Source organism: Triticum urartu, chromosome 7A, assembly GCF_056163025.1.
Source record: "Triticum urartu cultivar PI428250 chromosome 7A, HENAU_Tu73, whole genome shotgun sequence".
NCBI classification, from domain to species: Eukaryota; Viridiplantae; Streptophyta; class Magnoliopsida; order Poales; family Poaceae; genus Triticum; species Triticum urartu.
This window is the reverse complement of record NC_141879.1, coordinates 715,671,044-715,742,619: the sequence shown is the minus strand read 5'-3', so window position 1 is coordinate 715,742,619 and position 71,576 is coordinate 715,671,044. Positions and strand designations below refer to the sequence as shown.

Genomic DNA, 71,576 nt, shown 5'->3' with positions numbered 1-71,576 from the left:
GAGGAGGCAGAGAGAATCCACGGTCGATATGGGTGGCGAGGAGGACGCACTCACCATCAAGAGGCTGGGGTTCGACTTCTTTCCCCGGGAGACGCGCAGATTCGTGGGGAATGAGTCCCCCCTCGACCAGATCATCGAGATCATCCTGCCGAATCACCGACGGCATCCAGTCGCCCTGGATCCAATCCTTGGGCAGAGCAGTCCTCGAGGAAGATCCGCCCCGAGCGGACTTCTTCCCCTTCCCCTGCACCGCCGCCTTCTTCGCGCGCTCTAGAGCCGACGTCTTCTCCTTCACCATCGTCGCCGGCGAAGCTCGAACAGACCTACGGCACCAAGGTGAGAGTGGAGGTGGCGGAGGATCTTGTGAAGGAAGGGGGAAAAGTGAAGGCACACTGTTCGGGTGTCCCGAGCCGGCAGCTTATAAGAGGTCGCTTCCGAGTGGCTGACTAGTAGGCCCAGGTAATCCCGTCAAATCCCGCAACAGGCGTGCGCGTGGTACGTGGCGAAAAAGGTGGCGCGGGGATCGAGGAGCTTCCGTCCTATCCCATCCGATTACTGCGGCCGCCCCCGTCCTGCGCGCTTCCCGAAATTCAAATCCCGCAAGATCCGCGGGCCGCAGAACAACTCGTCAAACAGAAGATCCCTTTCACACCATCACTCGGAACTTCACAAGTAAAGAAATTCACTCGACAAGAGGCCAAGAATGGATCAAGGCGACTGAAAGAAGTTGACGACGTCATCCGTGACAATTGATCCAAAATGAGACGTTCATATAACATGAAGAACCAGTCGGAAAGATCCCCAACTCCTTCCCCACTCGAACCTCGATCCATTCGGGGGCTAATGATGAAGCTATGTACCTAGGGTAGGGGCATGGACCTGTCCTAAGTACCCTACCCAAGGACATCCCTAGAAGAAGTCACCTTTCAATCGACTTGGAGGTATCCCACTCGACGGATTCAAGACACTCGACCACGAAGCAATCACTCGACCAAGATCCAACCACTCGATTGCCAGGAGATCTAAAGTCACCCCGAACGCAAACGGTCGGTCATTAAGTAGCTTTTATGGTCATCATAGCACTTTATTAGGGCGTTACCAGTAACCCCCAGTCTTAATGTACTTTAAAACCCTACATTACTGAGGGCTGGAGAGGGCTGGCGAACTCTATATAAGCCACCCCTCCTTAGTATCAAGGGTTCGCACCCCTGTTATTCATACACACATAATTCAGTCGACCGCCTCCGGGCACCGAGACGTAGGGCTGTTACTTCCTCCGAGAAGGGCCTGAACTCGTAATCCTTGTGTGTTCTTACAACTCCTCCGTAGCTGAGATCTAGCCTCTCCATACATACCCCCCTACATCACTGTCAGAGTTAGAACCACGACAGCCGCCACCATCGCCCCCTCCCTGCCTAGCTCCCTCCTACATCCCCTCCCTCCTCCATCCCGCCGCCGTCACCCCCTCCCTCCCTAGCTCCCTCCTCCATCCCGCCGTTGTTGCCCCCTACCTTCACCGCCACCGAGGTAGCTCCTCCTACTTCCCTCCCCCTCCTTCCCGCCTCCTCCCTCCTTCCTACCCCTCCTCCCTCCCTCCCTTCTCTCTGTTCTTGTAGAATGTAGGTAACTTAAATGTAGATTTTAGAATGTAGACATTATAGAATGTAGGTTTTGCAATAGAATAATTTTTAGACTATTTTAGGTGTTTTGAATAGAATAGGAAATTTTAGGTCTTTTGATTAGAAATTTTAGTAATGGAAATTTTCAGTTGGTAGAATTTGAAAAAATATCCTGTACTTGTTATATTCTGAACTTAGGGCATATTTTTAGGATTTAGTAAAAAATAGTAATAGTGGATGATGATGTAGATGTTTTAGGTATAGAACATTTTGAATAGATGATGATGTAGACGTTTTGATATATTTCATAGATAGACAAATGGATGGATAGATGGATGGATGATTATATTGATGGATATATAGATAGATGGATGGATGGATAGATGTTAGGGCTAGAACTATAGTGACAAATTTGTAGGGTCAGAACTAGGTTTTACAATTTTTTAGTAAATGTAGGTGTTTTGAATCAACATAATAAGGTTTAGTTGATAGCTTATAGGGTTTCACTAAGTCCTAAGATGAAGATAATAATGTTTTTTTTATATTTTGTTTTTGCAGAAATCAAGGAGCCCCTGCATCATCCCCGCTGTCGTCCCCATCACCGACCCCCTCTGACCTCGAGGTGAGACCAGCCAAATCTCCATGTCGATGATGATGTATATGTTTTAATAGAACTAGTTTATTTAGTAAGTGGTTAATAGAACTAGCTTATTTAGTAAGTGTTTAATAGAACTATTTTAGAGAGGGAGACCTATATTGGCAAATTTAGCTATGTCAGAATTATATATAAGATATTTTGAAATGTTTTTGTTTATATTTTCAACCATTGAAATGCAGTGACCATCAAGTTTGAATGCTCATATGATGTAGATATAAGCATGTATATCTAGTGTTGCTCAAATAGGATATGTGCTTGCCAAGTGGCCATGTTTGCAGGGAACACCTCCGAGTGGACTATGTTTTGCCATAGTGTTGATTAATTTCCGTTCCGAAAAATTTCAGGCGCTCGATATATCATTTTTTAGCAAAGGTCATGCCAGATTTTTCTGTGAATTTTGGCATGGATTGTGCTATAATATAGGAAATATCGAGTGCGTTGGAAATGCCAGAAAGAGCATTTAACGCCATTTTGGGTTTTGCCATCGAGTTATAATCTTTGAATTTTAAACACATGAGATGTCTAATGACGATGGGATCCCAGAGTGCGGGTACTGCTATGATGACCAGAGTTTGTGCGACAGGTTTCCTCACCTGCAAAATGATAGGTTTTTCATCGTGAAGCTGGAAGAGACCTTTGATGTTTGTACGGTACGCAACGACAAGCATTTCATCGTAATTAATATCATCACTTGTGCTTCTTTTGTTCAACGTGTAATTTCTGGATTTTTTTTCATTTCGGTTAGTACATCCCGTGCCATGCTAGACCATATGTATTGGAGAATCTTGGTTTTGCTCACTTATGAACTAAACATGGTTATGAGTTTCTGGTTAAGCTGTACAATGCGGTCAATCAATCCATTTCGGTTTCTCTAATTCGGAAGCTCTCTGCAAGGCATATAGATTTGAGGAGGGAATGCAAATAGATTTGATATTCGTCCCAAAGATAATGATGATGATGATAATATCGACATCCGGGTGGATGTGGATATGCCTCCAGTTTTGCCTAGATGTGAGTTTGTCAAACTAATTTGTTAAGTTCATTAATTTATATTGTTAATATAAATTAGTTGGTGTTTGTCGGTACTAAACTTATTTATTTATAATTGTCAACTTATTTCTTATCTTCAAGAAATACTCGGAAGGTTGTAAACAACACATACTACAACTATGACTCCGAGCTTAATTGTGAGGAGAAAGGTTATCGTGTCTCATTCATAGAAGATGTTGAGGCATTTAAAACCAATCACTCTATCAACCCAAATTATACTAGATATGTGCCACTAGTCCATAAATTGCTTGATGGTAACTTCATTGCCAAAAAATTGGTAAAATTTTGTTAATGATGGTAACTTCATTGCATACATTATTCTTAAGTAAACTACATTGCTAACTATATATGTTACTATTATGTTTTTCAACAGAGGCTCCCGAAGGAGGTTGTGCCTGACTTGATGTTTATCAAAGGTGATATGCATATGGTTAGCTTACGACCAACTCCTTCGAAGGCTTACCACAGTGCATACTCAATTTCTTCAAACGATGGAAGGCTCAAAATCAAAGAATGGAGCAAAGTGATGAATGCGCACACGCAACTAATTGGAGACAAAATGAATGTGCGCAAGCCACAAGTTGGAGATAGGTTTATCTCCATTCTCCATTATGGAGATGGACCGGTTTATCTATTTTATGGTATTTTACCTAGGAGAGAGGAGTAGGTCCTAGGTATTAAGAACAATTAGTTAGTGTTGATTATATATGACTATGATGATGATGAGAAATTTTTATTATGTGCTACAATGTGTTAGAGTTGATGATGATGATGATGAGGAGGAGTAGTGATAATGAGTACTATGATGATGATGAGGAGGAGTTGTTATTATAAATATTGACGAAGTTGTTATATGATGTCTCATGGACGAAAATGATGATGATGATGATGAGTTGTTATATGATAGTGATGTATTATGATGATAAGTTGTTAATGCTATTATGATGATGATGATGATGATGAGTTATTATGTCATTAGGTGAAAGAACCGCGAATTAGTTTCAAGTGGATGGATCCAAAGTGACCATTGGTCACTTTGGATCCATGCACTTGAAACTAATCCACAGTTCTTTCACCCAATGATGTAATAACTCATTATGATGTAAAAACAATCTATAAATTGCTACTGTATGAAAACTTGTATAATGGTGTATGAGTACGACATAAAAAAATAGAATACGTAATAATAGTAATAGCGCAGGTAGAGAGGCGCGCTGCTAGTAACTACCAGTAGCGCTTTCTACCAAAAGCGCTACTGCTAAGTAGGTATAGCAGTAGTGCGGGAAAACCCACGCTACTACTACACTTTAGCTGTAGTGCTGTAGCAGTAGCGCCGAGCCCCGCGCTGCTGCTATACCTAAAACCGGCGCTACTGCTAGGCTTTTACCTAGTAGTGATGGGCATGCCACAAATTGTTTCAGCCCTGGAGGGTATATGCTTCAATGCAAAGGACAACTCGCCTCCCCACCGCTCATCAGAGTGGAACCACCGGCTAATGCTTCAGACAGAGGGAAAGGATGCCCTACGCTACATGGATCAAAGTTGGTTTTTCGGTAGGGGCCGGGACAATGGTGGCCTACCAGAAGGGAAGACACCGGCTGTGTATGCCAGCATCACCTCGGGGGTGGCCTTCATGGGACCCAAGCGACGACAAACTCCCGTGTTCTACTTCTCGATGATGGCGGTGGGCACGGACGTGCTGGGTGCCGCCTTGTTGATGTCCATGTAACCGGCTCGCCTCCGGTCTTGTGGGCCCCCTGGCAGGCCCCCGACGCCCATCTTCTGCTATATGGTGTGTTTTGACCTGGAAAAATTCAGAAGAAAGCTTTCAGGACGAAGCGCCGCAGTCTCGAGGCGGAACCTGGGCAGAACAAATCTAGGGCTCCGGCGGAGCTGTTCTGCCGGGGAAACTTCCCTCCGGGAGGGGGAAATCGAAGCCACCGTCATCACCACCGATCCTCTCATCAAGAGGGGGTCATTCTCCATCAACATCTTCACCAGCACCATCTCCTCTCAAACCCTAGTTCATCTCTTGTATCCGATCTTTGTCTCAAAACCTTAGATTGGTACCTGTGGGTTGCTAGTAGTGTTGATTACTCCTTGTAGTTGATGCTAGTTGGTTTATTCGGTGAAAGATCATATGTTCAGATCCTTAAAGATTATTAATACTCCTCTGATTATGAACATGAATATGCTTTGTGAGTAGTTACGTTTGTTCCTGAGGACATGGGAGAAGTCTTGTTATAAGTAATCATGTGAATTTGGTATTCGTTCGATATTTTGATGAGATGTATGTTGTCTCTCCTCTAGTGGTGTTATGTGAACGTCGACTACATGGCACTTCAGCATGATTTGAGCCTAGGGGAAGGCATTGGGAAGTAATAAGTAGATGATGGGTTTCTAGAGTGACAGAAGCTTAAACCCTAGTTTATGCGTTGCTTCGTAAGGGGCTGATTTGGATCCATATGTTTCATGCTATGGTTAGATTTATCATAATTCTTCTTTCGTAGTTGCTGATGCTTGCGAGAGGGGTTAATCATAAGTGGGAGGCTTGTCCAAGGAAGGGAAGCACCCAAGCACTGGTCCACCCACATATCAAATTATCAAAGTAACAAACACGAATCATATGAGCATGATGAAAACTAACTTGACAACAACTCCCATGTGTCCTCGGGAGCGCTTTGCTTTATATAAGAGTTTGTCTAGGCTTGTCCTTTGCTACAAAAATGATTGGGCCACCTTGCTGCATCTTGTTTACTTTTGTGACTTGTTACCCGTTACAAATTATCTTATGACACAACTATCTGTTACCGATAATTTCAGTGCTTGCAGAGAATACCTTGCTGAAAACCGATTGTCATTTCCTTCTACTCCTCGTTTGGTTCGACACTCTTACTTATCGAAAGGAATACGATAGATCCCCTATACTTGTGGGTCATCAAGACTCTTTTCTGGTGCCGTTGCTGGGGAGTGAAGCGCCTTTGGTAAGGAAACATTTATATAGTGTGCTGAAATTTACTGTCACTTGTTACTATGGAAAATAATCCTTTGAGGGGCTTGTTCGGGGTATCTTCACCTCGACCGGAAGAGTGAAGAGTTGCTCCTCAACCTAATGCACCTACTGAAAATATTTATTATGAAATTCCTTCGGGTATGATAGAGAAACTGCTAGCTAATCCTTATGCAGGAGATGGAACATTACATCCCGATATGCATCTATGTGGATGAAGTTTGTGGATTATTTAAGCTTGCAGGTATGCCCGAGGATGTAGTCAAGAAGAAGGTCTTCCCTTTATGTTTGAAGGGAAAGACATTGACATGGTATAGGCTATGTGATGATATTGGATCATGGAACTACAACCGATTGAAATTGGAATTTCATCAAAAGTTTTATCCTATGCATCTAGTTCATCGTGATCGGAATTACATATATAATTTTTTGCCTCGTGAAGGAGAAAGTATTGCTCAAGCTTGGGGAGGCTTAAGTCAATGTTATATTCATGCTCCAATCATGAGATCTCAAGAGAAATTATTATTCAAAATATTTATGCTCGGCTTTCTCATAATGATCGATCCATGCTCGATACTTCCTGTACGGTTCTTTCATGAAGAAGGATATTGAATTCAAATGGGATTTTTTTTGGAAAGTATTAAACGCAACTCTGAAGATTGGGAACTCGACGAAGGTAAGGAGTCAGTTATAAACCTTAAGTTTGATTGTGTTAAATCTTTTAAGGATACCGACGCTTTTCATGATTTTAGCACTAAATATGGACTTGACTCTGAGATAGTAGCTTCTTTCTGTGAATATTTTGCTACTCATGTTGATCTCCCTAAATAGAAGTGGTTTAAATATCATCCTCCGATTGAAGTTAAAGTAGTAGAACCTATTAAAGTTGAAGAAGAAACTATTACTTACAATGTTAATCCTACTGTTCCTACTGCTTATATTGAGAAACCACCTTTTCCTGTTAGAATAAAGGATCATGCTAAAGCTTCAACTGTGGTTCATAAGAGTTATACTAGAACACCTACACCCCCTGAACAAATTAAAGTTGAACCTAGTATTGCTATGGTTAAAGATCTCTTGGTCGATAATATTGATGGGCATGTTATTTATTTATGTGATGAAGCTGCTAGAATTGCTCAACCCGATACTAAAGATAAACATAGACCTGTTGTTGGCATGCCTGTTCTTTCTATGAAAATTGGAGATCATTGTTATCATGGCTTATGTGATGTGGGTGCTAGTGTGAGTGCAATTCCTTATACCTTGTACCACGAAATTATGAATGATATTGCACCTGCTGAGATAGAAGATATTGATGCTACTATTAAGCTTGCCAATAGAGATACTATTTCACCAATTGGGATGGTTAGAGATGTTGAAGTCTTGTGTGGTCAAATAAAATACCCTACTGATTTTCTTGTTCTTGGTTCCGCACAATATGATTTTTGTCCCATTATATTTGGTAGCCTTTCTTGAATACTATTAATGCTAAGATAGGCTGCGAGAAAGATATTGTTATTGTTGGTTTAGGGGATATGTCTCATGATTTTAATTTCTCGAAATTTTGTAGACAACTCCATGATAAAGAATTGCCTAGTAAGGATGAAATTATTGGTCTTGCTTCTATTGTGGTGCCTACTACTGATCCTTTAGAACAATTTTTTCTAGACCATGAAAATGATATGTTTATGAATGAAAGAAGGGAAATAGATGAAATATTCTTTAATAAAGGGCATGTTTTGGAACACAATTTGCCTGTACAAATCCTTGGGGATCCTCCTCCATCCAAGGGTGATCCCGTGTTTGAGCTTAAACAATTACCTTATACTTTCAAATATGCTTATCTCGATGAAAAGAAGATATATCATGTTACTATTAGTGCTAACCTTTCAGAGCATCAAGAACAAAAGCTATTGAAAACTCTGAAGAAGCACCGTGCCACTCTTGGATATACTCTTGATGATCTTAAGGGCATTAGTCCCACTCTATGTCAGCACAAAATTAATTTGGAGCCTGATGCCAAACCAGTTGTTGATCACCAACGATGGTTAAATCCTGAGATGAAAGAAGTGGTAAGAAATGAAATACTAAAGCTTCTGGAGGCAGGTATAATTTATCCTATTGCTGATAGTAGATGGGTAAGTCATGTTCACTCTGTCCCTATGAAGGCAGGTATTACTGTTGTTCCTAATGATAAGAATGAATTGATTCCACAAAGAATTGTTACAGGTTATAGAATGGTAATTGATTTTCGCAAATTAAACAAATTTACTAGAAAATATCATTACCCTCTACCTTTTATTGATCAAATGCTAGAAAGACTATCCAAACATACACTTTTTTTGCTTTCTAGATGGTTATTCTGATTTGTCTCAAATACCTGTGTCAAAAGATGATCAGGAAAGACCACTTTTAATTGCCGTTTTGGTACTTTCGCTTATAGACATATGCCTTTTGGTTTATGCAATGCACCTGCTACCTTTCAAAGATGTATGACTGCTAAATTCTCTGACTTTTGTGAAAAGATTGTTGAGGTTTTCATGGATGAGTTCTCCGTTTACGGAACTTCTTTTGATGATTACTTAAGCAACCTTGATCGAGTCTTGCAGAGATGTGAAGAAACTAATCTTGTCTTGAATGGGGAAAAGTGCCACTTTATGGTCAATGAAGGTATTGTCTTGGGGCATAAAATTTCTGAAAGAGGTATTGAAGTTGACAAAGCTAAAGTAGATGCTATTGAAAAGATGTCGTGTCCTAAAGATATCAAAGGTGTAAGAAGTTTCCTTGGTCATGCTGGTTTCTATAGGAGGTTTATTAATGACTTCTCTAAAATTTCTAGGCCTCTCACTAATCTCTTGAAAAAAGATGTTCCTTTTGTTTTTGATGATGACTGTGTAGAAGCATTTGAAATACTTAAGAAAGCCATGATTTCTGCACCTATTGTTCAACCACCTGATTGGAATTTACCCTTTGAAATTATGTGTGATTCTAGTGATTATGCTGTTGGTGCTATTCTAGGACAAAGAGTTGATAAGAAATTGAATGTTATTCATTATGTTAGGAAAACTCTAGACAGTGCCCAGCAAAATTATGCTACTAGTGAAAAGGAATTTTTAGCAATTGCTTTCGCTTGTGATAAGTTCAGATCTTATATTGTTGATTCCAAAGTAAATGTTCACACTGGTCATGCTGCTATTAAATATCTTATGGAAAAGAAAGATGCTAAACCTAGACTTATTAGATGGGTTCTCTTGCTGCAAGAATTTGATTTGCATATTATTGATAGAAAGGGAGCTGAGAACCCCGTTGTAGACAACTTGTCTAGGTTAGAAAATGTTCTTGATGACCCACTACCTATTGATGATAGCTTTCCAGATGAGCAATTAGTTGTCATAAATGCTTCTCATAATACTCCATGGTATGTTGATTATGCTAATTATATCGTTGCTAAATTTATACCACCTAGTTTCACATACCAGAAAAAGAAAAAGTTTTTCTATGATTTGAAACATTACTTTTGGGATGACCCACACCTTTATAAAGAAGGAGTAGATGGTGTTATTAGACATTGTGTACCTGAGCATGAACAGGAACAAATCCTACGTAAGTGCCATTCCGAGGCTTACGGGGGACACCACGCTGGAGATAGAACTGCACATAAGGTATTGCAATCTGGTTTTTATTACCCCACTCTCCTCAAGGATACTCGTAAGTTTCTCTTGTGTTGTGATGAATGCCAAAGAATTGGTAATATTAGTAGACGTCATGAAATGCCTATGAATTATTCTCTTGTTATTGAACCATTTGATGTTTGGGGCTTTCATTACATGGGACATTTTCCTTCCTCCAATGGGTATACACATATTTTAGTTGCTGATGATTACGTTACTAAGTGGGTAGAAGCTATTCCAACTAGTAGTGCTGGTCATAACACTTCTATTAAGATGCTTAAAGAAGTCATTTTTCCAAGGTTTGGAGTCCCTAGATATTTAATGACTGATGGTGGTTCACATTTTATTCATGGTGCTTTCTGTAAATTGCTTGCTAAATATGATGTTAACCTTAGAATTGCATCTCCATATCATCCTCGGTCTAGTGGTCAAGTAGAATTGAGCAATAGAGAGATTAAATTGATTTTGCAAAAGACTGTTAATAGATCTAGAAAGAATTGGTCTGAGAAACTTGATGATGCATTATGGGCTTATAGAACTGCTTATAAAATCCTATGGGTATGTCTGCGTATAAAATGGTTTATGGAAAGGATTGTCACTTACCTCTTGAACTAGAACACAAAGCTTATTGGGAAATCAAAGATCTCAATTATGATTTCAAACTTGCCAGCGAGAAGAGGTTATTTGACATTAGCTCACTTGATGAATGGAGAACCCAAGCCTATGAGAATGTCAAGTTGTTTAAAGAAAAGGTTAAGAGATGGCATGACAAGAGGATACAAAAGCGTGAGTTTAATGTAGGTGATCATGTTTTGCTATACAACTCACGTTTAAGATTTTTTGTAGGAAAGCTTCTCTCTAAATGGGAAGGTCCTTACATTATCGAGGGGGTCTATCATTCCGGTGCCATCAAAATCAACAACGCCGAAGGCACAATTCCGAATGTGGTAAACAGTCAAAGAATCAAACATTATATCTCAGGTACTCCCATAAATGTTGGGACCAACATAATTAATACCATAACACCGGAGGAGCATAAGGGATACTTTCCAGAACCTTTCAGACTCCGAAAAGGAATAGGTATGTGGTACGGTAAGTAAACCGACTCCAAAACATTTCCAATGGCAATTTTTGTCCGTTTTGGAATATTTAAAAAATTAGGAAAATTAAAAGTAGTCCGAAAGATGCACGAGGAGACCACAAGGGTGGAGGGCGCGCCCTACCCCCTGGGCGCGCCCCCTGCCTTGTGGCCACCTCGTGTGCCCCCGGACTCTGTTTTCTTGCACAATACTTCTTTTGGTCGGTAAAAATTCATTATATAATCTCCCGAAGGTTTTGACCACCGTACCATGACAAAATCCCCTCTTTTCCTTTTGAGTTGTTTTCTGCCAGAGTTTTCAAGACCAGGCATCATGTCGTCCCCTTCCTCCAACAACGCGGGCGATGATGCTTGGCTGATGAAGATAGAGATGAAGAGAGAAGAACTTGGGGAAACTAAAGAGGATGATAAGATCAAGAAGGTCACAGGAGATCAAGCCCTGGCAGCAGAAGAAGAAGACATCCTTCAACCTTACTACAATCATCTTACCCCTACTGAAATTGAATCTTTCAAGATCATTGAAATAGTTTGTGTGCAAAATAAATATCTCACTCATGAAAATATTTTGTTGTAAGATCATATCACCGCACTCTAGGGCATTACTCGTAAATTGGAGCATCTCCTACGCTCGATGTGTGGCACTACTTCATCAACAACTCAATCATCACCACCTCCGAAGAAAGAGACATAAATACATGGGTATGGGCACTCCCCTTGGCAACTTCCAAGCTTGGGGAAGGTTCCCCGGTATCGTATCACCATCACATCTTTATCTTTATTGTTTTTCTTAGTTCGATCCTTTTGGTTATATCTTGATCTAGTAGTATAAAGTTTTAGTATGATCTAGCTTTGAGTTTTGTTTTGATTTCTATCTATGTAATTGAGTCCGTGAGTTATATATAATAAAGAGTAGTTTTGAGTTGAGGGCTTTGCTATCTTGCTATGATCTTGAGGGAATAAAATAAGAGAAAGGATAAAAAGAATTAAAGATCATATATTGATCTTATGGAGAGTAATGACTTCACATACAAAGAGTATGATGAATAAAATTTGTTGAGAGTTGCCAAACATTGTTTTGGTCATTGTTGCAATTAATTGGAAGTAATAAAGAAAGAGAGGCTTCACATATAAATATACTATCTTGGACATTTTTTTGTAATTGTGAGCACTCATTAAAATATGACATGCTAAAAAGTTGATGTTGGACAAGGAAGAAAACATAATGGGTTATGTTTTCTTATATCTGAATAGAAGTTATACTGTCATGGATCATCCAACATGTTGAGCTTGCCTTTTCCTCTCATGCTAGCCAATTTTTTTGCACCAAGTAGAGATACTACTTGTGCTTCCAAACATCCCTAAACCCAGTTTTGCCATGAGAGTCCACCTATGGATTGAGTAAGATCCTTCATAATAAGTTGTCATCGGTGCAAGCAATAAAAATTGCTCGCTAAATATGGATTGAGTATGATCTATAAGAAGTTATTTTTTGCAATTGCTTCAATGACCTGCCTATGGATTGAGTAAGATCCTTCAAGTAAGTTGTCATCGGTGCAAGCAATAAAAATTGCTCTCTAAATATGTATGATCTATTAGTGTGAAGAAAATAAGCTTTATGTGAACTTGTGATATGGCAGAAATAAAAGCGACGGACTGCATAATAAAGTTCTTTATCACAAGCGGCAATATAAAGTGACATTCTTTTGCATTAAGATTTTACGCATCCAACCATAAAAGCGCATGACAAACCTCTGCTTCCCTCTGCGAAGGGCCTATCTTTTATTTTTACCTTCTACCCTTATACAAGAGTCATGGTGATCTTCACCTTTTCTTTTTGCACTTTTTCCTTTGGCAAACGCTATGTGTCGGAGAGATCCGGATATATATATCCACTTGGATGTAGGTTTACATAAAGTATTCTTGTTGACATTACCCATGAGGTAAAAGGTTGGGAGGCGAAACTATAAGCCCCTATCTTTCTCTGTGTCCGATTGAAACTTTGTACCCATAAGTATCGCGTGACTGTTAGCAATTGTGAAAGACTAAATGATAGTTGAGTATGTGGACTTACTGAATAGCTCTTATATTGACTCTTTCCGATGTTACGATAAATTGCAATTTCTTCAATGACTGAGATCATAGTTTATTAGTTTTCAAAATGAAGTTTCTGATTCATACTTTACCTTGTGAATGAATTGTTACTTTAGCGTAAGAAATTATATGCAATATATGTTGCTGTTCTAAAGATGATCATGATGCCCTCATGTCCGTATTTTATTTTATCAACGCCTCTATCTCTAAACATGTGGACATATTTTGCGATATCGGCTTTCTCTTGAGGACAAGCAAGGTCTAAGCTTGGGGGAGTTGATACATCCATTTTGCATCATGCTTTTATATTGATATTTATTGCATTATGGGCTGTTATTACACATTATATCACAATACTTATGCCTATTCTCTCTTATTTTATAAGGTTTACATGAAGAGGGAGAATGCCGGTAGATGGAATTCTGGACTCGAGGAGGAGCACATATTAGAGACCTATTCTGCACAACTCCAGAAGTCCTGAAACTTCACGGAGAATATTTTTGGAATATATACCCCTAGGCGCGCCCTTCGGTCTTGTGGGCCCCCTGGAGGGCCCCCGACGCCCATCTTCTACTATATGGTGTGTTTTGACTTGGGAAAAATAAGAAGGAAGCTTTTGGGATGAAGCGCCGCCATCTCGAGGCGGAACCTAGGCAGAACCAATCTAGGGCTCCGGCGGAGCTGTTCTGCAGGGGAAACTTCCCTCCGGGAGAAGGAAATCAAAGCCATCGTCATCACCACTGATCCTCTCATCGAGAGGGGGTCAATCTCCATCAACATCTTCACCAGCACCATCTCCTCTCAAACCCTAGTTCATCTCTTGTAGCCGATCTTTGTCTCAAAACCTCAGATTGGTACCTGTGGGTTGCTAGTAGTGTTGATTACTCCTTGTAGTTGATGCTAGTTAGTTTATTCGGTGAAAGGTCATATGTTCAGATCCTTAATGATAATTAATACTCCTCTAATTATGAACATGAATATGCTTTGTGAGTAGTTACGTTTGTTCCTGAGGACATGGGAGAAGTCTTGTTATAAGTAATAATGTGAATTTGGTATTCGTTCGATATTTTGATGAGATGTATGTTGTCTCTCATCTAGTGGTGTTATGTGAACGTCGACTACATGACACTTCACCATGGGCCTAGGGGAAGGCATTAGGATGTAATAAGTAAATGATGGGTTGCTAGAGTGACAGAAGCTTAAACCCTAGTTTATACGTTGCTTCGTAAGGGGCTTATTTGGATCCATATGTTTCATGCTATGGTTAGATTCATCTTAATTCTTCTTTCGTAGTTGCGGATGATTGCGAGAGGGGATAATCATAAGTGGGAGGCTTGTCCAAGGAAGGGCAGCACCCAAGCACCGGTCCACCCACATATCAAATTATCAAAGTAACGAACGCGAATCATATGAGCATGATGAAAACTAACTTGACAACAATTCCCATGTGTCCTCAGGAACACTTTGCTTTATATATGAATTTGTCCAGGCTTGCCCTTTGCTACAAAAAGGATTGGGCCACCTTGCTGCACCTTGTTATTTTTGTCACTTGTTACCCGTTACGAATTATCTAATCACACAACTATCTGTTACCGATAATTTTAGTGCTTGCATAGAATACCTTGCTGAAAACCTCTTGTCATTTCCTTCTGCTCCTCGTTGGGTTCGACACTCTTACTTATCGAAAGGACTACCATAGATCCCCTATATTTGTGGGTCATCATGGTCACAGGCACGGGAGGCACCGTACGACACGGTATCGTCCACGGCAGTAGGCCACGATGCCCGTGCCGTCGTGATCCCCCCTTCCCGGCCAGCCTGGAGCAACTCACCACTCCTTGGGAAGCTGAACCATGCGCGGGCTTGGTGATTCAGCCTCTGCAGCAGCCTGGAGTGTTGATGGAGGTGGGAACAGACAGTTGCCTGGCTCGTGACCAACGGGCACAACGGGCCACCCAAGCGACTTTTATGCCGGAGAACTCTTCTTCCTGCTCGCTGTATGCCACGGAGAAAACTGTTCAAGGAGGAAATGGGGAGCGGAGGTGTGGTGGGGTTTTTGCTTGGTGTTTGGCATCGTTTACATAGCGGACAGACGCGAGGAGCCAACCGGCATTGTGTTTAATGTTGGCCGGCTCGCGAACGGACGTGTGGCTGGAGTAGGTATCTCGATACATGCGTGGGTTTAATGGAGGAAAATGAGCAGTCTGCAACCATTTGAATGCGACGAGGAGGCGTGTTCAACCGGGCGTCCAACGGGTATCGCCCTCGGCCGACGCGCCACTTCAATGGCGGAGGCAGTGAGAGATTGCGTCCGCTTTGAGCCGGCTTAAACGTGGAGTGGCCGCTCCACATTGGCATGAATGCAGGCAGACGCGAGCGAGGAGGGGGTTCCGGTGGGTCAGGGTGGTCAGAAGCGAGCATGTGTGCTATCAGGACGCTCGCAAAAGCCCCCCTCCCCCCCACGTTTGTCTCCAGTTTGCGGGAGAAAGTGCGTCCAGACCATCATGCGAACCGATACATGCATTGCGTTGGATGGCACAACACGTCCAAAGAGCGCGGTTCGGATGTATGCAGGTGGTTTGAGGGTTGGAGCTGGAGATGCCCATAGCAACGTTTGACTCAGGAAAAATCAGAGCTACAGAGGCCCGTGGGTCGACAAGCTAGGTTATAACCTGGTCTCAGGGCCTAGCCGGCCTAGGAGTTTCCAAGGGCCTCTGGCTGCACAAGAAACCTTCCTCCAAAAGAATCCTTCCTTGGCGTACACGCCTGGGGCTCTTTGTCGGTTTAGGGATCTAAGTTACTTAGGAAATATGTAACCCTAGGCCTTGTCGCCTTTTTTGCGAGAAAACTTTCAATCTATTCATCTTCAATCATGACAGTACAATGAACGTCAGAAGTAAAAAATTTACATGCAGATCCGTAGACCACGTAGCGACGACTACAAGCGCTGAAGCAAGCCGAAGGCGCGCCGCCGTCATCGCCCCTCCCTCGCTGGAGCCAGGCAAAACTTTTGTAGTGGAAAGTCGGGAAGTCATCGTGCTAAGGCCCCACAGGACCAGCGCAGCAGAATAGCAACCACCGCCGATGAAGAGTAGTGTAGATCGGAAGGATACAACCTAAAGACACACGAACTTAGACGAACTACGACCAAACCCGAGAAAATCCACCAAGGACAGATCTATCGGAGACACACCTCCACACACCCATCGACAATGCTAGACACACCATCGGGCAGGGAACAGGCAAGGAGAACCTTATTCCATCTTCAGGGAGCCGTCACCGTCTCGTCTTCCTAAGCAGAACACAAACCTTAACAAAACTTGATGAAACATTTAAAAGTAGAGCCCTCCCGTTGGCAAGGTACGAGATCCACCGCACTGCCATGGCCCTCAGGCCAACTCCACCGCACGACCCCAAACGGACGCCCGTTTTGTCCGGATTCTCTCCGTTTGGGGTGGCAATGGGTGGCAAAACAGACATGCATGTTCAGGATAAGTTGGAGGCGCCAATGCGCCGACCGACCCCAAAATGTCCGCCTCGTCCTCACGCCTCAACTGCCCGCGAGCTCATGCTCTCGCTCCGTCGGTGCAGTCGCCGCTGCCGAGCTCGCCCGCTCCGCTCCGCCCCACACCTGCCCATGCCCCCGCCGCGGCTTGCCAACCACCGTGCGTGATACGTCTCCAACGTATCTATAATTTATGAAGTATTTATGCTTTTATTTTATCATTCTTGGATATTTTATAATCATTTTATAGCAACTTTATATCATTTTTGGGACTAATCTATTGACCCAGTGCCCAGTGCCAGTTGCTGTTTTTTGCTCGTTTTTTACATCGCAAAAAATCAATACCAAACGGAGTCCAAACACAATGAAACTCCACGGAGATTTTTTATGGACCTGAAGGAACCCATTGGGCCAGAGCAGCACCTCGGGGGTCCCCCGAGGGGGGCACAACCCACCAGGGCACGCCAGGCCCACTTGGCGCGCCCAGGTGGGTTGTGCCCACCTCGCTGGCCTCCCGCACCCCTTCTTTGCACTATAAATTCCCAAATATTCCAATACCCATTGGGGTTACCCTAGATCAGAAGTTCCGCCGCCGCAAGGCTCTATAGCCACTGAAAACCAATCTAGACCCTTTCCGGCACCCTGCCGGAGGGGGGAATTATCTCCGGTGGCCTTCTTCATCATCTTGGCGGCCACCACGATGAGGAGGGAGTAGTCCACCCTCGAGGCTGAGGTTTTGTACCAGTAGCTATGTGTTTAATCTCTCTCTCTCTCTCATGATCTATATCATGGGCTTTGTTAATATAGTCGGATCATATGATGTTTCTACCCTCTATACTCTTGTTATGATGAATTGAATCTTTAGCCTTTGAAGTTTTGTCTTGTCGGATTGAATATTCAGAGATGAGAACACATGATATATATCTTGCAATATGAATACTTGAGGTGACAATTGGGGTATCTTATTGATTCACTTGATATATGTTATGACATCCAACTCGCGGATTCCCGTGGTGATATTGGTGTAATCTATGCATAGGGGTTGATGCACGTTTTTCTCCGACGGAAACTTCGGGGTCTCTTTATAGTTCCTTGTGTGGATTGAGTATTATGAATATGAATTTGCTTTGGTGTTATCTTAGTACGAACTCTTGATTAGATTGATCGGAAAGAATAGCTTGCGTTATTCTAGTACGAACTCTAGGATAGATCGAACGGAAAGAATAGCTTTGAGATGGTTTCGTACCCTACAAACAATTCCTATCTTTTGTTCTCCGTTAATAGGAACTCAGAAGTGATTCTTCAATACACTTTGAGGGATAATCATATGATCCAACTATGTTAGAACTGTTGGGAGATTGCACTAGCGAAAGTACGGACCCTAGGCCTCATTTTCAAGCATTGCAATACCTTTTTGTGCCCGTTTACTATTTGCTACCTTGCTGTTTTATTTATTCAGATTATAAAAATATATTTCTACCATCAATATTACACTTTTATCACCATCTCTTCGCCGAACTAGTGCACATATACAATTTGCCATTGTATTGGGTGTGTTGGGGACACAAGAGATTTTTTGTATTTGGTTGCATTGTCGTTTGAGGGAGACCATCATCGTCCTACGCCTCTCACGAATTGATAAACCTTAGGTCATCCACTTGAGGGAAAATTGCTACTGTCCTACAAAACTCTACGCTTGGAGGCCTAACACGTGTCTACAAGAATAAAGTTGCGTAGTAGACATCAGCGCTCCGCGCCCGCTCGCGGCCGCCCGCACCCGCTGCTCCGCGCCCCGCCCCGCACATGCCTGTGCCCTCGCCGCGGCCTGCAAGCCGGCGCGCGCCGCGCCACGCGCCACGCCCGCGCCGCACCGCGCTGCTCCGCGCCTGCCTGCGCCCCGTGTCGCGGCCGCGGGCGGCAGGACCACCTCGGGGGAGAGCCGATGCAACCCGGCCTGCCCCGCTGCGCCTCGGCCTCGGCGTCGCTGGAGCCTAGGATAGCGTAGGCCGCCTGCCAGTCGCGGCTGCCGGGGTCGCGCGGCGGCGCGGTGGGGAAGAGGAAAGGAGGAGAGAGAGGGGGATGGGTGGGTGGGTGGGCCCCTTCGTTTCAATGACTAGCGGGCCAAGCCTCACATGCAAAGGGACAGGGGCGGACGAGGACCACGCAAAAAACGTCCGGGCGTGTCCGTTTCAGACGCAAAACTAGACCAAGTTTGCGCCTAGGATGGGGCGAGCCGGACCAGAAACGGATTTTTTTTGCGGATGGGGTAGCGCGTTGGAACATCTCGTATGTCCGTTTAACCCTAAACGGACAGCCCCGGACGATTTGGGGTCGTGCGGTGGAGTTGGCCTAAGGCCACCGGAGACGAGGCGGTGATGGCGACACCAATGGGAGGCAGAGGAACCCTAGAGTTTTCTTAGAGAATAAGATGGTTGGCCTTGTCGCCCTTTATATGGGAAGTCTAGAGTTTCGTTCAAGATCATCTGATATGTGTCATTGTGTCGGTAGCAACAACCCACTCCTACTTAAACACTCTCACAAGGCGTTTTCCCACAATCAATCAAAACAAAGCCAAGCATAGAGTATTACCTCGACCATGATGGCCCAAACCTAGGTAAATTCTCCGTGTGCAATTCCATCTGGAACATCCGGTCGCACTCTCCACCTTATCGAGCCTATAGATGATTTTCAAATTCATGGACAATTTTTGGATTTCGAAACATTTTTTGAAATCATGTAATCTTTGTGAACTTTTTTTCAAATTTGCAAATATTGGTTGGCCCATGATCATTATTTCTGTGGTGTGAATATATTATGAATTCATGAACATTTTCTAAATCCGTGATCGATTTTTGAAATTCACGAAAACTTTTGACTTCATGCAAATATTTTAAAATTCACGGATATTTTTTTGAATGGGGTGTAGTATTTTCCATCTTGGAAAAGAGCACGCCATTTTGGAATATATCCTCCGTATGTAGGAAACGTGCTTTGCTTGTGCCTCGCCGTCGGACAAAGAAAAGGGCCGAAAAAGCGATGCAAATCAGCGCATCCGTTGAACGGACTTTTAACCTCGAGCGCAGGTGTACGAGGCCGGGCGGATCCCAAGAGTTCACGGCGGCTTGCGTGCGCTGCACCTGGACTTCCACGTCGTGCTCATCGCCTTGGCTCTGACCGCCGGGCCAAGATAATTCAACCCGCCACCCAGGTCTCATCTTAGTCTTCTTTTTGGAGCTGCCCATATACAGAGACTGAGCGAGAGAGACGGGTTCATTCATCGCAATCTCACGGCATGGACACTCTCGGCTCGCCACCATGGAGCTTACTCTGCGCTCTCGGGGCCCTGCTGGCCGCGCTGTGGTTCGCGGGGCGGGCGCTGGCCGGCGCCTGGCTCGGCCCAAGGAGGGTGGCCCGGGCCCTGCGGTCCCAGGGCGTCCGCGGCACGTCTTACCGCTTCCCCTCCGGCGACATGAAGGAGTACGTGCGGCTCCTCGCGGCGGCGTGCTCCCAGCCCATGCCGCTGTCCTCGCACGCCGTCGCCGCCCGCGCGGTGCCGTTCGACCATGCCATCATCAAGCAACACGGTAATTCAATTAATTAACCGCCGTCCCCTCTCAGTTAGGCGGCCGTACGTCGTACGGTGTTGGTGATTGATCTCCGTAATTTTGGCAAAGTACTCCTACATGAGAAATCATCGGGATTGTTTCAGGCAAAGTTGCTCTGACATGGTTCGGTTCGGAGCCGAGGGTGGTGGTGGCCGACCCTCAACTGTTCCGGGAGATCCTGTCGAGCAAGCAGGGCCAGTTCGGCAAGCAGAGGTCCATCCTCGGGATCGAGCGGCTCTTGGCCAACGGCCTCACGACCCACCAGGGCGACAAGTGGGTCGCCCACCGTAGGATCATCAACCACGCCTTCCATCTCGAGAAGCTCAAGGTGTCCGTCATGTCACTCCTCACCTGACTGAACTCATTGACCCACACGCACATCGTACTAACTTCCAGGCTAATCGGGATTGGCTTTTGCAGAGGATGTTGCCTGCTTTTGCAGACTGTTCTAGTGAACTTGTGCGAAGATGGGGAAGCTTCATGGGGGGGCCCGGTGATGCGCAGGAGATAGATGTGTGGCCAGAGTTTCAGAATCTGACGGGCGACGTGATATCCCGAGTGGCGTTCGGGAGCAGCTTTAGTGAAGGAAGAACAATCTTCCGGTTGCAATCGGAACAAGCACATAATGCTGTCAAGATGGCAAACGTGATGTACATTCCAGGTTACAGGTCAGCTCATACTTGCATTTCGTGTATTGCCTGAGTACACGTAGTAGTCTGCAATTTGCTAACTGGATTGCTAAATTTCAGTCGACAAGTCTCGGTCGATTCTATATTCGTGAGATCATACGCGGAGATTAATGCAAAGAAAAATTAAAATATATTCTTTATTCTTTTTTATATGTTCTGTCACATGACCGAGACTTGGTTAAGTCCCAGTCAACTGAGATCTAGTCACACCCGTTGTTAATATTCTTATTATGCAGATTCCTGCCAACAAAACTCAATCGAAGAATGAAGGCAAATGCCCGTGAGGTCGAAGTACTCCTGAAAGGCATAATTATGAAGAGGGAGAGGGCGATGAAGGATGGCTATGCTGACAACAACGATCTACTAGGCGTGATGATGGAGTCCAACATAAAAGAAAGCCAAGAAGCCGGAAGCTCCAAGCCGATGATGACCATCGACGACATAGTAGGTGAGCTGAAGCTCTTCTATTTCGCGGGCATGGAGACAGCCGCGGTGCTGCTCACATGGACAATGGTCGTGCTAAGCATGCATCCCGAGTGGCAGGACCGCGCTAGGGAGGAGGTTCTTCGTGTCTTTGGGAATAACCAGCCAGATTTTGAGGGCATAAACAGGCTGAAAGTCGTGAGTACATTACAAGAGAGAAGGTTATGCAATTTCTCATTGAGTTGCCACTCTGAATTTGTCTATCTTCTTTGTGGGTGCAGGTGACAATGATATTGCATGAGGTTCTTAGGCTATACCCACCGATTCTTCTTCTTGGTCGGGAGGCGTATAGAGAGACAGAGCTGGGAGGCGTCACATATCCAGCCGGCGTAACGTTTGCGCTGCCAATTGTGTGCATTCACCATGATCCAGATGTGTGGGGAGAAGATGTCGATGAATTTAAGCCGGAGAGGTTTGCGGAGGGCATTGCCGGCGCATCCAAGAACTCGCCGGCGTTCTTTCCATTTGGCTGGGGACCGCGGATATGCGTTGGGCAAAACTTTGCATTGCTAGAGGCCAAGATGGGATTGAGTGTGATCCTGCAACACTTCTTGTTTGAGCTCTCACCATCTTACACGCATTCGCCTTGCCCGGTCTCCACTCTACAACCCCAGCACGGTTCACAGATTATGCTCACGAAACTCTAAGAATTAGCAGCTATTACTAATTAGCATCCGGACTCTGGACAACCATGGACATTGAGAATAGTCAGGGATTAGGGTGGTGATCCTGGGAGAGATGTATGTAGTATAATGGTCCTGATGTTTACATCGAAGGCGACATGCACACATCTCATAAATATATATTTTCAATAAAGTGTAATATGTCAATGTCAAACACATCACTGGTGGAGCAACATCAGCACCGGGGCTGGAGCAAAAATGAAAACTACTAGAGTATATGTTGCAAGAGCAAGATCACATGAACCATCCCAAATTAATCATATAAAAATAGCTAAATAAAGCGCCAATATATGTGCCGATGCTACTACTCCAACCTTTTTCTTTTTAGAGGAAAGTAGCTGTTACTCGTTTTTATCTGCTGCTACTATAATAATGCTAACATTGCTGGCTTGCACGCAGCGAACTGTGACTCAAAGTCAGTTACTTGCTGTTGCACGTAGCTTAATTATTTGTTGGTTGTATTTGCTACTATTTGCCAACCTGCTGGAAAATTGCAATACCGTTGATTGGTGAACGACTTACAATTCCCTCATCAACTTTCAAAAGAAATCATGGTTTGATCAAGTTCGGGTCGGGAAAAACCAGGTGGGCGGCCATGCGGCTGTCGTCTACCAACGGCAACGGGGCCACCTTCCCGTCCTTCATGCTGTACACGCCGGAGTGGAGCTCCTCGCTAGAGTGGCAACATCTTCTATCCCGTTTGGATTCGGTTAACTTGACACAAGGGAGGGATGTGTTTCGTTGGAATCTCACTATATCTGAATCCTACATAGTTTACTTTATGTATCGTGCACTCTCGCACTCAGAGGTTTCATTGGATAACGATAAACTAATATGGAAATCAAAGATGTCACTAAAAAATAAGATTTTCATGTGGTATCTTCGGAAAGGAGTTGTGCTAAGAAAAGACAACCTCGCTCGACGCTAAGAAGTGTAGATTTTGTACTCATGACGAGACAATTAAACACCTTTTGTTTCAGAGTAAGTTCGCGCGTTCTATATGGCCAGTCATCCAAATAGCGTCCAATTTGAATCCACCAACAAGTGTTGCCAGTATATATGGTCACTGGCTTGATGGAATACCAAATACTTTTAGTACGCTAATACGGATGGGAGCGTCTGCCTTATTATGGTTGCTTTGGCTATATAGAAACGATTGTGTTTTTAATGGCAAAACCTCTTCTTCTATGCAGGTTATTTACCGTTGTACGCACTGGCTTTGTATGTGGTCTACGCTACAGCGAACGGAGTAGCAATCGATGTTTAATGCGGTGTGTATGCGGTTGGAGCAGGTGGCCAGGGAGGTTTTTACCCAACATGGGTGGCAACATATTCTCCGGATCGGTCCACCTCCTCCGTCGACATTGGCATAGTTTTGGACTCATATGGCTTCATTGTTCCCAACTTGTCGTTTATATATATATATATATATATATATATATATATGTATATATATATATGTATATATATATATGTATATATATATATATTTATATATATATATATATGTATGCTAGACTCTTCGTTAAGGCTGTGTGCATCTTAGCTATGCAGAGGCCGGGTGTCGCTCATTATGCTTTGTATCCATTGACGGTGTCCTGGACTAGGGGGTACTCATCACATCGTCTCCCGATCAGTTGGATTGGGCCGAGGACCCCATGGCCGTTTACTCATGGGCCAGTTCGGACAGCCGAAGACATATACGAGGAAGATTCCACATGACTTGGTGATCAAGACAAGGACTTCTCTCCACCGACATATTTGACTAGGACTCTTGTTATCCTAGGCCTCTGCTATGTTATATAAGCCGAGGCCAGGCTAGTCAATGGATGATTATGATATTATTCATCATGCCCTTAGGTTTTAGACCACAACATATGATCTTGAGGTAGATCAACTCTGTACTTGATATTCCATCAATATAAACAAGAGCAGGACGTAGGGTTTTACCTCAATCAAGAGGGCCCGAACCTGGGTAAACATCGTGTCCCCTGTCTCCTGTTACCCATCGATCCACGATACACAACTTGTGACCCCATACCCGAGATCTGCCGGTTTTCACACCGACAATGATGCTTTCATTTAGAGTTTCGCTGTGTGATCGGCAAAGGATCAATGGCTCGCCCGCAGATTAACTGTGACGCCGACATCTTCGTCGCCGGCTCGACTGGTCACCTTGGCTCGACCGAGGACCGCGTTCCATATCCAATCATCATGTTCGGACGGGGGCCTTCATCAACATCAACTCCGATCTCTATCATGATCGTAGAGTAATCATCCATGGAGCCCGGGGGCTCAACGTCAACATTGCCCTCGGGCGGCCGTGCTGTTTTTCCGGACATCAAACTTGTATCCGGTGCCACCACCTCCTTGAGCATCGCTTTGACGATTCGTTCGGTGGAATTGTGCGCAATTAAGTCTACAACAGCCATGCAAAATTTCGACGAGTTCCGATGGAGGAATCTCCGGCAATCTACAATATACCGGAATCCGGACGAGTTTAGGGCGTGGTCTCCAAAGCCTAGCTCGGAGGTCCTTTGGAAGATCCAACCGTTCATCTGCTGCGGAATTCACATATCTGCCGCCCCTCCAAATTTCAGCTCTATCCGACGGTTCAAACTCCAGGAACCTTCCGATGAGTGGACCACCTTTTCAGATCTGTTTTCTGCGCGAGAACGAATCCGACCCGAGTTCATCTTTTTTATGAACGCGATTTCGGACATCCTTTTTGAAGGAGGTTTTGTATGGGGTATTGTGTTTTGTTCTCAAACACATCCCACTAATTTTAAGGTCTTTTCCAATATGATCTTCACCATCGCGCCGGTGTCAAACCAGCCCGTCAACATTGCTCCACGGCTGCCGACCTACGCTGGATACGTCGTCGCATTGTTGAGCCGATCTCAACTTCTTCGGATCATCATCTGGGCAAGCCGAATAAGAGTTCGGCATCGCGAAGGATAAATCATCACCAACGTCGCCGCCCCATGGATTACACGAAGCGGGCACACCGGCATCGCCGCACGGTCACTTCATCAAGCCGGCATTGACCGCGTCACAAGTTACGACCTGCGCCGGCATGGCCGCTCTGTTGCTTTTTCAAGCCAATGTCCATCACGCCGAACTACTTCAACACCTCGGCTGACATGGCAGCTGTAACGTCTCCTTACTGACCTGCTCCGTCACCTCGGCTAGACCGGGGGCTTCGCCATCCCTTCTTCAACCTACTCTGGAGACTTCGGCGTCACCAGGTGACCAGCTTCGTCACGTTAGCTGGACCGGGGGCTTTGCCTCGGTGAGCCCACCTTTGCCAGCATCGCCATGCCGTCGCTTTATCGCCCATCAGGCAATGGGTGTGCGGACCGAGTCCCAATTTTGGGAGTAACCTTTCTTCAGATTGCTACAACAGATAAACCAGGTGCTATTAATCCTAGTATTTTTTCTTGCTTGGGGTTATTTTCCCCAAGGAATTATTACTCTGGTATGTTTCATCATCTGTACACAGGTCTATCAAATGGTGGCCTCATTAACAACGGTCGCGTGGTGGTTCGGTCAGTTTCCGTATACAGTTCGGCGAATGCCGCATCGGGAACTCAGACCGGCCTGCGAATTCAGGCTTGGCCACACCTTCACTGCGTCACGCCGACGCCCTGCATCGACATGATTTCGGCGCCAGGTCACATCTCTTTTAATAAATTATTTTTGCGAAAAGCAATTATCCTTTTTGGACCGCACTATTTTATGTGTGTAGGTGATCGACTTCGACTGCGTCACGCGGTCACTTTGGCAAGCCGACGTCGTTGTCCCAATCGGCTCGCGTGATCACCTTGTTGGTCGAATCACCATACCGACATGTTCGATTGCCTCGGGGATTTCGGCATCACTGAGAGAGCTCTACCTCATCGAGTGTTCGGCACACGGGCCATATTTCTTTTATTACTCACTTTGCGTATTATGCAACAATTTTATTTATTCCTATTATCTCCCGCTTGCACTATTTTCTATGCACAGGTAAAGGATCTGGGTCGGGCAGCGCTGTCACCTCGGCATACCGATGTACCATGTCACCTCGGCTGGACCGAGGGCTTCGTCATTACTTCATTAATCCATGCCGAGGACTTCGGCGTCACACTGCCGGCCTCCATTGGCCGTGCAATGTCGTCACTTCGGAGTGCCGAGCCCTTCGCTCCGCCACCTCGGGACCGGCTTCGGGGCTGGGACCTTGTCCCGCCGTAAGCTCGGGCCGTGCATCGACACCGAGCACATTAACCAGCTAAGTCGCTTCCATGCTTAAAAACTTTATTTTTAAATTTCGTTCGGTTCGACCAAGCATTATGCTTTTTTGACAAAAAGTCATTTGCGAAAAACTTTCTTTGTCAAAACCTTATTTGTTGCAAGCAAATTCAAATACCCCGTTTACTTGGGGGCTTCCTTTGTGAAGCCTTTCCTCTTGCATATGATTATACTTGTATGGCTTCGTTTCTTGTTCGTGTATTACGCCACAATATGCACCATGTTGACTTAAGTGTTTCGCAAACTGGGTTGCCTGGCTCCTGTGCTTACCCCTACATTCCCGATTGTTCGGTTAGGCGGTAAAGGGAGCACCTCTGCGATTGTTACTACCGGGTCATCCGAGTTAGTACCTCAGACTGGGTGAAGCCGAAAACTAGCGCTCTTATTGTTTTCAATAATGGTCGGCACACAACGGAACTCATGAGTACAAAAAATCTATTGCACAAGTCTCATAGTAACAATGAGCAACCGAAGAAATGTATTGGTGGAGATACTATTTTCTTCGAAAATGCTTCTTACACTTCGTCAGTAATATAGAATAAGTTCTCTGAGCACATTTTGTCTGTTACATCCTTATGGCCTGATTGCCTGGTTATCGGATACACCGTCGATACTTTCGACAGGTGGAGTACATGACACTTTTCGGTCCTTGACCGAAGAGGGAGAAGCCGACGGTCGGTTAAGACGCGTTTAAAGTTCGGGTGAACACAGATATGATATGAGTATATCGGTACATACAATCATTATACATAAATTTTTTTACCCAAGTCACTTGGGGGCTCTTAAAATTTATATGAGCTGTTTTATAGTAAATGTGTTTTCTTCTTGGTCGTTGCAGAGTCTTTTTCTACCGCTCCTTTTTCGACTCGAGTGTATGGTCAATAGCTGGATAGCCCGTCTTCTCTCTAAAAAGCCGCTCGAGTTTAGTTCGCTAAACTGGCCTCAAAGAAGTACTCCGCCTTTGGGATAAGGAGCTCGAAGCCGTAGGCTGGCCCGCTTGAAGTGTTGAGATCGGGTGTGTCATGTTAAAGCACGCCAGAAGCATAATTTTTTTCTTTTTTCCAATTTTCGGATTGACACCGAACACTTGATCTTGTTCGGATGTCAAGTTTTTACTGAAGTTTTTTGGTTTTCCAAGCTTATGGCACTTTTAAACTATTTGTGTGTTTTCAGCACAAGTCTCGCAGTGCAACGCCGGACACCTTTAGAGATTCGGCAAAAACATTCTCGGATATTGCTAAATATGCATCGGTTTCGAATTGTGTCTTCGGTCAATAGTTGGGTTGCCCAGCTCCTGCGATTGCCTCCTACGTTCCGCTTTGTTCGGCTAGGTGTGCAAAGGGAGAACCACTGCGATTGTGCTTCCAACTCACATGGTTAAGCACCTGAGTGGAGAAAGCCAAAAGCTGACTGTCACAATGAGCGTAAACTGGTCAGCGATCCGATGACTGTGTTAAATGACGAGTCGTTCATAACATTGGCCGAAGTATTAACGGCTTGACCTCGGATTTCGCTGAATACTAACCGGGGGCTCATAACTAGCTTCCCCAGTTTAAAGCTCCTATGACTAAGTGAAAGTTATAAAGCCCGCATATCTGATTGCCTCGTTTCCGCTAACACAACCGCCTTCGGGCACCAAGACGTCGGCTAAGGGTTGTCTTGTTATCGCGGAGACACCCTGCGTAGTATCTACAAAGGGGTAGAAGCTGACGATGGGCCACTTTCAACTGATAAACGGTCGCAACGGAGTCAAAATAAACATATCATCGTCATTTGTATTTAATATACAAGGGCTACCTTCCGTAATCATAGTTATAAAGCCATAAATATGCATCAATTTGACTTAAGATTTTTTCCAAGCTGGGTTGCCTGGCTCCTGTGCATACCGCTACGTTCCTGATTGTTCGGCTAGGCGGTAAAGGGAGCACCTGTGTGATTGTTACTACCGGGTCATCCGAGTTAGTACCTCAGACTGGGTGAAGCCGAAAGCTAGCGATCTTAAAGGATCACATTGGTCGGCAACGACGGAAGTAAAAATTTTGGTTCATTAATACCATAGAGTTTGGGAACTTTCCCTAAACTAAATTCTCAATATTTTCTTCTCACATTGATCGAAGGTGAGGTTTCATGATCATGATACGCATGACGACCTAAAGAAAGGAACCGATAGCGGGACTATTTTCCTTGAAAGATGTTTCTTACATTAAGTAATATAACATATCTCTCCGCATACCTTTGTTTATAAAACTCTATGGCCGGATTACCTTGTTTTCCATAAATCCTTGCCCTTATAACGGCTTTATAAAGTAGGACAAACACTCCTCGGCTACTGGTCGAGGAGGTGGAAGCCGATGGTCGGTCAACAAAGTTTTGTGCAATGCGGATCTGAGCATTAATGATGTAAAGTATTTGGATACATAGAATCATAACACGTAATTTGTGATTTTACTCTGGATATCGATCCTTAATTCGGCCACCCGTGCCCGCATTAAGGCTCGAGGGATACTGGGCTTCGGGCTTATCATTTACTAATATTAAAGGGGCACATCTATCCCCTGATCTGGTGTTGCCACCCGACCAGTGTCTCGGGGGCTACTACATTGGCAATCCAGTGCAGGAAATTTAAGTGCAATATAGTTTTGGAGGAGATTATGATCCTCAGGTTGGTCGGCCGCACCCAACCTGAGTCTCGAGGACTTTGCATACCGCCTTTTGTGTCCCGAAGTATTCTGCCGAGCTAGGAGTTGATCCTCAGGTCGATTTTGCAAATCAACCTGAGTCTTAGCAGCTACTGGGATCAGCGGTCTTATGTCATCCTTCAAGTGCATCTCGGGTTTTAGACCGATACACACCTTGAGGGCTACTGGCTATATATCTCGGCAGAGAATAAATTGCACCAATCAAAAATATTGACAAAAATCGTCCCACAGTCGGGGTGGTGCACCACCTCGGAAGCAGTCCGGCATAAAACTCGGGCGCCCGTGGCTGTCTCCATAGAGGGCATTTCCGGCATTAAGCTCGGCCAAACTCCTTCAACTTTTTTGAACCAAGGTGATCTATGACACCTCGGATATAGTCCGGCGTTGGAGCTTGGACATAGTCCGGCGTTGATGCTCGTCTGCAAAAGATACCTCGAATATAGTCCGGCGTTGGAGCTCGGACGCAAGAGGACACTGCCGTCCGGGAACAACTTCAAACCCGACGTGTGGCATAAAAATAAAGAGGCATTGATAAAGGCCGAAGACTTAAAGGGCTCCTCGGATACCCGACGTGTGAGATCTTTAGATTTATCTCGGCAATCCTCAAGATAGAAGATGGGAAGATTTGTTGAACCAGTTTTCAAGACCGACGACCGAATACGAAGAACAGTTCAGAAGAACCAAGGAGCGTCCCCAACTTGAAGACCGGTTTAGGGGGCTACTAACGGTGTCCTGGACTAGGGGGTACTCACCACATCGTCTCCCGATCAGTTGGATTGGGCCGAGGACCCCATGGCCGTTTACTCATGGGCCAGTTCGGACAACCGAAGACATATACGAGGAAGATTCCATAGGACTTGGTGATCAAGACAAGGACTCCTCTCCACCGACGTATTCGACTAGGACTCTTGTTATCCTAGGCCTCTGGTATGTTATATAAGCCGAGGCCAGGCTAGTCAATGGATGATTATGATATTATTCATCATGCCCTTAGGTTTTAGACCACAACATATGATCTCGAGGTAGATCAACTCTGTACTAGATACTCCATCAATATAAACAAGAGCAGGACGTAGGGTTATACCTCAATCAAGAGGGCCCGAACCTGGGTAAACATCGTGTCCCATGTCTCCTGTTACCCATCGATCCATGATACACAGCTTGGGTGAAGGAAATATGCCCTAGAGGCAATAATAAAGTTATTATTTATTTCCTTATAATCATGATAAATGTTTATTATTCATGCTAGAATTGTATTAACCGAAAACATAATACATGTGTGAATACATAGACAAACAAAGTGTCACTAGTATGCCTCTACTTGACTAGCTCGTTAATCAAAGATGGTTATGTTTCCTGACCATGAACAATGAGTTGTTATTTGATTAACGAGGTCACATCATTAGTTGAATGATCTGATTGACATGACCCATTCCATTAGCTTAGCACCCGATCGTTTAGTATGTTGCTATTGCTTTCTTCATGACTTATACATGTTCCTATGACTATGAGATTATGCAACTCCCGTTTGCCGGAGGAACACTTTGGGTGCTACCAAACGTCACAACGTAACTGGGTGATTATAAAGGAGCATTACAGGTGTCTCCAAAGGTAGATGTTGGGTTGGCGTATTTCGAGATTAGGATTTGTCACTCCGATTGTCGGAGAGGTATCTCTGGGCCCTCTCGGTAATACACATCACATAAGCCTTGCAAGCATTACAACTAATATGTTAGTTGTGAGATGATGTATTACAGAACGAGTAAAGAGACTTGCCGGTAACGAGATTGAACTAGGTATTGGATACCGACGATCGAATCTCGGGCAAGTAACATACCGATGACAAAGGGAACAACGTATGTTGTTATGCGGTCTGACCGATAAAGATCTTCATAAAATATGTAGGAGCCAATATGGGCATCCAGGTCCCGCTATTGGTTATTGACCGGAGACGTGTCTCGGTCATGTCTACATTGTTCTCGAACCCGTAGGGTCCGCACGCTTAAGGTTACGATGACAGTTATATTATGAGTTTGTGCATTTTGATGTACCGAAGGTTGTTCGGAGTCCCAGATGTGATCACGAACATGACGAGGAGTCTCGAAATGGTCGAGACGTAAAGATTGATATATTGGAAGCCTATGTTTGGATATCGGAAGTGTTCCGGGTGAAATCGAGATTTTACCGGGTTACCGGGAGGTTACCGGAACCCCCCGGGAGCCATATGGGCCTTCATGGGCCTTAGTGGAAAGGAGAAAGGGGCAGCCCAAGGTGGCTGCGCACCTCCCCCCTCCCCTAGTCCTATTAGGACTAGGAGAGGTGGCCGACCCCCCTCTCCCTCTTTTCCCCCTTGGGAATCCTAGTTGGAATAGGATTGGGGGGGGAGTCCTACTCCCGGAAGGAGTAGGACTCCTCCTGCGCCCTCCTCCTAGCCGGCGCCCCCCTCCCCCCTTGGCTCCTTTATATACTGAGGCAGAGGCACCCCAGAAACACACAAGTTGATCATTGAGATCTATTCCTTAGCCGTGTGCGGTGCCCCCTGCCACCATATTCCTCGATAATACTGTAGCGGAGTTTAGGAGAAGCCCTGCTGCTATAGTTCATCAAGATCGTCACCACGCCGTCGTGCTGACGGAACTCTTCCCCGACACTTTGCTGGATCGGAGTCCGGGGATCGTCATCGAGCTGAACGTGTGCTCGAACTCGGAAGTGCCGTAGTTTCGGTGCTTGATCGGTTGGATCGTGAAGACGTACGACTACTTCCTCTACGTCGTGTCAGCGCTTCCGCAGTCGGTCTGCGTTGGGTACGTAGACAACACTCTCCCCTCTCGTTGCTATGCATCACATGATCTTGCGTGTGCGTAGGAAATTTTTTGAAATTACTACGAAACTCAACAGTGGCATCCGAGCCTAGGTTATTTATGTTGATGTTATATGCACGAGTAGAACACAAGTGAGTTGTGGATGATACAAGTCATATTGCCTACCAGCATGTCATACTTTGGTTCGGCGGTATTGTTGGACGAGACGACCCGGACCAACCTTACGCGTACGCTTACGCGAGACCGGTTCCCTCGACGTGCTTTGCACATAGATGGCTTGCGGGCGACTGTCTCTCCAACTTTAGTTGAACCGAGTATGACTACGCCCGGTCCTTGCGAAGGTTAAAACAGAGTCTATTTGACAAACTATCGTTGTGGTTTTGATGCGTAGGTGAGATTGGTTCTTACTTAAGCCCGTAGCAGCCACGTAAAACTTGCAACAACAAAGTAGAGGACGTCTAACTTGTTTTTGCAGGGCATGTTGTGATGTGATATGGTCAAGGCATGATGCTGAATTTTATTGTATGAGATGATCATGTTTTGTAACCGAGTTATCGGCAACTGGCAGGAGCCATATGGTTGTCGCTTTATTGTATGCAATGCAATCGCGATGTAATGCTTTACTTTATTACTAAACGGTAGTGATAGTCGTGGAAGCATAAGATTGGCGAGACGACAACGATGCTACGATGGCGATCAAGGTGTCGCGCCGGTGACGATGGAGATCATAGCGGTGCTTCGGAGATGGAGATCACAAGCACAAGATGATGATGGCCATATCATATCACTTAAATTGATTGCATGTGATGTTTATCTTTTTATGCATCTTATCTTGCTTTGATTGACGGTAGCATTATAATATGATCTCTCACTAAATTATCAAGAAGTGTTCTCCCTGAGTATGCACCGTTGCCAAAGTTCGTCGTGCCCAGACACCACGTGATGATCGGGTGTGATAAGCTCTACGTCCATCTACAACGGGTGCAAGCCAGTTTTGCACAAGCAGAATACTCAGGTTAAACTTGACGAGCCTAGCATATGCAGATATGGCCTCAGAACACGGAGACCGAAAGGTCGAGCGTGAATCATATAGTAGATATGATCAACATAAACGATGTTCACCATTGAAAACTACTCCATCTCACGTGATGATCGGTTATGGTTTAGTTGATTTGGATCACGTAATCACTTAGAAGATTAGAGGGATGTCTATCTAAGTGGGAGTTCTTTAGTAATATGATTAATTAAACTTAAATTTATCATGAACTTAGTCCCTAATAGTATCTTGCTTGTTTATGTTGATTGTAGATAGATGGCTCGTGCTGTTGTTCCGTTGAATTTTAATGCGTTCCTTGAGAAAGCAAAGTTGAAAGATGATGGTAGCAATTGCACGGACTGGGTCCGTAACTTGAGGATTATCCTCATTGCTGCTCAGAAGAATTACGTCCTGGAAGCACCGCTGGGTGCCAGGCCTGCTGCTGGAGCAACACCAGATGTTATGAACGTCTGGCAGAGCAAAGCTGATGACTACTCGATAGTTCAGTGTGCCATGCTTTACAGCTTAGAATCGGGACTTCAACGACGTTTTGAACGTCATGGAGCATATGAGATGTTCCAGGAGTTGAAGTTAATATTTCAAGCAAATGCCCGGATTGAGAGATATGAAGTCTCCAATAAGTTCTATAGCTGCAAGATGGAGGAGAACAGTTCTGTCAGTGAGCATATACTCAAAATGTCTGGGTATAATAATCACTTGATTCAATTGGGAGTTAATCTTCCGGATGATTGCGTCATTGACAGAATTCTCCAATCACTGCCACCAAGCTACAAGAGCTTCGTGATGAACTATAATATGCAAGGGATGAACAAGACTATTCCCGAGCTCTTCGCAATGCTGAAAGCTGCGGAGGTAGAAATCAAGAAGGAGCATCAAGTGTTGATGGTTAACAAGACCACTAGTTTCAAGAAAAAGGGCAAAGGGAAGAAGAAGGGGAACTTCAAGAAGAACGGCAAGCAAGTTGCTGCTCAGGAGAAGAAACCCAAGTCTGGACCTAAGCCTGAAACTGAGTGCTTCTACTGCAAGCAGACTGGTCACTGGAAGCGGAACTGCCCCAAATATTTGGTGGATAAGAAGGATGGCAAGGTGAACAAAGGTATATGTGATATACATGTTATTGATGTGTACCTTACTAGAGCTCGCAGTAGCACCTGGGTATTTGATACTGGTTCTGTTGCTAATATTTGCAACTCGAAACAGGGACTACGGAATAAGCGGGCACTGGCAAAGGACGAGGTGACGATGCGCGTGGGAAACGGTTCCAAAGTCGATGTGATCGCGGTCGGCACACTACCTCTACATCTACCTTCGGGATTAATATTAGACCTAAATAATTGTTATTTGGTGCCAGCGTTGAGCATGAACATTATATCTGGATCTTGTTTAATGCGAGACGGTTATTCATTTAAATCAGAGAATAATGGTTGTTCTATTTATATGAGTAATATCTTTTATGGTCATGCACCCTTGAAGAGTGGTCTATTTTTATTGAATCTCGATAGTAGTAATACACATATTCATAATGTTGAAGCCAAAAGATGCAGAGTTGATAATGAAAGTGCAACTTATTTGTGGCACTGTCGTTTAGGTCATATCGGTGTAAAGCGCATGAAGAAACTCCATACTGATGGACTTTTGGAACCACTTGATTATGAATCACTTGGTACTTGCGAACCGTGCCTCATGGGCAAGATGACTAAAACACCGTTCTCCGGTACTATGGAGAGAGCAACAGATTTGTTGGAAATCATACATACCGATGTATGTGGTCTGATGAATATTGAGGCTCGTGGCGGATATCATTATTTTCTCACCTTCACAGATGATTTAAGCAGATATGGATATATCTACTTAATGAAACATAAGTCTGAAACATTTGAAAATTTCAAAGAATTTCAGAGTGAAGTTGAAAATCATCGTAACAAGAAAATAAAGTTTCTACGATCTGATCGTGGAGGAGAATATTTGAGTTACGAGTTTGGTGTACATTTGAAAAACTGTGGAATAGTTTCACAACTCACGCCACCCGGAACACCACAGCGTAATGGTGTGTCCGAACGTCGTAATCGTACTTTACTAGATATGGTGCGATCTATGATGTCTCTTACTGATTTACCGCTATCATTTTGGGGTTATGCTCTAGAGACGGCTGCATTCACATTAAATAGGGCACCATCAAAATCCGTTGAGACGACGCCTTATGAACTGTGGTTTGGCAAGAAACCAAAGTTGTCGTTTCTTAAAGTTTGGGGCTGCGATGCTTATGTGAAAAAGCTTCAACCTGATAAGCTCGAACCCAAATCGGAGAAATGTGTCTTCATAGGATACCCAAAGGAAACTGTTGGGTACACCTTCTATCACAGATCCGAAGGCAAGACATTCGTTGCTAAGAATGGATCCTTTCTAGAGAAGGAGTTTCTCTCGAAAGAAGTGAGTGGGAGGAAAGTAGAACTTGACGAGGTAACTGTACCTGCTCCCTTACTGAAAAGTAGTTCATCACAGAAAACTGTTTCAGTGACACCTACACCAGTTAGTGAGGAAGCCAATGATAATGATCATGAAACTTCGGATCAAGATACTACTGAACCTCATAGATCAACCAGAGTAAGATCCGCATCAGAGTGGTACGGTAATCCTATTCTGGAAGTCATGCTACTAGATCATGATGAACCTACGAACTATGAAGAAGCGATGGTGAGCCCAGATTCCGCAAAGTGGCTTGAAGCCATGAAATCTGAGATGGGAACCATGTATGAGAACAAAGTATGGACTTTGGTTGACTTGCCCGATGATCGGCAAGCAATTGAGAATAAATGGATCTTTAAGAAGAAGATTGACGCTGATGGTAATGTTACTGTCTACAAAGCTCGACTTGTCGCAAAAGGTTTTCGGCAAGTTCAAGGGATTGACTACGATGAGACCTTCTCACCCGTAGCGATGCTTAAGTCCGTCCGAATCATGTTAGCGATTGCCGCATTTTATGATTATGAAATTTGGCAGATGGATGTCAAAACTGCATTCCTGAATGGATTTCTAGAAGAAGAGTTGTATATGATGCAACCGGAAGGTTTTGTCGATCCAAAGGGATCTAACAAAGTGTGCAAGCTCCAGCGATCCATTTATGGACTGGTGCAAGCCTCTCGGAGTTGGAATACACGTTTTGATAGTGTGATCAAAGCATTTGGTTTTATACAGACTTTTGGAGAAGCCTGTATTTACAAGAAAGTGAGTGGGAGCTCTGTAGCATTTCTGATATTATATGTGGATGACATATTGCTGATTGGAAATGATATAGAATTTCTGGATAGCATAAAGGGATACTTGAATAAGAGTTTTTCTATGAAAGACCTCGGTGAAGCTGCTTACATATTAGGCATTAAGATCTATAGAGATAGATCAAGACGCTTAATTGGACTTTCACAAAGCACATACCTTGACAAAATTTTTAAGAAGTTCAAAATGGATCAAGCAAAGAAAGGGTTCTTGCCTGTGTTACAAGGTGTGAAGTTGAGTAAGACTCAATGCCCGACCACTGCAGAAGATAGAGAGAATATGAAAGATGTTCCCTATGCATCAGCCATAGGATCTATCATGTATGCAATGCTGTGTACCAGACCTGATGTGTGCCTTGCTATAAGTTTAGCAGGGAGGTACCAAAGTAATCCAGGAGTGGATCACTGGACAGCGGTCAAGAACATCCTGAAATACCTGAAAAGGACTAAGGATATGTTTCTCGTATATGGAGGTGACAAAGAGCTCACCGTAAAAGGTTACGTTGATGCAAGCTTTGACACTGATCCGGACGATTCTAAATCGCAAACCGGATACGTGTTTACATTAAACGGTGGAGCTGTCAGTTGGTGCAGTTCTAAACAAAGCGTCGTAGCAGGATCTACATGTGAAGCGGAGTACATAGCTGCTTCGGAAGCAGCGAACGAAGGAGTCTGGATGAAGGAGTTCATATCCGATCTAGGTGTCATACCTAATGCATCGGGTCCAATGAAAATCTTTTGTGACAATACTGGTGCAATTGCCTTGGCAAAGTAATCCAGATTTCACAAAAGGACCAAACACATCAAGAGACGCTTCAACTCCATCCGGGATCTAGTCCAGGTGGGAGACATAGAGATTTGCAAGATACATACGGATCTGAATGTTGCAGACCCGTTGACTAAGCCTCTTCCACGAGCGAAACATGATCAGCACCAAGGCTCCATGGGTGTTAGAATCATTACAGTGTAATCTAGATTATTGACTCTAGTGCAAGTGGGAGACTGAAGGAAATATGCCCTAGAGGCAATAATAAAGTTATTATTTATTTCCTTATAATCATGACAAATGTTTATTATTCATGCTAGAATTGTATTAACCGGAAACATAATACATGTGTGAATACATAGACAAACAAAGTGTCACTAGTATGCCTCTACTTGACTAGCTCGTTAATCAAAGATGGTTATGTTTCCTGACCATGAACAATGAGTTGTTATTTGATTAACGAGGTCACATCATTAGTTGAATGATCTGATTGACATGACCCATTCCATTAGCTTAGCACCCGATCGTTTAGTATGTTGCTATTGCTTTCTTCATGACTTATACATGTTCCTATGACTATGAGATTATGCAACTCCCGTTTGCCGGAGGCACACTTTGGGTGCTACCAAACGTCACAACGTAACTGGGTGATTATAAAGGAGCATTACAGGTGTCTCCAAAGGTAGATGTTGGGTTGGCGTATTTCGAGATTAGGATTTGTCACTCCGATTGTCGGAGAGGTATCTCTGGGCCCTCTCGGTAATACACATCACATAAGCCTTGCAAGCATTACAACTAATATGTTAGTTGTGAGATGATGTATTACGGAACGAGTAAAGAGACTTGCCGGTAACGAGATTGAACTAGGTATTGGATACCGACGATCGAATCTCGGGCAAGTAACATACCGATGACAAAGGGAACAACGTATGTTGTTATGCGGTCTGACCGATAAAGATCTTCATAAAATATGTAGGAGCCAATATGGGCATCCAGGTCCCGCTATTGGTTATTGACCGGAGACGTGTCTCGGTCATGTCTACATTGTTCTCGAACCCGTAGGGTCCGCACGCTTAAGGTTACGATGACAGTTATATTATGAGTTTATGCATTTTGATGTACCGAAGGTTGTTCGGAGTCCCGGATGTGATCACGGACATGACGAGGAGTCTCGAAATGGTCGAGACGTAAAGATTGATATATTGGAAGCCTATGTTTGGATATCGGAAGTGTTCCGGGTGAAATCGGAATTTTACCGGGTTACCGGGAGGTTACCGGAACCCCCCGGGAGCCATATGGGCCTTCATGGGCCTTAGTGGAAAGGAGATAGGGGCAGCCCAAGGTGGCTGCGCACCTCCCCCCTCCCCTAGTCCTATTAGGACTAGGAGAGGTGGCCGGCCCCCTCTCCCTCTTTTCCCCCTTGGGAATCCTAGTTGGAATAGGATTTTGGGGGGGGGGGAGTCCTACTCCCGGAAGGAGTAGGACTCCTCCTGCGCCCTCCTCCTGGCCGGCGCCCCCCTCCCCCCTTGGCTCCTTTATATACTGAGGCAGAGGCACCCCAGAAACACACAAGTTGATCATTAAGATCTATTCCTTAGCCGTGTGCGGTGTCCCCTGCCACCATATTCCTCGATAATACTGTAGCGGAGTTTAGGCGAAGCCCTGCTGCTATAGTTCATCAAGATCGTCACCACGCCGTCGTGCTGACGGAACTCTTCCCCGACACTTTGCTGGATCGGAGTCCGGGGATCGTCATCGAGCTGAACGTGTGCTCGAACTCGGAAGTGCCGTAGTTTCGGTGCTTGATCGGTTGGATCGTGAAGACGTACGACTACTTCCTCTACGTCGTGTCAGCGCGTCCGCAGTCGGTCTGCGTTGGGTACGTAGACAACACTCTCCCCTCTCGTTGCTATGCATCACATGATCTTGCGTGTGCGTAGGAAATTTTTTGAAATTACTACGAAACCCAACATTGGGACCCCCTACCCGAGATCTGCCGATTTTGACACCGACATCCACTTGATGCTACATTATGACTTAATAAAAACGCCTTTATCGAAAAAGAGTCGTTGTTCGGCTCGTCACGCTTACTGATAAAGTAGATGTGGTCCTCTCGAGCTTCGACCAGCTGACCGGCACCGGCGGGAAGCGACTCCGAGCAGCCTTTGCTGAGGAACAGAGCACACCCATTCAGCGTCTCGACTTTGCTCCACCCTCCATGACCCCTGGTCAGCTCCCTCGTCGCCTCGTAGACCTCAAACTTCATCGGTGTGGAGGCGTGCTCCATCACCATCAGAAGCCGATCGCCTAACGGGACCAGGTAGTAGGAAGAGGAGGAGGAGGAGGAGAGGCAGGCTAGGTCGTAATACTGGTCCGCCTCCATGGCGGCGGGGGCGCCGCGTATGCACTGCACAGATGTGACATCCCCGGCGTCGAGGCTGTCGTCGAGGACGTGGAGCTCCACTGCAGGATGCAGGCTGGCGTGAGTTATTTACCTGAAACCACCAAAGTTAGGGCTAGGGTAACAGTTTGGTACCACATTTGAGTCAGGGCACAAAAACCACCAATTCTATGCCTAATCAATAATGCGGAGCACTAATCGTCGGTTGAGCTCGTGAAAACAGTGGACCTGACAGGTTGGGTCCACCTGTCAGGCTGAGTTGGCATGCATATGTGGACAAATATGCCAAGCTGGACATGGGTCCAACTTGTCAGCCTCTCATCTCTTTTCTTCTTCCTCCCGATCTATCTCTTCCATGAGCCCCTCTTCCACAGTACGCCGCCGCCGGGTAGTGGAGGTCAGACGGCTCACTTCCCCTTCCTCTCTGCCCCATCGCATGATCTAATGAGGGAGCCGTCGTGGCGCGTCCCCGCATCTGCCTCCAGTCATCGGATCTCGCCGACCGCCTTCCGTCCCCACTTAATCGGTGACAGATCCTCGCCTCCCTTCGTCGGACCCCGTTCCCGTGCAGTCGGCCGCCACGCCGTTCTTCCTTGGCTCCGACGTCCACCTACAACGGCTGGTGCCATCGTGGAGCGTAGCATGCTCCTCCCGGGCGACCAGATGCGGCACAGGAAGGATGGCCCGGCGTCCACGGGGGAGCGCACTGGCGGTGCTGAAACTGCTGTGCATCGCGGCCGGCGACGCCGTGCTGGTGCGCAGGGAGGCCCTGGTTGTGCCCGTGCTGGCGCTGCCATGGAGGGCATGTACAGTCGCGGCCACAAGTGAGAGCCATCGACGTCCTGGCGGCCATCTATGGCAGGGAGGCCGTGGGCGCGTGGTGGGCGTGGTGCACGACGAGTGTTGCGTACGCGAGCGGCTCAAGGTCACCCAGCTCCTCCGTGCGGCCTCCCCTGATCACCACACGTTACCGTGTGCTCCGGCAGCCGCCACCTCACTTGTGCATGCATGCTCGTGCTGGCTGGCGCATAACTCGGGAGCAAGAGTTGCCAGCTCATCGGCGTGCTTGCCGCGACGGAGTGATCCGTCCATCTGCGTCAAGCTCATCACCATGGCTGCAAGAAAGAGCTCCCCGAGGGTCGTCCTGAAGCTGTTTGATGAAATGCCTCAGAGAAATAGAGATGGGAAGAAGATGACCATTTACTCATTGACAGGTGGGGCCCGCATCTCATTTGCCACATCAGTTGGTCAAAGTTTTGGTCTTCACCACCTCAGCCTGACAAGTGGGCCCAAGGGGTCAAAACGACTGTTTTCGCGAGCTTATGAGACCATCAGTGCTCCGTGTTATTGGTTAGGCGCAGATGTGGTGGTTTTTTGTGCCCTGATTTAAATGTGGTATCAAGTTGTTACCCTAACCCCAACTATGATGGTTTTGGGCAAATAACTCGGCTGGCGTCGATGAGTGTGCACCCTGGTGAGGACGTAGAGCTTGCTTCCAAAGAGCGTGACGGGCCCCATGCCATGTCACCATGTACTGGCGTACTCTTGGCCCGCGGAGAGAGACGACAACGTTCTTGGATGCGAAGCCGATGATGGCACCGGTGCGGAGGGCCACGAGGTGGTCCGCCACCACGACCTTGCAGATGCTGCCGGCGAAGGGTGGAGCCGCCGCCCTCTTCCTCTTGGACTTGGACCTCGAGGGCCATAGGCAGTCGGGGCTGATGTGCTGAGGGGTGATGCCGTGATGGCCCCGGAGAGAGGGTCCATGAGGGAGCACCGGCCGTCGCGGTGCACGAGAAAAAGCATGCCACCGGTGAAGACGCTGTGGATGACGTCAACGGGGACAGGCACGGAGACACGGTGGACGGTGCCTTGGGGGCCGCTCAGGACGCAGGCGGCCTTTCGGAGGGCTAGCAGCGGAAGCAGAGGATCTGGCGGCACGGCCGCGGCGGCGCGCCATGGGTGGCAGATGGCGCGGAAGCGGACGCGGGCCACGTGGGACGACACGTGCAGGAAGACGAGGTCCAGCAGCTCCGGCGCGAGGTCCTGCCATGGCCGGCGACCGCGGAGCCTCATCTATCAATCTAACTGGATTTTGGATCCTCTGCTTGGCTAGCCATTATGTACGTAGCCGCACGTACGTATTCGAATCCAAGTATTATGCACTAATTAAAATGCTTACATTCGAAAACAGTAATTGAGTTGGAAACTGTGACAGAGAGTCACCGAGTTTGCAGGTGTCAAGTAATTTGCGGGGAGTATATACTACTACTAGATGGGATGGCGCGCTCCGCGGCGCCCGGCTATAGGCGCATTTTTCATAGGCGTTTTTTCATGTCCTACTTTTAATTTCGGTTTTGCTATTTAACAGTCAAGTGTTTTTCAATTCGGCATCATTCAAATTTCTGTCCGTCCGTTGTCGCATGGAGATTCGCGTTGGTTTTCCTTTTTTTTCGCGCTGGCACCCTGTTTGCTCCGGTTCGTTTTCTTTACCGGGTTCGGTTTTCTTTACCGGGTTCGGTTTTCTTTGTTTCAACCCGTAACCGCCCCGTCCCGGCACTGTTGGTTTTTTGTCCATTTTGAATTTTGGAGTGGGTGTCATTCACCCTTTCATTTGGGTCATTGTGTTTCGATAAGGTCGAGAGAGAGGACTCGAGCGGCGGCGGAGGCGATTTCATGGTGATTCCGAGCTATTCCATCGTTTGATTTGATTTCTCCTCCCTTTTCTCTTCACTCCCCGCCTGCCGAGGTTTGTTCCCCTTGTCTCTCGCATTTCCCCCGTGTATTTTTGCTAGTGTTGTGGTCCTGTAGTTCCAGATCTAGGTGAGTTTCGTTGTCGTGGGTTCGTGGATCGTTTGTTTGCTGTTGTTCATAGATCTGTGGTAGGTGTTGTCGTGTTGTTCTAGCCCGCCCTCTGTAGTCCGCCCAATTTCCCGCATCCATTCTGCTCGCCTGAGTTGTTGGAACCGCCAGTCCCTCGCCGTGCTCCTCCTCTCTCTAGCAGTCGCCGTCGCTAAAGCTCACCGAGGAAGAAAGGGAAGGAGGAAGATGAACACGATGACACGGTAGTTTCCGGCACCCGAACGCCAACTCCACGAGCTCGTACTCGCCAAACCCCGCACACACACTGCGCCCGTCCACACGGACACGCCCGTGCTGGACCTACGCGCACGCATGCACTACTCACCACGGTCCCGACGCGTCCAACTCGCCCGGCGCGCGCCCATACACGCGCCCGGCTCGTTCGACGCCTCGCCGTGGCTTATTGCCTAACATACGCGCCCTAAGCCGCGACTCAGAGCAGCCCGGCGTCCTCGACGTCGGTGTCTGCCATCAGTGCACGCCCCGCGGCCGGCTCCTTCTGCAGCAGTGGGCACTCACGCTTGAAGTGTCCTCTGACGCCGCACTTGTAGCACTTCCCGCGACGGTTGTCCCCGCCGTCTGATGTCGTGCTCGCCGCGCCGTCGTCGTCTTCACCGCATGCACCACCCCGGCGCCGCTCGCGCGCCCGCCACTGTGCTGCGGTGAGCATGAGCTGCTCACCGTCCGCCCGCTCGCCGCCTGCCTGACCACGCCGTCGCAGCCGCTCGTCGAACACCTTCAGGCGCCCGAGCGCGTCGTCGAAGAGCAGCGTCTCCAGGTCACAGAACTGCTCCATCCCCGCCACCGCCGCGTACAGGCGATCGGGAACGCAGTCCAACAGCTTCTTCACCAGGGCTGCGTCCTTGAGCGTCTCTCCGAGCCCTGCAAAACGCGCCACCATGGCCCCGAGCTTGCCGGCGAACTCGTCCAGCGTGTCGCCGCTCGCCATGCGCAGGAGCTCGAACTCCCCCCCGGAGCGTGCCGAGTCGCGCCGCGCGCACGCGGTCCGCGCCGACGAAGCACGCCTTCAGGGCAGCCCACACCTCCGCGGCAGTCTTCTTCGCCGCCACCTATAGAAGCAGGTCCTCGGCGAGTGCACCGAGCAGGTAAGCGCGCGCGGGCTTGTCCTTCTTGGCGATGACGGCGGCCGCCGCGTCCTCCGGCACCACCACCGCCTCCCACAACCCGGCCGCATCAAGGTTCGCCTCCACCTTGATCGACCACGCCGTGTTGTTGTCGCCGGTGAGCAGTGGCACCGCCTGCTGCATCGATCCGCCCGCTCCGCCGGCGTACGGGACGATTGACATCGCCGGCGCGCCCTGAGCTGACCGTGGCTCTGATACCAAATGTTGGAACCGCTAGTCCCTCGCCGTGCTCCTCCTCTCTCTAGCAGTCGCCGTCGCTAAACCTCACCGAGGAAGAAAGGGAAGGAGGAAGATGAACACGATGACACGGTAGTTTCCGGCACCCGAACGCCAACTCCACGAGCTCGTACTCGCCAAACCCCGCACACACACTGCGCCCATCCGCACGGACACGCCCGTGCTGGACCTACGCGCACGCACGCACTACTCGCCACGGTCCCGACGCGTCCAACTCGCCCGGTGCGCGCCCATACACGCGCCCGGCTCGTTCGACGCCTCGCCGTGACTTATTGCCTAACATGAGTTGCGTATGAGCTTGTAGTTGCGGCTTCTAGGTCATTGTGGTCATTTTTCTCCCCTGCTTTTTGGTGTGTTAGGCTTTAGATTTGTTTATTTCATTCTGTAGATGCTGGAGGTTCGCGTACTGGTAGTTGCAGCAGATCAACTTGCAACCTGGTACTGGTACACAGGGTAATTTCCATGTTAAATTTTCTACTAGCCTATGGTGTCTGTTCCCTTTGCTGTTTGATGATAGTTGTAGGTGGCTGGTCATGATTTCCCCTGGTAGCTGCGTTTTCCAGGAATTCATCTGAATTTGATGCTTCTACTACTATGTTTTTACCCATAGAATTGTAGTGTACCTCAGAATTTCAGTGTATGTTGCAGACCCGCACTGTAGTTTCCCCTACACTTACACTGTCTAGCTTTTTTGTTTGTAATGGCTAGAGGTATGCATACTGGTTGTTGCAGAGGTTGATTTCCATGTATTTTTCTGCTAGTTTCCTTTTACGTTAGATGATAGTTGGAGATTATTCGATGTAGTTTTTGTAGTTGTAGGTGGCTGCTCATGATTTTCCCTGGTAGCCGAGGTGTGTCTGAATGTGTTCCAGGAATCTCTCTGAATTTGATGCTTGTATTACAGTGTTTGCACTGAAATTTTCAGTCGAATTTCAGTTTCCTTACACTATTTATCAGTGTATTTACATTCTAATATTAGTGTACTTTCTTTGTTACTTGCACTGTAATATCAATGTACTAACTATGTAATTACACTGTAGTATCAGTGTACTTACACTATAAATCCCTGTGTAGTTTCAGTAAATTTACTTTGCAATCCTATTTGTTTTCAGCATTTGGTTAGTTAGTCATGCAAGTGGATCTCTCTGGATTGTAGCTCAAATTTATGTTGATCTTACCCCCCATATTTTCAGTCTAACTACTGTGTAATCTGTTTGCAGAATCTCACTGTCCCTGATTTTACAGTGTGATACTCCCATTTTTACAGTGTACTTCTCCCATAGTTGTTGTAATTACTATGTAATATGTTCTAGTAGTACGACTATGTAATTTACAGTGTAATACTCCCATATTACAGTGTAATTCTCATGCTTTTACAATTCTCCCATGTTTGTAATTACTGTGTAATTTACAGTGTAATACTTCCAAATACTCCCAGAATTACAATGTAACTTTCCTCCCAGAATTACTGTGTAATTTATCATCCAGTTACAGTGTAATTTGTCCTAGCAGTACTTGTAATTTCCCCCCTAATTCGAGTGTAATTCCTGATTACAGTGTATATCCTGAGTCACAAATTCCAGTGTAATTTCTGATTACAGTGTTTATCCTGAGATACAGTGATGTTTCGGTAGTTTATTCTGTTGAGAGTGCTGATTCTTTAAATGATCCTTTTGTGCCTAATGACTTTGCGGAACATGGTACTGATGCTATGTCTTTGGTAGTTATTTCTGTCTTGTTCTCTACTTTCATTCTCTTTTTTATTCTCTCTTTCAGTTTATTAGTTTTTCTGTTTGTTGACTGAATTATTTTTCAGGGTCTTTCTAGTGATGATGGAGGGTTTGATAAAGCTATTTTCAATTTCTATTTGAATCATATGAGCTTTTCTGATCTAGTTTCAATTTTCTGATGACTTACCTTTTTTATTCACAGGAATTACAGTGTAATTTAGCCCAGAATTAGAGTGTAGTATGCCCCTAGTATTACAATGTTATTTATCCCAAAATTTCGTTGCAATCCCAGTGCTTTCTTTTTGTAATTGCAGTGTAAAATACCCTAGAATTGCAGTGTAATTTAGCCCAGATTTTAGTGTAATCCCAATGCTTCATTTTTTGTAATTACAGTGTAATTTTTCCTAGAATTATAGTGTAAAGTCCATGCTTCATTTATGTAATTACAGTGTAATTTTTCCTAGAATTACAGTGTAAATTTGATGCTTCATTTATGTAATTACAGTGTAATTTTTCCTAGAAATTCGGTGTAATTAAAAAAATCCAAACAAAGTAGTGTAATTTTCATTCTGAACCTTTGTATTTCTTGACATTTGAGCTTCATCCTTGTTCAGCTTTGCTTGAATTACAATGGATTTCAACTATTTTTTGTGTGATTATGCTGTGTAGTTCCTTGTTTATTAACTTATTATCATTGTAGTCCACTAGTGTGATTATTCATTCCCTTCACTGTCCATGTGTACCGACATTGTAACAAGCTCTGCTTTTCATTGTTAATATTAATGCCTTCATCTGATAGGACTTGTGTTCTTTATGCTGATAGGTCTGTCTCTATATTCATGACTTCATGTGAACTTGCATGTATCTCTGTACTTATTCTGTTTAGCTTTTGCTTGAATTTACAGTGGATTTTAATTTATCCGTAATTTCCACTATATTTGCAGTGTTATATGCCCCAGATTTATATTGTAATATCCCCCAGAATTACATTGTAAATTATCTCTGAATTGTATTCAATAATGCTAGAATATAGTGTAATATTTCCCTAGTTTGCATTGTATGTCATGTAGGTATTAACACTGGAATTCATCTCATTTTTTCCATGAATGTCATGAGTTGTCTAACTCTGTAATTTCCCCAGAGTTCATTTTAGCTACATTGCCCTGTATCGTAGCAAAGATTTTTTCATGTGTACTGCAGCAAAGCTTTTTTCATGTAATTTCCTCATGGTTCATGTTACCTACATTGCCCTGTACTGCATCAAAGATTTTTTTCATATGTACATACACTGGAATTCGTGTTGGTGTAGTGTTTTGACAGTGAAATATTAACAGTTTTAGCTTCAGACAGTTAGAATTTCTTCCCCTGATGATTCCAAAATTTTCACTAGAATGTATGATGTTTTTTATGCAGACTAGTTCATGTAGCAGGTGAATGTAGAGAAGCAGGGTGAGGAAAAACATGGAAGAGTTCAACGGAAGTGTGATCAAGAGGAGTAGTACATGTCCTGAGCTGCGAACCGTGTCTTGGGTGATCTTCCTCTGTCCTACACCAATTATTCGGATTTGTTCTTCCCCCTTGCTTCCCTCCAGGTACTTGCCCCTCTGTTGTGCCTCTCAGATCTGTTTTTGTTCTCTCTCTCTCTCTCATGACATCTCCCTGATGTTTTTCTGCTCTTTCTTCTCCTCATTTCCCCTCTCCCATGGCGCCTCCTAGATACGTAGTGTGATGCAAGTTAAAGGAGGGTCCTGGGAGACGCCAGTACTCTGATGATTTTTGTTCCTTTTCTTTGTCAGAAATAGACAGTATGAAATTCCCCATGTTACCGCTGTTCAGCAGCAACAAGAGAAAACAACAGTTCTGCAGCATTTTTCTTCTATTTCTTTCCTGATGTTGAGGTCCATTCAGGGTGTACATTACATTCAAGCGGGTCAGAGTTTACCAGACCCATTGCAGAAATAGACAGTAGATGGTGGAGGGTTTTGGGGACATACATGTGTCAACTTTTTATTGGTCTGTATTTTCGATTGTTGTCGAATTGAAACACAGTCGAATGTCAAATAGACAGTCCCTTTAATTTCAATAGGGATGTTCAACATGAGCATCATACTGTGGTGAGGTTGAATGTGGACGGCGGTCTAGTATGGATACATTTGGTCAGATGAGAGCGCGTGGCCTTTTACTTGACATGTGCATATTGGTATTGGGGCCATCCCGACCAATCTCATGTATTGGTCCTTGTAAAACGATTTTGGTGAAAACAAGTCCATAGTATGGAAATTTCATGAATAAACTAAAAACAAAGGATTCAAGGAAGGAAAAGGGATTTGTTTTGTTTTGTAAAAGTTATGTAGTTAGAACTTATATTATATATTTATATCATGAAAATCCAGTTTGATTTAAAAAAGGAACTCCAACAAGTAGTAGTTATTTGTTTTTATTTATAGTTAGTAAAGAATTATTAATGTTTTGTAAAAAAGAAAAAAAGTTCAGTAATCAATAATCTTCATGAATTCAAAGATTTTTGTTCGTTTATATTGCTTCTGAACGAATTCCTAATTCTTTAATTGTGTAATCTTCACGGACAACGAAGAGGCCACGTTGTTGGACGATCGCAAACATTGTGGTTTTTCTCTACCTTGGACGGTTTTATAGGGCAAAGCGGGATTCTATCTACTGTGTTTTCTCCAACTTCCCAGGTTTTCTCTATGTTCTTTTGATTTTGTTTTGAATTCATGAACTTTTTTGATAAATTTAATGAATATTTGAAATTTGTCAACATTTTTGAGTTTGCAAATCTTTTGAAATTTAAGAATAATTTTAAAATTATTGAAATTCATAAGCATATTATAAGCTCGCGCACATTTTTATAATACATGAATATTTTAGAAATCCAGACATTTTCTTGCAATAATATATTGTTAAAGTCAAAATCCGGCAGTCAGGGAGTTGCCGAGTTTTCTTCGACTGGTATTCTTTGGACAAAACATTTCTTTTTTGACTAGCAAGCCTAGGGGCTTTTTATTCCTTATCAAATATCGTTACATCGTTTATAAGCGTCTGCATAAGAAATGGTTCTTTACTCCAGCGGGAGTTATGGGCCGGCTCAGTAGAGAGTTGTAGCTAGCTTCCGGTTGCTGCAAAGAGAGCCTTGGCTCAGTGGTAGGGCATGCGGTTGTGCAGCCTAACGACCCGAGTTCAATTCCTAGAATTGACAGGTGATGCACAAGGATTTTCCCCCATTTATTGAGGATCAAGTTTGGTGTGTGATGGAACCACTCATAAAAAATATCTTGATACTCATTTAAAAAATTCTGAGGACCATGTTTACCTTGGTACTCATACTAAAATGGCCGTATGCATCCCTAGTTGGTGCAGAGGCCGGGGAAGTGAAATTCTCCCCCATTTTTAATGGATCGAGTCCTGGCTAGTGTCAAATGGGAACAGAAATTCCCCTTTGTAACAGTTCAGGCACTATCTCGTGGTATTTCTGACCACATGCCGTTATTTCTTGACTCCGGCGAGGCCACTTAGTTGGGAAATAAAAATCCATTTTCTTTCGAGCTTGCTTGGTTTGAGAGAGAAGGCTTCTTTGATCTCATAGCCAGAGAATGGGCTAAGGATGTAGGAGGTAGGTCCGCGCTTGAGCGTTGGCAGAATAAGATTAGGCACCCGAGAAGTTTCTTACGTGGGTGGGCTAAGCATCTGAGTGGGATTTATAAGGTAGAAAAGGAATAGCTCCTTACACTTATTCAGTCCCTAGATGTAAAAGCAGAAACCACGGTTCTGCCAGCCTCGGAGCTTCATGCCAAGCTCGACGCCGAGATGAGACAGAAAGAGCTTCTTCGTGAGGAAGAATTAAAGTGGGCGCTGCGGGCCAAGGTCCGACGAGTAGTCCAGGGGGACGCGAACACTCAATTCTTCCACATGATCGCTAATGGCAAGCACATAAAGAAGAGGATCTTTCAACTTGAACAAGATGAAGGAACGATTCTTGGTTAGGAGAACCTAAAATTTTACATTACTGAGTATTACAAGCAGTTGTTTGGGCCTCCAGAGGATAATGTGTGTCACTGGATGAGTCTAGAATTGAGGATGTGCCTCAACTTACTGCTGTTGAGAATGATATTTTAGCTGCTCCTTTTTCTAAGAAAGAGGTGTTTGAGGCTATTTCGCAGATGAAAAATAATAAAGCACCTGGCCCGAATGGATTCCTGGCTGAGTTTTATAAGAAGTGCTGGCATATTATTAAAGGAGATTTGTTGTCGTTGTTCCATGATTTATTCTCTGGCCAGCTTCACCTTTTTCAGCTGAATTTTGGAACGATAACCCTGCTTCCTAAGAAGACAGAGGCAGTGAGAATCGAGCAATTCAGGCCCACCTATCTTCTTAATGTTAGTTTCAAAAATTTTACCAAGGTCGGGACGAATAGGCTCACACAGATTGCGTATGCTGTGGTACAGCCTACTCAAACTGCTTTCATGCCGGACAGGAACATTCTCGAAGGGGTTGTGGTCCTTCATGAAACGCTCCATGAGATTCACACGAAAAAACTTGATGGAGTTGTTTTCAAGGTGGATTCCGAGAAAGCGTGCGATAAAGTCAAATGGCCTTTCCTTCAACAAGCCTTACACATGAAGGGTTTTGATGAAGCTTGGCGACGCCAAGTAGAATTTTTCACGCAAAAAGGGAGTGTTGGAATTAAAGTGAATGACGACATAGGTCATTATTTCTAGACACACAAGGGCATGAGACAAGGTGATCCAATGTCTCCTATTCTGTTCAACATCATCGTTGACATGTTGGCAATCTTGATAGGTAGGGCAAAGGAGGCCGGTCAGGTGGGTGGCTTGGTGCCTCATCTAGTTGATGGTGGTGTGTCCATCCTGCAGTACGCTGATGATACAATCATCTTTATGGAGCACGACTTGGCAAAAGCGAGAAATATGAAGCCGATGTTATGCTTGTTTGAATAATTGACCGGTTTGAAGATTAACTTTCATAAAAGCGAGTTGTTCTGTTTTGGTAGAGCCAATGCCGAACAAGAGGCTTATAAGCAATTGTTTGATGCGAATTGGTAGCATTACCTTCCACGTACCTAGGTATACCCATTCACCATCGTAAGCTGACAAACAGAGAATGGAAGTGCATCGAGGATCGGTTTGAGAAGAAACTGAGTTGCTGGAAGGGCAAACTCATGTCCTATGGAGGCCGATTCATTCTTATTAATTCGGTGCTCACGAGTATGCCTATGTTTCTCTTATCTTTCTTTGAAGTCCCAGTTGGGGTTAGGAAAAGGTTGGACTTCTATCAATCCCGATTCTTCTGGCAGAGTGATGAACTAAAGAGAAAATACCGACTCGCCAAATGGGATATCATCTGTCGACCAAATGACCAGGGGGGCCTTGGTATTGAGAATCTTGAAGTCAAGAACAGATGCCTTCTCAGTAAATGGCTCTATAAATTATCAGTTGAGACGGAGGCAACTTGGGCGCAGATTCTTCGTAGCAAGTATCTGCAATCTAAGACTTTGTCACAGGCGACAGTGAGACCGACTGACTCGCCGTTTTGGAAGGGTCTCATGAGAGTCAAAGCTGCTTTCTTTAATAGAACAAAGTTTATTGTTGGTAATGGTAACACCACTCGCTTCTGGGAGGACACTTGGCTTGGTGAAACGCCATTGGCACTTCAGTATCCGTCCCTGTATCGTATCGTTCAGCGACGTGATGCTCTGGTTGCAACGATCATGCAGTCCATTCCCCTTAATATTCAGTTTAGGAGGGTGCTCATTGGTCACCGGTAGGAAGCATGGCTTCATCTGGTGAGTAGACTGATGGAGGTTCAGCTAGCTCATCAGCCCGATCAGTTGTGTTGGAAGCTTACTAGGTCTGGAGATTTCACAGTAAAGTCGATGTATATCGATGTCATCAACTCTAGTGTTATTCCTAGTTCCAAACATGTTTGGAAAGTCAAGGTTCCTTTGAAAATTAAAGTGTTTATGTGGTTTGTACATAAACAAATTATTTTAACAAAGTATAATTTGGTTAAGCGCAACTGGACAGGATCTACTAGGTGTAGTTTCTGTGATCGGGACGAAACTATCAAGCACCTTTTCTTTGATTGCCCGTTGGCGAGAGTGTTGTGGCACACGGTGCAAATTGCCTTTAAATTACTCCTCCGAATTCGGTTAGTTCGTTATTTGGAACGTGACTTGTTGGGATAGTGCTTGAAATAGCTAGACACATTCGTGTAGGAGTTTGTGCGTTGTTATGGGCAATTTGGAACTGCAGAAATGACTTGGCTTTTAACAGAACAACAACTATTCATTTTTTGCAGGTTTTATTCTGAGCTACTGCGCTGATCCGTATGTGGTCCTTACTCACTCCGACGGACGCCGGGAAGCGTTTGGTTACTGGATCTGTCCGGTGGGAGATGGTAGCGTGGGATATCTTCAACCGGTTTGGATGGCGGTCATGTAATAGGATAGGCGATTAGTTTACCTATCTTTGTTTTGCCAGCCGGTTGTGGCTTTTGAGCCTTTTGTTTTTGGTGTTGTGGCTCTTGGTGATCTAGCCATTTATTTGTTTTTAGACATTCAGACCTTGTTGAATATCCTTTTTATATATAATTATGGCCGTATGCATCGTTCTGATGCAGAGGCCGGGAAGCCCCCCTTTTCGAAAAAAAACCAAGTAGTCGCTAATCAAGCGGCAAAATTTGACTAAAGAAACCAAACGGCAAAGTACGCATGCAAGGCTGCACCCCCTGGGAGGCCCACACTCCAGCCACCGTGAAGCTCCTAGAGGCCCGAGCAGCCACGCATAAACTAGGAGAAGATATGAAGCCCAGCACACAACAATGCACCAGTTTCCAATTACTGACGGGCGGCCAGTCATTAAAAAAACTTCCCCTAGCGTCGCTCTAGGGTTCCCACCTATCCCCTGGCGGCGATCGCTAGGGTTCCCATCTATCCCACCAAAAATCCAAGAAATCTCACGTAAGACTCCTCCTGCGGAGCGATCCTTACGTGATCCACCAACGGTACGAGAGAGGAGACGAGCTTGCATGGCAGGACCGGAGCAAACGCCGGCGGCGGGGGCCGCCGCGGGAGTTGATGACGAAAGGGCTGAACATGAAGAGATCAGGGCTAATCTAGAAGATAGATTTCAGGTGCTGAACCTCCATGGGGAGGAAGAGGAGGAATTGGATCTGTCCGGAGAAATCGAGGGGCTGATTGAAGAGACAAGATGGGTTGCGGTCTTTAGGGTTCATACCCAGAAACCCTTTAGTCATGTATCCCTCTTTAAATCTTTGAGGAACGTGTGGACATCAGCGCAGGGTGTGACCTTCAAGCCAATGGGTGAAAACATATTCCTCGCGCAGCTGATGTGCCTTGGTGACTGGAACAGAGTGATTAATGGAGGACCATGGCTCTTTCGCAAGGCGGCAGTAGTCATTGAGGAGTACGATGGAATCACGAATGTGAATGACTACAAACTAGATCGTATCCCCGCGTGGGTACGTGTCATCGGAATCCCAGATGGTCTTATGAAGAACAAAACAATTGCGGAGAAGATTGCTAGGAAGGTTGGTATTCCTCCAATAAATGTTATTGTGAATGAAGGACGAATTAACCCAACTAAGTATCTGAGAGCTAGGGTGTTTCTTCCCCTAGATGTGCCACTAGTCAGGTTTGTCCATCTGACATTGAAAGAGAGCAAGAGGTATCCGGTGGAATATGAAAAACTCCCGGATTTCTGTAATTACTGTGGTCTGATCGGACACTTAGTAACAGAATGTGGGGATGGAACTCATAGAGTTGAGGAATGTGAATGGGGCAACTGATTAATGGTCAAGTTTGATGATCCGTCTGGCGGACCCGGTTATGGTCGTGGTGGTGGCCGTGGTTCAGGTCGTGGAGGAGAGATGTGGAACAGAGGGAGGGGTTTTGATGTTGACAGAAACCAAGCACCAAGAAGTGCAGGGAGGGGCAATGTTGGTGATCTAAATCCACAAGAATCAGAGAGCATGGAGACGGAAAGAGAGGATGATCCTCAAGGGAAAGATGTTGTGCCCTTCGCTAGAAAGCGTCTCATTAGTCAGGATGGGACTGTTAATGCAGCAGCTAACTCCTCTGTGACACCGCCACCAGGTTTTGTGTCTGATCAAGTCCTACTGATCGAACACATAGGTGGAAGTCAGATTGATAAAACCCTCATGAGTACCCCTCAAAAGATACATGATAACAAAAGGCTGAAGGCCAATATGTCAGTGTCGACAGAACAATCAGCGGCGTCCTCCTCCGAGGAGGGTCGAGAGCAATGAAACTTATTAGCTGGAACTGTCAGGGTTTGCTCGGGGCCCCGACAGTTAGATCGCTTCTGGACATCCAGAGGCGGAATAATCCGGATGCGTTTTTCCTGTCTGAAACGCATTTGGACGAGACTAAGGCAGAAGAGATAATGAGGAAACTGAGATGGACCATAGGATTGTGGTACCCTGTCTTGATGGTAGAAGTGGAGGATTACTGTTAGTCTGGAAGAAGGAGGTTAGGATCTACTCCCAGACTAAACGTTTAATTGCACTGATGTTTCGGTGGAAGAAGCGGATGGTAGAGTATGGAGGCTTACGGGTATGTATGGAGAACCAAGCTGGGATAATAAGAACAAAACATACCAGCTGATCCGAGATCTTCATGCCCACTCTAACTTGCCGTGGGTGGTTATTGGGGACTTTAACGAAATACTACTGTCGTCAGAAAAGGAAGGAGGAGCCCAGCGGCAGCAGTCCAAGCTCAAAGCGTTCCAAGACGCCCTGGCAGACTGCTCTTTAGAGGATATTGGATACCATGGTGACAAATTTACCTTCTTTAGAGGAGCATTGCGAGAAAGATTGGATCGAGCAGTTTCAAATCCGGGATGGATGGAGATGCACCCGTTGTGTGGTCTTGTAAACCTGGATATGGGTAAGTCGGATCACAGACCTATCTGTTTGGATACTGAATACCTGACGGGTGTCGCAGGCCCACGGTGTCGATCAGGAAGGAAATTTGAGGCAAGATGGCTAGAAGAAGAGTTGGTGGAGGAAGTAGTGCGAACGGCGTGGCAAAAGGCAGATCAGGGGGCTTTGTCCCTCGGCTAGTGAGAAACTAGCAGCAGTACATAAAGATCTTCATCAATGGGATAGGAAAATTCTGAAGGGCCCTCGAGCCAGACTGAAAACAACGCAACAGGAATTAGAGGCACTGATGAGAGAGCCATATGATGCTGAGGCACGTGTAAAACAGCAGGATTTGACGCTCAAAATTGAAAATCTCTTAAAGCAAGAGGAGATTTACTGGGTCCAACGGGGACATGCAAAGTGGCTTCGTCGCGGTGACCGTAACACCATTTTTTTTTCATCAGTTTGCTTCGGCCCGTCGGCGTCGTAACTTGATCAAGAGATTGAAAGACAATAATAATGCATGGGTTGAGGGGAATGATAACCTTAAGCCCCTGATCTTTGATTACTTCCAGAATCTGTTTTCATCGGAGGCAGGGCTGATTGATGAATCTTTACTGAATACAGTAAAACCCGTAGTCACGGGGCAAATGAATGACCTCCTGGTTGCCCCATACACGAGGGAAGAAGTAAAAAAAGCGATGTTTCAAATAGGTGATATGAAAGCACCTGGCCCCGATGGGCTTCATGCCATATTCTTCAAATGTTTTTGGCATATCGTTGGAGAGGAATTAACAGATGAAGTGCTACAAGCTATAAATAACAGGAAAATCCCTAATGGATGGAATGACACTAATGTGGTGCTAATACCTAAAGTTGACAGCCCAGAGTTAATCACTATGTTTAGACCCATTAGTTTATGCAATGTGGTGTATAAAATTATCTCAAAAATGTTGGCGAATAGGTTGAAGAAAATCCCGCCTGAGTTGATTTCTCCTACACAGAGTGCTTTTGTACCAGGTAGATTGATCACTGATAATGTGTTGATTGCCTATGAGTGCTTTCATTCCATAAAGAAGAGAACACATGGGTCGAATGGGATTTGTGCAGTTAAACTTGACATGCTAAAAGCATATGACAGAGTAGAGTGGGAATTTTTGAGACAGATGATGATGAGGTTGGGGTTTCATGCACAATGGATTGAGCTAATTATGGAGTGTGTCTCTTCTGTTAAATATCATATCAGATTTAATGATACAGAGACAGATGAGTTCATACCAACTAGAGGTCTAAGACAGGGAGACCCACTGTCCCCTTATCTCTTTCTGATTTGTTTTGAAGGACTATCAAGTATGTTGATGCATGAAGAGGAAATTGGTGGAATTGAAGGAATAAAGGTGGCAAGGAATGCTCCTTCAATATCCCACCTTTTGTTTGCAGATGACTCTCTAATTCTTATGAGAGCCACGGTGCAAAATGCAAGCACTTTGAAGAGAGTTCTAGATACGTATTGTGAGAGCTCGGGACAGCGAGTAAGTACACCTAAATCTAGTGTATTTTTCAGTCCTAATACCAGAGTTAGTGAAAGAGAGGCTGTTTGTGGAGTACTGAATATATTAACTGAAGCGTTGTCTGACAAGTATTTGGGATTACCGACAATTGTGGGTGTTGACAGAAGTGACTGCTTCCAGCATCTTGTTGACAGAGTGTGTCAAAGGCTGAAGGGTTAGAAGCAAAAATTCCTATCAGTTCAAGGTAAAGAAATCCTTCTCAAAGCGGTAGCTCAGGCAATTCCATCATATGCTATGTCTGTTTTTAAACTACCGAAAGGAATTTGCAAAGCAATCATGGATGAAATATCGAGCTTCTGGTGGGGGGATGGAGAGGAAAAAAGGAAAATGCATTGGTATGCATGGTGGAAGATGTGTGTACCAAAGAAGAAGGGAGGAATGGGATTCAGAGACCTTCATAGCTTTAACCTTGCTATGCTAGCAAAGCAGTGTTGGCGACTGATCCACAATCCTGACTCTTTGTGTGCACAGGTTTTAGGTGCAAAATACTATCCGGATGGTAATATCCTGCGTGCTGGACCGAAGAAAGGCTCCTCGTTCACATGGCAAAGTATCTTTGCGGGGATACAAACGTTCAAGCGGGGGTGTATTTGGAGGGTGGGTACGGGCTCACAGATCAATATCTGGGAGGACCCATGGATTCCATCAAGCCCGACCAGGAAAGTAATTACCCCTCGAGGGGGAGTTATGTTGTCAAAAGTGCAAGATATGATTGACCCACATACGGGTCAGTGGGATGAGGCACTTATTCAGAGTGTGTTCTCACCAGTTGATGTAAGCAGAATATTACAAATCCCACTCCAAGTTGAAGTTACAGAAGATCTTGTGGCATGGCAATTCATCAAGTCTGGAACATTTTCAGTACGCTCGGCTTATTATGTGGAGTTTGATCACCAGTTCGGTCGGCATTACAGGGAAGTTAATAGTCCAGGAACTGCTCAGCTAAACGGGGTCTGGAAGGAGGTTTGGCGCCTCCGATTACCGGGGAAGATTAAGCACTTTGGTTGGAAAGTGCTTAAAGGAGTATTACCGTGCTACGGTGTGCTAGCGGACAGACATATTCCCTTGATCCCACAATGCCCAATATGCAAAGTTGGCTTGGAAGATATCTAGCACTGTTTATTCACATGTGAGAGAGCTCGACTTGTGTGGGCATCGCTAGGACTAACAGAGGAGATTGATAATGCTGTTATACAGGACCGGTCCGGCTCTGTTAATTTGGACATATTGATCCGACTACAGAAACTAGTAGGGGATATTCCAATGGCCGAGCTGATTCTTGTTACTATGTGGTATATATGGTGGCAGCGGAGGCAAGTAATGAAAGGGGAGACAGTGACGACCCCGGAACAGACAGCTATCTCAATACGAGTTCTCGCTACCAACTTTGTTCGAGCAAATACACCAAAAGTGGCCACCCGCAAGAAAGATCAATTGTGGAAAAAACCAGGTAGTGGAGTTATAAAGATTAATGTTGATACATCATTTCATGAGGAGAATCTTCGTGGAGCCTGTGGCGTGGTTGCTCGGGATGACCATGGCAAATTTTTGGGAGCAGCAACACAAGTTCTACCTCATGTATCAAGCGCAGGATCTGCTGAGATCTTGGCTATCCGCTCCGGACTATATTTAGCAGCTAACATGGGATGCACAAAGATCATCATAGGATCGGACTGTATGCAGGCCTTGGAGGCAATATCTGATCCGACTACGTATATGGGAATTGATGTCCCAGTTGTGATGGAGTGTTCTCTCTTGTCGATGGAGTTTATAAGTGTTAGTTTTGATTTTTGCAACAGAGAGGCTAATATGCTTGCGGATGGTCTTGCGAAGCATTGTATTAGCAGCAGAATCTCTGAAAGTTGGGAATCTTCCGTCCCTGATTTTGTTCTTCACCATTATGTAAATGACCTTGCTATTATTTGAGAAATAAAGTCTTGACGTTCAAAAAAAAATGCACCAGTTTCCAATTTGGTAGCACTGTTTTACTCCCTCGCCAGCCCAACTTGGTTTTTCAGCTCCGCCACTGCCCACTGCTAAGTGCATGCCGAGCGTCAATGTTAGTAACTTAAATTACAAATTAAACTGAATAATCAAATGCTTTTATCTTGTTTTCACTGTTGCGTGTTGTATTTATTTATACCTTTAAGGGGCTAGCCATGTTGAGCCCCCGATTTCATGCATTTCTAGCCGTTGGATCATGGTCAATCTGGTCTTTGGGCTCGATTCGGCCATTCAATAAGTGGCGTTCGTTTTGACAGAGCAATTGTTTTCGAGGTCTAATGACCGGTGGGCTCGTGGCAGGTAGATGTTGGTTGGTTGAGGCGTTTCGAGGTGTGGAGCATGCCTCCCCTTGTGTGTCGCGTGAACGACGCGCGTTTGGTGCCCCGTGTGAGCGTTGCTTTACATGAGCCGCCACTTCAAAAACCCTAGCCCTATTTCCCCTTGACCCCACAGCACAGCACCCCTTCCTCCTCCATCCTTCCTTGCTAGTCGTTGCTGCCACCCACCATCTCTCACTGCAGGCCACCAACCAGTCCTTGCCAGCCATCCCACATGTACTCTGGTTGTCATCTCCTTCGCCTTCAACTCTTCCTTGTGCTTCTTGTTGTTGCCTCATGGAGCCGCCCACCCCCACGAAGCTCCGCGCCGCGGCAATGGTCATCCTTGGCGGGCTCCACTGCCGATGCTCTCCTCTGCAGGGCTCAAACCGCGGTCGATGATGATGGCCTGCTCCCAGGCTAAGGTGGAGGTTTCTCCGGTGGTTGCGGACTCATGAAGAGGTGTTTGTTCAACGAGCCGCCCGTCCCAGCCACCAGTGGCGGAGCTACCAAATTGCCAAAGCCTGGACACGGTCATAAGTTAAAATTCACTTTGGTCTAATAAACACCACAAGTATCACATTTTAGATTACTGTCATGTGTAATATACGCACTTCCATTTCATACTATATCGTAGAAGTAAATAAAAACATTGGATACAACACCAAATAATTCATTAAAACCTTTCAACGTTTATATACGAAAAATCCAATATACGATGTTTATTTTTATGCTCATCCCTTTGTTGCAGGCTTTGCCACGGTTCCACTTGTGACTAGTTAAACAAAACTCTGCTCAATTCTAAAATTTAAACAAGCATAACTTAAATCTGCCACAATCAACGTAGAACTGCACAATTTTTTGATAAATTAAATATATAACTTTTTTTTAGAACCAAATTATATACTATAACTACTCACCTAGTTGTGGCTCGCCTGTCGCAACTAGAGTGTAAGGGCATCTCCAGCCGTCCCCCCAGGAGGCTTTTTTCATCGCCGGCGCATATTTTTTCACCCAATCAGGCCCCCACGAGTCCAAAAAGCGCCGGATTTGACGAAAGTTACGCCCGGCGGTACCAACCCAAACCCAAAGAGCTAGGGCGCAGCTGGGGGCACCGACACTCCATTTTGCATGCAAAAACCCCACAAGTCAGCCTCAGACCTTACTCTCTCTCCTCTTTTCCTCCCAGGCCCACCATGTGCATGGCCAGCGAACGCCTTCCTCAGCGCGTGCATGGCAGGCCGAGGCGGGGACCCGGCCATGGGGCAGTGCTACCTCGCGCGGCGCCGCCAAGCGGAGACGCACTCGCCGGCCCCGGCCAGCACCGCAGACGCCGCCGTCGCGGCACCCCACGCCGGCCGCCGCGGCCGGGACCGGGACCCCACTCCGCCGCAACTCTGGATCGACCATGCCCGCGCACCAGACGCCCGGGGTCGCCTGGCCCAGCCCGTACCCCGCGGGGCACCAGCCCGCTGCCGGCCGGGGTGTCGCCTTCACCGGCCAGGTCCACGCCCAGGCGGTTCTTCAAGCGCCCCTTCCCGTCGCCCTCGCCGGCCAAGCACATCAAGGCCACGGGCGTCCCCGGCATGGGTGGAGATGTTGCGCGCACGCTGAGGAGCCGATCCGCGCGGGCGAGGAGGACGTCCTGTCCAGCGCGTCGGAGAAGGACGACGCATTGCAGTCGTCGCTGCTGGCCTCGCTCCCGTTGCCGTAGCACCAGTTGGTCCTCGTGGGGCACTGCGGCGGCCAGCGCACAGGCGGCAGCTTTGGCGGCGGCATCGTCTCCTCCCGCGTGTCCCTCCTGCTCTTGGGCACGCCGGTGGAGCTCTCCCAGGAGAAGGGCACATGCGTGCGCAACGGCGAGGCGGCGCACCGCAGGCTGCTGCCGGGCGCATCCGCGGAGGCGCAGGAGCGGCGCGGCGTGGGGAGCGGCGAGTCGATCAGCGCGAGCCGCTGCAGGCGTGCTGACTGCGTGCGGGTGAGCCTCGTGTTGGCTGGCATCATGGGCGCACGGGCTGCAAGCGCGGGCGGGCGGGCGGGCGGACCGCTGTGCAGATGGAGACCGGGGACATGACCGCGAGCACCTCCTCGCCCAGGGTGTTGAGGACGGTCACGGCGGAGCCCGACAGGTCTGGCGCGTCGGCGACGGGATCCATGCCGTGCTGGCAAGTGGGCGGCGGCCAGTGTGCGCATGCACGCGCGGGGCGGCAGTAGCGGAAGGCGACGCGTTCGACGGCTTCGCTTGGGGGTGTCTCACGGCTGAAGATATTTTCAACCTCAAGCTAAAATTTTCGCCGACAGCTCCCCAAGCGGCGAAAAAAATGTCTCCTGAAGGGCTGAACGGCTAGAGATGCCCTAATTCCGCTGGGCGGAGTCGCCGCTTTGACCCATGTGCCCTTGCGCTTTCGATCGCGAGTCGCGACTGTCACCGGCCAGAGTCGAGGCCCCGCCGTCCACCATATCTCTTGTCGGCCGCTCGCCTCCTCTCCGCACTCTGCCGGCGGCCAGTCCGCCTCCGAGATCGAGGGGTAGCTAGGGCAGTGCGCGCGCTGCCGAGCGTCAGTTCCATCCGGCGAATCGAAGTCCCTCGTCCAGCAAGATGGCTTCCTCAATCCATCGATTCTGAATCGTGTTTCACGTACGAAACAAAGAAATGGGCCTATGGCCTCTTGGTTGTAGCGAGAAAGGCCCAATATGCAAGGAAATGGTCAAAGCGGCCCAGATAGTGCATTTCGTTCATTTCCAGCGTTTATTTCGCGATTTTCCAGCATATCTCAACAAGTTTAACGATTCTGATGGCTTGGCTAGCTCGTTGGACTTCATGTAAACGGCGCCGTCGAGCACGGGCACGTGCCCAAGGTGCCCGTACGGTAAAATCGCCCCTACCAGCCACCTACGTACAAGGTGATTCTTTGATGGGCTTCAAACTTTCACTTTGATAGATGGGAAGGCCTGCATATGAAGAGCATGCAGAACAGCTTGGCCTCTTTCCCTCATGATGAGAACTTCTGCCCGTACGTCTCAAATGAAATTTACAGGTGAATGGTCCATGGAGATGACATGTTTTTCAAATTGATTGAAGGTTAATTAGGATTTTACATATGGCTATTTAATTAGTATCATAATACCTGAGCTTCTACTCATTTTCTAGAATGTTATTTGTTATTCCTTTCACTTATGAAGTGGTCGTCTTTTATGTGTTGGTATTAGAATGAAACAAACTTGCAGTTTCAGTTTGCTTCTACACTTTATCAATGTTAATGCTTTCCGTTAACACATGTCAACTTGGATTATCTGCTTCTTTTTTAAGCACATACACTACATGTCTATAATGCTTACTATAATTTTGAAGCACATATCTAGCAGTTTTTAACATAAAGGAATGACGAGTTATATACATTCCTTGGTTGTAGTCATTATTCAGCTGCACAGAGTTATCAAGTGTGATTCATATAAAACTTGATGTATTTATGTATTTGTGATGCCGGTTATGCCCATGTATTGCTCAAAAGCAATACTAGCATTTCCGTAGAAGTGGCCCTTCTCATTCTTTACTATGCGATGTGAGTTGATAAACAAGTGTACATGGGACCTATATCAACATGGTCTTTCATTCCCCATGTGTGACACCACTGAGTACTTTAAATAAGCTAGTTGTAGCAATATTTCATTTTACATGGTTGTGCAAGTTAAATGTTCTAATACAGTTTATATTTTGAGATATGCTGTGTCATACTGCCAGGTCTCATTGAATAATAGGCAATCAGTGCAAGATATTATTTGTGAATAATTAGGTGTTAGAGCAACTTCAATGGGGCGACCCATTTCGTCCGCGGCCGTCTGTTTGGGTCGGCGCGTTTGGGTCGGCGCGGATAGAAAAGGGGGCCCAACGCGCCGACCCAAACGGACGCGCATCCGTTTTTCGTCCGCGGTTGACCCATTCCGGCCCATTTTTGAGCCTGATTTGCGTCGGCGTGGACACGCGACGGACGCGCGCGCGCTCGTCTACTCCTGTCCCCGGCCCGCTGGTCTGTGGCACATTGGCCTCCCCTCTCACCCCCCGGCCAACAAGCAACCCTCCTCCGTCACCGACGCCGTCGCCCATTTTTGCTGGCGACTCTTCCAGCTGCCGCCGCCTCCACATCCGCCCAGCACGCCGCCCCTGCCTCCAGTCGCCCACCGCCGCCGTTTTGCCGTCGGGAGCAAACTGGTTCCCGCCGCCGCTTCCCCCACCGCACAGCCGCCCGCGACCAAGAAGATGCCTCGCCGCCCCCGCCACATCCGACCGGCATGCTCGTCGGACGCCCTCACACTAGTTGGACGCCGGCAGGGCAGCCAGCTGGTCTGTGGGCACCGCGTCTCCCCTCGCCGGCCGTCTCCTTCTTCGACGCCCGCAAACTGTTTGACAATTTGCCAAGGTACGAAAATGGACTCCGTCGACGAGTTCTTTTTCCACAATTTCCTTTGCGACTCCAACGATTCGTCGTCCGGCGACGAGGAGGAGATATTGGCTGCCGTGTTGGTCCATCGCCACCTCAACAACCAGCGGCCGTTGTTCCGTGGCTCCATTCCGGGCCACCTTCCGGCGTTGAACCGTAACCGAGAGAGCGGGCATTTCCTTCTCTGGAAGGACTACTTTGATACAACGAAGCCGTTGTTCAAACATCACAAATTCCGCCGGCGGTTCCGTATGAGTAGGCATGCTTTCAACCGTATTAGAGAGGGAGTGGTCGGCTATGATGACTACTTCGAGTGCAAAGAGGATGCCGTCGGCAAGATTGGTTTCTCCTCTTATCAGAAATGCACTGCCGCCATCCGAATGCTTGCATATGGAGTGCCCGGTGATCTCATTGACGAGTACGTCCGTATGAGCGAGTCTGCATGCCTAGAGTCCCTGTATAAGTTCTGCAAGGCTGTGATTGCTGTGTTTGGCCCTGAGTACTTGAGAGAGCCGATAGCTGAAGATACAACCCGTTTGTTGGCGATGAATGCCAGCAGGGGCTTCCCGGGGTTGCTTGGCAGCATAGACTGTATGCACTGGGAGTGAAAGAACTGCCCTTCTGCTTGGCAAGGGCAGTATAAGGGACATGTCAGGGCTTGCACTGTCATACTAGAGGCGGTGGCGTCTCAAGATCTCTGGATCTGGCACTCTTTCTTTGGCATGGCTAGATCACACAATGATATCAACGTGCTTCAGCGCTCGCCGGTGTTTGCTAGGCTTGCCGAAGGCAACAACCCACCGGTGAACTTTACTGTCAACGGCCACAACTACGACAAAGGGTACTATTTGGGTGACGGTATCTATCCTCAGTGGACCACTATTGTCAAGACAATACCCAACCCTGTCGGAGAGAAAAGGAAAAGATTTTCCCAAGAGCAAGAGAGTGATAGAAAGGATGTCGAGCGTGCCTTTGGTGTTTTGCAATCTCGATGGGGCATCGTTCGGTATCCTGCTAATACTTGGAGCATGCAGAAACTATGGGAGGTGATGACTGCTTGTGTGATCATGCACAATATGATAGTAGAAGACGAGCGCCCGGAACGTCTGTACGATCAAGGCTTTCAGTTTCAGGGTGAGAATGTTGTGCCTGAGCATAAAGTAGCGGCAACATTTGAGCAGTTCACTCAGTTTCATGAAGACATGCGTGATTGGGAAACTTACGTGCAACTGCAAAATGATTTGGTTGAGCATATGTGGACTCATGTTGGCAACCAATAGATGTATCTTCTTTTATTCGTTTGCAAAACTATGTGGAACATTTTTATTTGTATTTGGCTTGTAAAACTATACTATTTATTTGAGAACTATTTTACTTGTTATTTCATTTCACAACATGTTTAAATGCAAATCAATGTAAAATTGGGCGGCCACGCCTGCACATATGGGTCGGCGCGTTGGGCGCACTGCCGACCTATATGAAAAACAGGGCGGACGGCGGGCGGGCAGCCGAGTCCGTTTGGGTCGGCCTGTTGGAGTTGCTCTTAATGCTCATAGGTGTGGCGTGTCGAGGACGGCGAGCGTGGCTGATGTCAAAACGTCAAGGTGAATTTCACCCAATGCTGGGTTGTTCTGCTCGCGAGCACACGTGAGCACGGTATCCTGGCGGCTCGTTACTTCATCGGGATGGGACGCGTTACTTTACTGAGCCAGGCAGTCGACCATTTTTAAATCCTGTGAAAAGGAAATACGGTCGACAGGCGACGACAGCTCCGGAGCGCGTGGATGCCGCCGTGACGGGAGAATGCCCGAGCCATGGCTCGGGACCGTGATCTTCTCCTGATCCGTGGCTTAGGAATTCAGGTTTCCGGTAGGCGGCGGTAGGCCGAAGAGTAAATGACGGATGAGGACAAGTGCGGGGCTGTCTCCTACCTCTGGCTACGCTTTGCTGGATCTCCATCGACGGTTATGGCTCTCTGAGCAGCGGATATTGGCGGCGGGGCGGGCGCGGAGATTGCAGAGCAGTGGTTTGTTGGAATAATGGAGTTCCGTGTACAGCCTATTAGGAGGTAATCCCCTCCCCCCACGCATCCTTACTGCCTGCTATTCCTTCATGCCAGATTTAAAAAAAAAAGGATATGTATGATGGTCCTAGATTTGGCCGATGCGAGCGACAACGAGTTTCCGATGGAGCCGCTCTGCTTCCCCGCGGTGGCGATAGGTGCGGATGAGCTGCCCCCCATGGCAGGGGGTAGCACGGACGGCCAGATCTGTGCAGCGGAGGGGGGAGTTGCGGGCGAAAGGGATGTTGAACCACATGCATCCGACCAATCGATTCATCCAAAGACTCCAGGCTGGACTAGAAGGTAATCTCTTGGATTAGGGTGATTGGATTTGGGGACTATTTGTTCTATCAAGTTGTAGTTAGAAAATGCATGAATTGACCTGCAGAATTGTTGAATATTTTTTGCAAACAGAGATTTTAGGTGCATATTTTTGGGATAGAAACAATATTAAGAGTTTAATATATTGTTTGGACCTCGTTGCTTTCACTCTAGCCAGTAGTGAACATACTAGCACCGAACAGACGACTAAACAAGGAAAATCATGGCATTTGGTTTTGCCGGGTGATCTTGAAAATTGCATAAACTGACTTGCTCACATGATTATTCTGTCTTCCAGGCAGCAGATTTCATTCATGTCTTCTTGTAGTGCAAACAAATTCCGTGGAACCTAAAATTGGTACATAGATTAGCATGCACCTGATGATTAAAAGAAGTCTGAGCAATATTGATTAGTTCACTGCATATTGGATCCTGACATGAGCAAGCATATAGTGCACCTGAGTTGATAAACTGTAATATCGGACTTTGAGTTGGACACAAACATAAAGGATCATCCCTCATAAATGGAAAATGATTTGAGAAGTGTGGATACCAATTGATTAATATAGCCGTATTTAGCATAAACACATGCTGGGAAAAGTGATTTTTTTTATTTAAGAAACAGGGTGAGAATTGGAGCAGCTGCTCCAGGAAGGACGCCTAACCCTGGACGTCCCAGCGCCCTGTGGAAGGCTAATCGTGGATTCGCTGAGAAACCAGGGGAGATTGTGATCGTGCCTGCAATTGGCACAAGCTTTGATACGCTCGGCGAGGCCTATGACTTTCACAATATCTACTCCTGGGAGAAGGCGTTCGGGATAAGGCACGGGAAGAGCAGACTGAATGTGGAGAGGACAAAATGCATGGAAGTTTGTGTTTGTGCGGTATTCCACCATAACCATAGTTGCGTAAAATTGTATTAATCTGATTACTCTTGCAGTTCATCAAACATGACCCATGGTATTTTCTTGGAAATGGTTTTGCAGGGAAAACCCGGGGTGGAGGACACTTGATCGTGCCGATGCGAATGCCCTACACTGATAAGATTGCTCCGTTCAAAGGCCAATGGTTGGTACATAGCTGAGCATCGTGAGCAGCACAACCACTCGTTGTGTCCAACATATGGGCAGACAATACACTGGCATTTGCACAAGCACATTGATGTCTACAGCAGAGATCTGGTTGAGCAGTTGCGCCAGAACAATGTGAACCTAGCAAAAGTACACAACATTATTGGAAGTTTTTTTTGGGCTCAATGGAGAAGCCCCCCTTTACAAAAAGAGCTCTGAAAAATTTGTGTGGAAAAATCACCAGGGTGCGGGCTGAAGATGATGTGAGGAAACTATGGAGGTTTTCGCAGAACTCAGTTCAAGAGATCGCCACTTCACTTATCGTGTGCAAGCAGACAACGATGGTCCGATAACAAATTTGATTTGGGCGAATGTGAGCAGCAGGTTGCAGTACACATTCTTTGGAGACATCGTTACTTTCGATACGACTTACAGAACAAACATGTACAACATGCCATTTGGTCTATTCGTCGGTGTGAACAATCATTTTCAGAGTATCATCCTGGCTGGGGTTTTGGTTCGTGATGAATAAGAGAAACATTTGAGTAGGTTTTCACGGAGTTCGTTAGGATGATGGGAGTGAGTGCGCCCAAAACAATTCTGACATGTTTGAACCTTTATAATACAAAAAATGTGTGGTTCATCCATTTCAGGATTGATGTTTTTGAAACATGGATTGTAATATGATTTAACTTGTTGTGCAGATCAATGCTGCGCAATGGAGTTTGCCATAAAAAATGTAATGCCTCAGACTGGTGCATCGATGGTTCAAGTGGCACGTGCTAAAAAAAGGCAAAAGAATCACTGAATTCATTGTACACCAAGAAGAGTGAGTTCAGGGCAGAGTTCCACAAGGTAGTGAATCACATGCTTACAATCGACAAATTCGAGGAAGCTTGGAAGATCTTGGTGGAGAAATACAATCTAAAGACTCGCTCATACATGACGCAACTGTATGAAATACGGCACAAGTGGGAGAAGCCATATTTCAAAGGTGTTTTCTGTGCAAAGATGACCAGCACACAGCGCAGTGAATGTACAAACAACATGCTGAAGAATAATGTTCCACCGGGTTGTCCAGTGAATATGTTTATCAAGAAGTACATGAGACTTCAGTTTGACAGGGAAGCAGAGGAGAACTACGAGGAGAAACAGACACAAATAGTAAGATTTATTTGATGATTGACAGTATATATGAACTGCTAGCCTAGTAACTAATTTGGTTTATCTGTGTTTCAGAGTAGGCCTCTACAATGCAAACTTAGCTATCGATCGTCATCCTGGTAAGATATACACATGAGCTATGTTCGAGCAGTTTGGGCATATACTCTATGAGTGTGGGGCATACCAAGTTGAAGAGCTTGAGAAGGGGAAACTTTATCGTGCGATTCACATGGAGGCTGCAAGGAGAGAAAAGTGCTGCAGAGTGTCGTACGAGGTAAATGTACTGGAAGGGGGTGATGAACTTGAATGTGAGTGTGAGCCATTTGCACACATGGGTCTGCTATGCAGCTATGTTTTAAGGTATGGTCACTTTGCGGTTGGACACATTTGTGCACAGCCTATGGTGAACTAACGGAGAAAGTTAAAATGTGCAGGTGCTGGATTTCATTCATATAATAGAGATACCACAGAAACACATCGTCAAGCGATGGACCAGAGATGCACGCGACATACTACTGCCTCACCTTACTTAATATCTGAGAGATAATGCCCACAATAACCCATTCAGCTTCAGGCATTTCAACATGTACATGCATGCCATGGAGCTGGCGCGGATGGGTGACACAAGTGTTGAGGCCTGTGAGAAATTCATGTCTCTCAGTAAGAGTTGCTTGATATAGATATGCAACACTTTGCAGAGGTGAAGGATGGGCTAGGAGGATAGCTTAAAATGGAGATGTCGTTAATCAGGCACCAGTGCAGGCGACAATTCTTGATGGAAGTGGAGATGCATCTATCGGAGCTTTGAATGCTGAAGCTACTTCAGTGAACAAGTGGGAACATGCTGGCTGGATTGTTGGCTCCAAAGAAGCGAAAAGAGATGGGTCGCCCAACAACTGCCCAAGAGAAGGCGCCATACGAGGGTCTAAGCAAATGGATGAGGTTCTGCACGATATGTCGTCAGCAGGGGCATAAGAGGACAACCTGCCCAGACCTGGCGATATCCTGAAGCCTGTTCGCAAACCGGCAAGGTGCAAAAATTGTGGCGTTGAAGGTCACAGGCGAAACAACTACAAAAGAGTAGGTGATCTATGGATGAGCGCCATCTTTTTTTAGAAAAGGAGGATGACCCCCGGCCTCTGCATCTGGACGATGCATACGGCCACTTTATTAATTATTCTCACTAGACTTTACAAAGTCATACAACAGTAAGACTAAAGCCGCCGTCGGATGAGTGCCATCTGATCAGTCGCTTCAAGTTTTTCTATGTGCTGTTTTCGTGAAGAGTGTAATTCTGTAGAACAAAATGTATCCGGTGGTTACTCCCTTTGTAGCACTCCCAAATGGTTGCTGAGTGTGCTGGTCTGCTGTTAGTCATAACAATGCCTTGATGGCTTGTTTTACAATAAACACGAAACTCTGTCACACGATGCTGTGTTATTTTATTTGAATTTGTTGGCTATATGGTCGTGCTTTCTGAAATTTTCAAACAGTGGTGCTGACAAGTCTGAAATTTGCAGGGTCGTGGAAGCACATTCTGAATTTACGAACTGATTTTGAAGATAGTATGCGTGCTGCTGGTGTATTGTTTTGTGAAATGTTTGGTATTATGGTCATGCATTCTGAATGTTTCGGCAGTATGATCACCAGGTACTAGTATATGGTATATGGTAGTTCATCCTTATTTGTTGACAGACTGAACATGCCTGTGCATTGGTTTGCTAACCTGGCTCATATAGTCTGACGACTGCGCTTACCTTTGCAACAAACATGATTCTTGTTCACCGAACTTTAAAAATAGAGGTTGGCTATGTTTGCCTAATGAGATGGGACATGCAAATTAAACAGTGGACAGGTAGCAATGTGCCTTGTTGACAAGTGCGTGCGACTGCGAGGCTCCGCGCCCTGTGCTATGCCGATCCCATTCGAAGGTCAAAATGCAAGAGCGGGAAAAAAAGGGCAGGAAAAATAAATAAGCAGCGGGGTAGCTACTCCTCTGCATATGCCTGCACCAGTTGAGCCATTCCACCATTCTTCTGAAGAGGGGTCTGAACGCTACAGGGGAGTTCTTGCCATGGCTCCTACCCTGCTATCTCTCTCAGTGTCAGGCATTACAAAATTGGATCTAATGCAGAATCTGGATGCAGTTTCGGCAAAGAAAATATTCAGCGAGAAGAAAAGTGGAGGAACGATCGTGGGGAGGAAGATTGGTCTGCGGGTGCGGTGGTGCGGAAGAATAAATGAGACAACGGTCGGCATGGGCTCAGAATCCGCATCGTAACGGCCCACCACGTTGCGCCCACGTCTGAGCCGGAGCACAGGTGATAAACGGCGTACCAAGCCCGTTATGCCAGACATGGGCCCGTGCGACTGTTCATACACGCATATACGAGAATAATACCTGTGCCTATACACGTGGGATTGTGGATCACGAGAACGACGTGCGGGAAGGATACCGAGCAGACCTGTGCGCGAGCTCAGAATAGCACTTCCGACTCATCCCTCCCCTTCTCTCACTCCCTCTAACTCTCTAACTCTGCAAGCTTGTGCCATGTGCTTCGCCTGTCCCGCCTCTACTGGTCAGATCTGATTCCTATCCGAAGGACATGGTTGGATCACCCACTTATATGTTATCAATGTACGCGGATGTGATCGGACGTGATCTGCGGACCCTTTTAGTACTCCGAATATATACTTCTGATTCAGATGCCTGAAATCGAAGTGATTTCTTCATATATCTAAACTTTGATTCAGCCTAGCTCTTCATATATCTAAACTGAAACCTAGATAGTGGTACTAGTTGATTTAATTTGTTAGGTCAGCCCAGTTTAAGATACCGAAATGTTTCTCTACACAAGAGAACATCTAGAAACCGATTCTGTTACTGAAACTGATGTGCCTGTACCAGTGACCTGGGCAATGCAGCAAATTATTCCTGTGATGCACAGACTTCAAAATACTTTCCAGCTGATCTGCATCCCTCTCATTTGGTAACAACAAGGCCTGCAGGTCTATGATGTTCCGTTGGCAATGCCAAGTGTATACACACCATTTGTTGTCGGTTATGCCCGTTGTGGGCAACGCTCAGTTGTGTGCTGTTAATTAGTTGATTACAGAAATTAGTGAACTATAACATGATTATAAGTAGCATAAAAGGTCAAAGAACAGATGGGTTACCAAATCCGCTCCGAAGAACACCTTTGCGATACGGCCCTTGTCCTGACCACCTAAAGGCTGCCAGATAATATGACTCCTACAAGCTAGAAACCATTACCTGTGAGCTTGCAACACTGCCCCTATATATATATACCCAATATGGTGAAATGAAAATATTATGGGCAACCAAAAGCAGTAAGATTCCAATATGTCTTGTTAGTTGTTGCTCAATCATATAGGTGCATTCATGCTTGCAGGTCTGATGAAACCAGGCATAAAGAATTTGTACGCGTGTGTGTGTTGCTCCTATCACTAACGACCACACACAGGAAATTGCTACGAAAAGCAGAGAAGCTGAATTTTGTCAGTAGCCCAGAGGAGCAAGTAAATATTGTTTTTTTGAACCGGGCATTACCCCTTTCCATTAATCGAATAACGGAAATACAGCAGTCATTAGGACACTAGAGAAGGAGACGGGAAAGGGGAAAGCGTGTTCAAAGCATCGCCGGGAAACCCACCACAGGAACTCGCCTACGAGACACCTGCTGTGGGGCGAAAACCCGACAACACCTACATTCTCAACAGCCAACGCACACTGGCAGAATACTATGCAAAATACACGACCCATCAGGGCCATATCCTCGCGCAGGAGTAAAGCACAAAAGCAGCCCTGTCCTCTTGGACCAGGGGAGAAAAGCAGGGAGTTGGAGACGCGATTCATCAAGTTGTCGCCGAATCTTCTGTCGCAGCGGCGCAGATCATCATCATATTGCTTGTACTGCTCCTCAGCATCTGCGACCCACGCTCCATCGCCTCACGGTCTGCCCCCTTCAAAAGACCTGCCCAGTAGGTGATGAAGACACAAGCAGAGAACACAATCTCAAAAGGAGTTTTAGGAAGCTTAAACTCAAAGGTTGCTCTGTTTCGACAGTTCCACACTGCCCAGCAGATGGCAACAAGGCCGAAGGTATAGAATTTAGCACCATCAGGGAGATATATATAGCACCAAGTGTAATATTGCCAAATGTTATTGGGGCATAATTCAGTGCCCAGGACTGCTCCCACCGATCGCCAGATCACCCTGGCAA

At 46.0% G+C, this 71,576-nt stretch overlaps 4 protein-coding genes and 1 pseudogene across 8 annotated transcripts; 4 read left to right on the top strand and 1 right to left on the bottom strand.

Moving 5' to 3' along the window:
- The first annotated feature begins 19,934 nt into the window (after nucleotides 1–19,934).
- On the top strand, nucleotides 19,935–22,319 carry LOC125522849 (cytochrome P450 CYP72A616-like). Its single transcript, XM_048687889.2, has 5 exons — nucleotides 19,935–20,287; nucleotides 20,413–20,636; nucleotides 20,729–20,976; nucleotides 21,234–21,618; nucleotides 21,702–22,319. Exons 1-5 carry the CDS (start codon nucleotides 19,996–19,998, stop codon nucleotides 22,125–22,127), a joined length of 1,575 nt encoding a protein of 524 aa, XP_048543846.2. The 5' UTR covers nucleotides 19,935–19,995; the 3' UTR covers nucleotides 22,128–22,319.
- A 20,446-nt stretch (nucleotides 22,320–42,765) lies between these two features.
- LOC147962093 (uncharacterized) lies at nucleotides 42,766–43,281 on the bottom strand. The gene has a single exon (XM_087532220.1). The coding sequence runs from the start codon at nucleotides 43,279–43,281 to the stop codon at nucleotides 42,766–42,768; it is 516 nt and encodes a 171-aa protein (XP_087388346.1).
- A 9,228-nt stretch (nucleotides 43,282–52,509) lies between these two features.
- LOC147962092 (uncharacterized) lies at nucleotides 52,510–53,289 on the top strand. Its single transcript, XM_087534051.1, has one exon. The coding sequence runs from the start codon at nucleotides 52,510–52,512 to the stop codon at nucleotides 53,287–53,289; it is 780 nt and encodes a 259-aa protein (XP_087390177.1).
- Nucleotides 53,290–62,702: 9,413 nt separating this feature from the next.
- On the top strand, nucleotides 62,703–63,995 carry LOC147962091 (uncharacterized; annotated as a pseudogene).
- Nucleotides 63,996–64,436: 441 nt separating this feature from the next.
- On the top strand, nucleotides 64,437–68,794 carry LOC125521676 (uncharacterized). Of its 5 annotated transcripts, none has more exons than XM_087535427.1 (7): nucleotides 64,437–64,783; nucleotides 64,870–65,080; nucleotides 65,718–65,982; nucleotides 66,085–66,552; nucleotides 66,873–67,332; nucleotides 67,408–67,692; nucleotides 67,767–68,794. In XM_087535427.1, the coding sequence occupies exons 2-4, from the start codon at nucleotides 64,902–64,904 to the stop codon at nucleotides 66,109–66,111; spliced, it is 471 nt and encodes a 156-aa protein (XP_087391553.1). In that variant the 5' UTR covers nucleotides 64,437–64,783; nucleotides 64,870–64,901; the 3' UTR covers nucleotides 66,112–66,552; nucleotides 66,873–67,332; nucleotides 67,408–67,692; nucleotides 67,767–68,794. The 5 variants fall into 5 exon arrangements, with proteins under 5 accessions (XP_087391553.1, XP_087391552.1, XP_087391551.1 ...); XM_087535426.1 differs by having other exon boundaries at nucleotides 66,085–66,713; XM_087535425.1 differs by having other exon boundaries at nucleotides 66,085–66,747.
- Nucleotides 68,795–71,576: the final 2,782 nt, after the last annotated feature.

Coding starts and splice junctions, on each gene's coding strand:
- LOC125521676 (XM_087535427.1), top strand. CDS start 64,902: ATGGAGCCGCTCTGCTTCCCCGCGGTGGCGATAGGTGCGGATGAGCTG. Junction 65,081..65,717: donor ACTCCAGGCTGGACTAGAAG/GTAATCTCTTGG, acceptor TTTTTATTTAAG/AAACAGGGTGAGAATTGGAG. Junction 65,983..66,084: donor TGGAAGTTTGTGTTTGTGCG/GTATTCCACCAT, acceptor ATGGTTTTGCAG/GGAAAACCCGGGGTGGAGGA.
- LOC147962092 (XM_087534051.1), top strand. CDS start 52,510: ATGGCAGGACCGGAGCAAACGCCGGCGGCGGGGGCCGCCGCGGGAGTT.
- LOC125522849 (XM_048687889.2), top strand. CDS start 19,996: ATGGACACTCTCGGCTCGCCACCATGGAGCTTACTCTGCGCTCTCGGG. Junction 20,288..20,412: donor TGCCATCATCAAGCAACACG/GTAATTCAATTA, acceptor GGATTGTTTCAG/GCAAAGTTGCTCTGACATGG. Junction 20,637..20,728: donor TCCATCTCGAGAAGCTCAAG/GTGTCCGTCATG, acceptor TGGCTTTTGCAG/AGGATGTTGCCTGCTTTTGC.
- LOC147962093 (XM_087532220.1), bottom strand. CDS start 43,281: ATGGCGAGCGGCGACACGCTGGACGAGTTCGCCGGCAAGCTCGGGGCC.